Source organism: Falco punctatus (assembly GCF_963210335.1).
Source record: "Falco punctatus genome assembly, chromosome: 3".
Taxonomy (NCBI): Eukaryota; Metazoa; Chordata; class Aves; order Falconiformes; family Falconidae; genus Falco; species Falco punctatus.
Genome location: NC_137582.1, coordinates 24,427,320 through 24,499,408, shown reverse-complemented (window position 1 = coordinate 24,499,408; position 72,089 = coordinate 24,427,320).

Sequence of the window (72,089 nt, the reverse complement as noted above, 5' to 3'; positions counted from 1 at the left end):
GAAGCACATTGATAGAAATAATGTAAAATTAAGACTTAAGAAACAGTTTATAAAGTAAGAGGTGAGCAAGGAGCCATGAGATTGTAGTTTGCAATGAGGCTATATTCATTTGGTGGTTCCCTTCTGTGCATGACAGAAGGGAACAAGCCATCCATTGCTTGAAGATTTTTGGTGTCTTTTTTTGTTTTCTTTTATTTTTAGGAACTACTAACAATGTTTATATTTTGGATTAAAATTCATCCAAATATTGAATTAGTGTCCACTTGCTTCAACTTCAGTCTGAAAGGAATTTGTGTAGAAGTTGCCCTTCACATCATAAAAAATACCTACTATTTTACAGCAATGAATATTTCAGAAAGTGTGAAACATTCCTTAATTTATTAAGCTGTATTTACTCTGATATATCTGCAGAAAATGTTGTCTTCTCCCAGTTGTATGTTAAGAAAGTTAGGTTCTTTTGTTACTCCAATATCTATCTGATCATCACACTAAATTATTTTATCTGTACTCTAAGTACTTTGAATTTTTCTTTCAAGTGCATTTGGATCTATACAGTCTCACTATTACCTTCTGCAAAGGCATTTAGACTCTGTTCTCCTAGGAATGATTTTTCCCACTAGAGCATTCTATGATAATCTTTGACATTTAAAGAGTTGCTTGTCTTGCGTGAATTGGCGTCAGTTAAGGAGTAAGCCAGCTTTTCTTCTCTTCATTGGTTCTCATATGCCTCATGCTTTCCCATTTCTGTTAGATCACTTCTTAAAATTTCTATGACTTTCATAAATAAATGGGTTATTAGAGAGCTTCCAACCTTTTGACATATATACAGGATATAAATTGCAGATACAGCTTCCATCTTCTTGATAATATTATACCATCCTCCACAAGAGTAAGGTATCAGCTAAAACCAAGTCTTTTCTCCATCAATATATGTATGTGAACAACTCCTACTCTTTCTATTAGTGGCTATGTTCTATTGATCTGCTTTATATTCTCAGTTAGACACGTTTCCAAGCCTCTGTTTATATTTGTGTCATTCTCTGAAACTTTTCTAGTTTGCCAACGTCCTTTTTGAAATATGAATGATGAGTCTAGACATCATGTCACTATCAGTGTTATTAATTATATCATATCTAAAAGGAAGACACCTGCTCCTGTCAGTTTTCCTTTTCTGATTCAAGGAACTAGATAACTAAATTTCATAACTAGAGAAGGTAAACAAGGAACTCCCTTTCAGTGTGTTAATTGCCATCATTCCCAAGTCCTATTCCATATGTGAACATTCACAGTGCAGTTTACAATACCTTTCAAATTTGGTGAAACAAAACTTTTGCTGTCTTAAAGTGCACATTAACATAAATTTATTTTAATGATCAGTTCAGAATAATTTCTCAACTGACTTACCGTTCATTAATCAAACTATCATGGCTTGTGATTTTCTGCAGCTTTTCATCAAAATTTCCTGTTATTTCCAAGTCATGATAAATATAACACTGGATCAAAGGGAGATTTCTCTACAATGTAAGGATTCTATCATTGCTTGTGTTTCTCTATCAGTTTTAATGATCTGGTGTAGTGCTCTTCTGTGATATTTTAAGATGGGGTAAATCAAGCAAAAAGGGCTGTACTCAGCATTTCATTCCTGATTAGGACATTTAGTATGTGTAATGTATGCACATAATAGCCACAATGATGACAAGCATACATCAAAGTTTCCTTAATATAAGAAATATGCTGATTGCTGGATAGTAGATGCAAAGTAGTTCAGAAAAATTAGAAGTACAGCAAAACCAGAATTAAATTTAATCTTGAAAAAAATAATCAACATACTGGAAAAAGGGAATATGGAAATATGTTTGAAAAATTAGATTGGACAAAGATACTGTTTTCCCTTCCTCCCTTTCAGTAATACTATATTGGGTTCATGCAGTAGGGCAAAAGGTCAGTAAAATCAGGAATATTAGAATATAAGCTAATGCAATGAATCTAAAGCAGGTTATTGGAGGGAGAGAGAGAAGGATAATAAAGCAATAATTTCTCTCTAGAACTCTTCCTATTATGAAACAGAATAGAATCATTTCTGAATTGGGATCTTGCAGAAATACTCATGTGAAGGGAGTTTCTGGAAGGCAACTGATTTATGAACTAAACAGATAAAAGAAAAATTATAAATAACAACGTATTTGTAACATACTAACATGAGCATAGTTAAAGGCAAAAATAAACAAGATGAGAGTGTTGTATAAAGTGAGTAGTTGAAGTTAGAGTGTACAAGGATCATCATGAAAAGTTTTCCTAAAAAGGCAATGCATCACTTGCTGACACATTTCTGTCATAATGAAAGAAAAAAAAAAACCTGAGGTAGGCACTCATACAAGGTATAATCCTTTTAGCATCAAAATATCACCTAGGACCCTGTTGATATGTGGCTTTTTACCTTTTTCGTTGATGAATGACTGATAAAAAGGAATTATTTTAACATTTAGCAAGTTAAAACATTTAATTGCAACATTTAATTCAACTCCAAATAATCTTTTTAGTTTCAAGGCATTTCAATGAAAGTAGACCTACACTTCTGTAGGAATTAAAAGCTTTACAAACTAGACTGTTGATCTTCCTCGTGTGCTTGTGATTATGCTGGTATTTTTGCACCTACTGAAATAAAAATCTAAATTATCTGAATGAATATAGAGAAAATGTAGGCTAAAAGAATTTAGATACACTTGCTGCAGAATAATCTTCTAGTTCAATAGACTAGGGATATCTCCTGAGAAACAGCAGAAAAAGCATTTGGAATAGGACATCCAAAGCAAAAATAACAGCATGAACCTTTTCAGCCACTAGATGGAAAAATCCTGGTTTTTTTCCTGTCAGGATCTCAGCTTGGACTGGGGTTGTCACTCAGGCAAGCAGGAGGCTATTGGTGCGTTTCTGGCTAACAACCACCAGAAGGGGTATTCACCAGCTTCAAGATTATGAGTTCTGATTTTCAGCATGCAGGTTGTCAAAATCTATTAATCACTTCTTGTCTGCATACACACTTTTCTTGGATATGTACTGATCATGCTAGTGATGTGTTGAGACAAGACCTGGACTTAGAGATCTAGTATACAACAGCCTGCACATTTACCTCAAAAGAGGACATGCCAGAATGCTAGTTTTTTTCAATTTTAAAAGCTGTGTTTCATTGGAACTTTATCTCCAAAATGGATTAATTTAGATGGAGAAAACTCAGAATGTCTGGTAAAGTAGAACAGAAGTCAGAGGTGTGCAGTCTTTCAGGGTGGATTCTTTCCTTGAGTTTACTTTCAAGCCAGCAACTCTCGGTGAGTTTCTGGGTTGCACCAAACATTATACAGTACCTAAAAAAAGATATCTTTTTTCCTTCTGTTCATTTTGTATCATGGCTGCCTGTCTTCTACCTGCTTTTGTCAGTCCTCTCAATCTCTGCTCTTGCAGTGCTCCTTTGAGCCTTATCTTCCCCCTCTCTGCTGCACCCCACCTACCTATTGCCCTTTTGAGTGTAATAGCACAACACACCACATCACATAACCTGACAATAAATAGAAGAAATAAGAGTCATGCATGATTATCACTCCCACAACTATTCTCACTATTGAGAAAGGTCCAGTTAGTTGTCCTACAAATAGCTGGAATTTGCTACTCATTGCTTTTATAATTAAATCCTAACTATTATAAATGTCAGTATACTTAATTTACCAGGACTATGTAATCAACCACACAGATTCCTTTCTCTCTTTTAAGGATTCTGACCAATATATCCATGCTGTGACAATTAATTAAATCCATTTGTTATGGAACAGCTTTCCTAAGCAAAAAAGCAGCAGTGTGACAGCACAATAAAGCTGTGAATAGCTTCACTCAGTGGTGTGTGCACATATTAGAAGAAATGAACAAAACCTCATGGAGTTGTCAAAGATCTTAGCAAAAGGAATTGGTTGACTGAGCTACTGGCTGGAAGGGATGAACCAAGTGAGGTGAGGATGGCTGAACCCACAAAGTACACACCAAGAGAACCCCTTGCTGTCTTGTGGGGAAGGGAAATATATATCAACCACCTATGAGGGTAAGTCACTGCTTAATAAAAATACAAGAAGCATCAGAAAATAACCTCTTCACCTCACAGCAAAAATAAGATTGTTTTCCTACTCATAGACAGACTGGTAGTACAAGGTAATTTGAGTTAAAAAGTAAACATAGCTGTACAACAATATCAAGTCAGTGGCTGCAGGAGGTTTAGAGAGAAAGTAAAATAATTATGTTAAAAATAATACCTCCTCTGATATGACTTTCTGCATGGCTTAAAATTCAAATACTTCTAATGTTATTCTTATTTATTCTCTTTTGTAAAAAATAATCCTTTTGGCAGTACTCAGCTGGCTTTCAAATGTAAATCAGACTTTATCAAGGTATTCCATGTCAAATATATTATTTCTCCTTTTAGAGGTCTGCTTATAACTCTGCTTCAGCAGCTTTTACCAGATTGTATAATTAACAACCTTTCCCTGCATTTCATTCCAATCTTCAGTACTATCAGTGCTTTAAGCAGTGGCAGCCCCTATTCACACATACCAATTAAAAAAAAAAAGACACCAAATCTCTTAACTATTTGTGGAATCAGTAGGCATCTTAAGACCACTTTCAGATTTATTTTCCTGCTCTAATGGAATTATAGACTAAAGTGAAAACAGACATTTTAGATTTAAATAGAGGCCTGGCTCTGAGGTATTTGGGTAAGAAATTTATAGTTTCTTTCATTTGGGTCATCTTGGGCTCATGCAGCTGGAATCAGTCTCCCTTATACAATTAACAGATTATTTCTGCTCTATTCAGGATTCCCCTGGACAGACCCAGCAGGATATATTAATATCAGAGAGGTCCTAGAACTACCTCTTCACCTTTCAATAAATTCAATTTATACCAAACCACACATTTAATTTTTAAAATCACATTCATCCTCAAAAAAAAAGTTTAACTTAGTAGGGTATACCTGTATAGAACTGTCGATTTTTCCTCCTATATATAGCTTCACAGTGTTGAACACTGAATAAAACTCCTGAGATTTCTTGGTAGATATTTCTTCTGGTTTCTTGGATACCCTGAATATATATATTGGAAATAATTATTTTACCTTAGAAAATAATTTTAGTAAGAGTTCACAGTTTTCTCATTCCCCCTTCTCATTATTAGTTATTGAACAGACACTATCTCCAAATCATGCATTTCTCTACAAATACAGTAACATGCCTATGGAGCTGTACAGATTATGAATTGATTTGACAGTATTGATAAGGAACTTAAAGTAAGGCTTTTCAAAAACAATTTAAATAGCAACATTTTATAATGTTACAGTTTCCCAAATTTTTTGAATTTAAGTTTGTGGAAACATTGTTGAGGACAGCATTGCAAATACAACTCTCATTAAAACTGATTACACAATACCTGGTTTATATATATGCATATAAACATAGAAACCTATACAACCACAATTTTATTCCCCCCCTGAGAGAAGTGGAACTTACAAATATTCTACTTTTAAATCTTGACTTTTTAGCAGACAAGATAACTGGCAGCTGCTGAGGATGCTGGACAAGTTAGCCAAAATACTCAGGGAATTTTCTTGCACCCTAACAGTCATTTATATAAAATAAGATTTTCTGTTTGTGTAAAACATTAACTTAAATAAATCAGTCTACTGTTACCTTTGGTGTTTCCTAAGGAGTAACTGGAACAGTACCCACTGTCTTGCGTATTGCTTTGCCATTTGCACCTCCTGTTGGAGATACAACACTCCCTGATAAAAAAAAGGTTTGAAGTGACTGCATTTTCTAGGGGGTTACCTGTCATTAGGTGGCAATATGGACTTCTAGGGATTAAGGAATTACTTCTTGACTTCAGTGAGATTTATCTAGGAGCGCAGTGCTATATCCAGTGTGTCACACTGTTGTAGGCTGCCTTGCCCCTTTTATTAACAGAGCTGTAGGTGTAATTTACAGGAGACAGAAAACTTGGATGGAACAAAGTCTTGTTTTTGCTGGGGAGAATGTGCCTCTCCAACTTTATGAGAGACAGGAACTTTGCATTGGAGCTTATACTGCATTCAATATTTGATGAATTGCAGTGGAATATTATCACCCCATTATTTCAGATACTTCTGAAGATGTAAGAATAATGCATTATGACTCAAATGTTTAGATTACTTTTCTCTTAGTATTTGACAGAAAATCATGGTAGATCATGTTGATTATCACACATCTGAGGTAAGACCACGACTGAAAATTATGGGGTTTGTTTTTTTGTAGCTACAGATAGTAGCCTGTATGCAGACTACACAATTACTTAAAACTTTCTTCTTTGCTCTAAAGGCATTGTTATTCCAAAGCTGTTACCTGGGGAAAAATAAACAACCTTCCCATTAAAATATGTGCTTCAGCAGACTGAATTTGCAATTTATCCATGGCCAATGTACATTTTGCTGAGCTAACTTCTACAAGGAAAATATTTGATGCTCAAATAGACTGTCACATGTTTCCATTGAAAGCATAACCCTAAAGTTCAAACAATTTGGAAAGGAACCTAAGCATTGTGTTCTAGCTGAAGCACAGAATGGTCGGAATACCTTGTTTTGTTCAAATGCATATATAAATATACTATCCCTTCTCTATATAGAAAGAGGTATTAACATGATTAAAATTCTGTCTCAGCTGAAATTAGTAAAATATAACCTATGGTGCCGTAACTCAGAGTCAGATTTCATATGCTTAATATGCAAAATAAGTAATTTCATGGAGTTATGAGTACACCAAACTTAAAGAAACAGATAAAGTGGTCTGTGAAAAAGAGATAAAATGTACTCAGAAAAAAATTCAGAAATCTACAAGGAATATTAAATACATATATAAGGACATGTAACCAGGGCAGTAGAGGAAAAGAAGAAGAGTATCTATCTAGAAGGGAGAAATGGGAACTGTGAGGAGAGTGGGAGAGAGACAGCCATTAGCAGTGGGGAATTACTTTCAAAGGGTATTAGATATTGTCACCTATTTTCCTCTGTGAACTAAAATAATAACACCTCAGTGAGTTTAGGGAGAAGAAATAGAAATCTTTATGTGTGCTACATAAACACCGTTTGAAATCTACTCTCTGAGATTATTGTTGCATGGGCAATTTCACACAGTTTTCAACCAAAAAAATAGTTTTTTGGTCCACAATGGCCCAGTGGCATACTGGGACTTAAGTTTAAGATTGTATATACATTTTTCCACATGATCACCTCCTTCTGTAAAGAATAGGTTCTTATTTTGCATACCTAGACCTCTGTTGGGTATGGTCAAAGGGTATGACAAAGCTATTTGAACCAAAAGAATCACTGCTGTCACACCACAGCCATCAAATGTAGGGGAAAAGTTGGAAGACAAAGACAGCTGTAAAAAGAAGTATTAACATCAACTAGAAGGTTGACCTTCTGCTGATTACAAAAAGGGTTTTTTTCTGCTTCTACCTTTTCAATTGGCTGCTTGAGCAAAAGAAGACATTAGGATTTTCTTCCACCAATTTTTTGTGTATCTTTATTTTACCACTGACAGAATATGGGGCTAGATGAGAAACATTGATTCTGTTGGAAAAATGGTTTAGGAATACTTTTGGAAACACAGAAAAACTTTTATAGTTCAAATAGCAAAGAACTATCAAAACTCTTAGTGCCAAAAACCTCAAAATAAGCTGCCTATATTGACCTTAAACTAAAATCAAAGCTGAAAGCTTTCTTAGCTTAGATACAGGTGATTTTTCTTTCTCCTAGGTTAAGCTATAAGAAATCGAGTATTTATTAACATACTGTGCAATTACAGATTAAGTTCTTCTACATCCTAACTGAATGGCCCAATTTGCTCTTTTTAGGCCAGTGGTGACAGATCTCTCACTCCCTGCTCCTTATGAGACATATCAATAGGTTTATTGCTTTAACTGTTACACAAATTCCTCTCCATCACATTTTTATCTTTGCCTTTTTGGCCATTTTCTTCTGTGGCTAGTTATGCTACTATTCTTTAATGAAGAAGCTCTAGGAAAACACTTTAGATGTCTGAGGGACAGTGTTTCCCATGCTACATCTAGCTGACAGTGACAGAAAAACCAGCTGGGGTGGGGAAGGGGGTAAGTTACTAAATGAGAACCTAGTAGAAGAACCGATTTCTAGGACAGAATAGAAGATTTCTAACAAAGGGAAATAAGACATGAGAACCAAATGAAGAGCTGGAGGCTTTGGGGAGGTTAGTAAGGGCAGCCTGAGTGCTATTCATCTCATAGCAGAGGCAACAGTTCCAACACAAAGAAAGGCTGTGCACAGTGTGTTCAATGCTCTTTAAACACTGCCAATAAAAAGCATAAAAAAACAACAACAAAAAAAGAACAGTACAAGACTGCTGCAGCACTATTAACACTAGCCAGCTGCAGCAAGGCTTTTTTACCATCACATACCACGTCAACTTCAATAAGTAGTTCCCATGCCTTGCCTCAACACAACCACCAACTCCCCACAAGGCTGTAAAAGTTCATCTACTGTCTGCACTGTTTTTTCATCTTGTTCAGGCCAGTCCACCCTGCTTCTTGCCTCTGCTGCATCCAGATTCTTCCTTCTCCAGGCTCCCCTTCCAACCAGGCACTCCTCATATAGACCCCCTTCTTCTCCCAGGGCCTCTCCTATATATAAGGCACACTCCCCCACTTCCTCCAGGTCTCTCTTCCTTTAGTGCTTCTCTTCCATACCCCTATTTAACTACTTAGTGGGAACCAGCCACAGCTGCAACTTATCCACATCAGCCAACCCACGCCCCTGAAGAAAGCCCACAGCTGTATATTATCAGTGTTAACCTGCTTTCATTCTTCTATAATTCCTCTGCACTTCCTCTATGCAAGGCCTTTCAGAGTCAATAGCTGTTCTTTGAATATAAATATATTAAAATAAACATATATGAAATAAAAGGGTATTTTAAAGAAAGATTTAAATGACAGGAAAATTAATAAAGACTGTTTTGTCTATGTACCAAGCAGTTTCTTTGTTCAGCCGGTGCTCAAAATGCTAAGTCCCTGTAGATATGTAAGACTTGAGTAACTGCTACATATGTGAACAATCTGTTACATTATCTGAATGCAAATGAACAAACAAAGAAAACCAAAACTTGTATACCAGATCTTAGAAATACATTGTGCAGAATGACTACATTAGCTAGGAAAAAACAAAATGAACAATGTGAAACTGGAAAACACTATAGGCAGGTTTCCCATAGGAAGCTAATATCTCTATTACATCTCAAATAGTGTGTAACAAGATCAGGGACAATCCATCTGAATTTTTTTTGTTAGAAAATACATGTTCACTGTTTTCAAAGACAATATCCTCAAGTGGAAAAGGAAATGGTCACAGGAAAATATGCTTTTAAAGTGAAAAGAGTTCTATGCAAATTATTAGAAAAGGGGCGTGAATCTTCATTCTGCATTTCCAAGAACAGTGAACTTCAAGAGCAGTCCTTCATACTGGTGATGTAAGTCAAAAGACTTATCTAGCTCTTTCTCTTGATTATTACTCAAATATTACCAATAATTTACACAGAAAGAAAAACAAATGCAAGATTTAAAAAAATCTGAGAAAACGTTTTCTGCTGTATCTTCATCTCATGTGCCTTTCTTCAGTCTGTTTACTAAGAAAATGGAAAGGCATAGATGTTTTATGTTTCTGTTTTTAACCCCTACCTCCCTTGTTGCCATCCATGAGGAATTACTGTAACTGTAGAAGCACATAGGATAGTTTTCCTTATTTTCATGAATCTTTATCAAAACCTGAGCCATGTCCAAATTTTTGTATTATTTTTTTGGTTGAGAAGCAAAAAAACTGGACCACTGCTTGGATTTCAAACATCAAGCTGAGTTCTTTCAGTTAAAAGGAATCTAGTTGTCAGGTTTCTAATTAAGCCACTATGCAAGGGCAAAGGGGAGGTCATACCCTCCCAAATTTCCTTCATTTCAGTGGTGCTAACATTTTACTGTACCTGTGTCTTAGCTGAAGATGTATTTTTTCTCCCAGCCTGAGGAAGCGAAGAATATATATAATAAAAATCTCAAATTTGAGAAATGTTGATACTCATATCTTTCATTCTCTTCTGCTTTGGTGTTTTAATCATATCTTGAACATTACTTCTCATCCTTTTCTCGGTTGAAATACTACAGATAAAACCATTCTATTTTTGAATGGTGTGACTGTACTGAGAGTATATATTAAATAGAAAAAAATCAATTTTTCCCCTTTCCTAATTAGAGGTGGGGAGAGCGGAACAAAACAGATGAGATTCAAGAGTACTACTATTGTCTCGCACTGTTCTGACACTTGGATATTTTAAGACAGATAAAAAGAACATAAAAAACATTTAGAAAGCTTATATAACCCCCCTGTACATAGCTACAGAATGATTATTTTTGTTTAAAGGCTAGAGCCTTTAAACATTACCTGTAAGAAGGCATTTGTAATGATCCATAATTCTCAATTATCCTATTTGAACCATTTACTAAAAAACCCCAACACAACAGGTATGTGTGTGTGTGTGTTGTATATCATAACAGCTCCAAAAAAGGAACATATTTCCATGGTGAAACCATGGCTTTAACAGTGATTTTGTACAACTGATTTTCTTAAGCAAAAAAGGATTAAAACCATTTTCCTATTTACAGCCTTGTCATTTAAAGACAAAATCTGTATTTTACAACCAATTTTCTCTACTTCTTTGAAGCCTTCACACATATATTGACTTCTCATACACACATTCCCCAACATTCTTCAGCAGTACACAGTGGAAGCTCCACAGCATTTACAGTATTTAGTATTTTTAATTTATTCTTCATTCTTCAGCAATTTATAGTGATCTTAAATGCAAAAGAAAAAGAAGGACCCATGGGACATGGTGCTGCAATTGCTCCTCTGCCTCTTCTGATGAGGTGAGGGGAAAGGTTCATGGTGTGGGGCTTCAGACGATGAGAAGCATCTGCTTCCCGCACCCCAGAGGGTACAGACGGTTGATAAGGCTGGGAGCAGCTCTGGACCTCAGCTGCTGAAAGCAGCAAGTCCATCCTCCAGAAGAGTCTTTGCCTTTCTACCAGTGTCTGAAATCCAGTAGTAAATTTGTGTCTGTTCAATGATGAATGGAGGTCAAAGTCTCTTTGTTTGAACAAGGTCTAGCCTAGCTTATAAATATAAAAAAATTATGTAAGTGGCAACTGTTCTGACATTCTAATGTTTACTTATTTCAATTACTCAAGAGAGGACTCCTTTCTCATTCTTTGAATCACTAATAATTTTTACAACTGACACAATGGGAACATGTTCTGATTCTATGTGAAGATGTAGGAGAGGTTTGTACCGCTACTCATTTGTTGAAGAACCTGCTAGCTATTTCTAGCCCAGTGCGTTTCCATCTCTTCAGAATTAAAATTCAAAATAATACAGTCCATCCTATCAAACGATCATTCCTGTCAAAAAATTTAAAACATATCTTTGAGACCAGGCAGGTGCAGAATGACAGTAGAGAAATAAATAATTTCATTTATGCTCAAAGAGTTCAAGTCAGCACTGAATAATGCAATACCTGAATATTTCGGCCTGTTTGATTACATGGAAAATATCTGTTCAGTATTTTTGAATTGCTTTAGTGATTCAGCTGGAGTCCAAAATTTGCCACTGGCCAATATCACACCTGCTGTATCTGCTGCCCAACTGCTTTCCAATGTACAGCAGTCAGTAAAACAAACAACCCAACTCATGCCATGTTCCTGGCAAGCATGTGAACGACCATATTTTGTTCTTTACATTTACATCCTCACATACCACCTGTGCAATGTGCAGAAAGAGTGAGATGGAGATGGGTAATCATATTTAAAGGGAACTTTACAGTTTGGTCTACTGTCAGAGTCTTGAAAATTGACATCTGCTGAATTCAGAAAGAAATTACAGTCTCATAGTGACAGGGATCTCTCCCCATCTTTGGAGGCAAGGGTGAACAGGCAGGCTGTGTCATCCTTTGTTTTAAAAAGAAGGCACTTAATGAAGGAAAGTGGGGATGAGTGGCAACCTTAAGGAAACTTAAAAATAGCAGAAAACAGTAGCTTATGGGAGAAGACTAAATAATGCTCTAGATTCAGGATGATGATTTAAAGAGCTGTAAAGTTACTATAAAGTAAGTCTCCACTGTCTGAAATTTGTGACCAGGAAAACAGGATTCTGAAAACATGTGGTCTGTCTGGTTTTGATTGTTTGTTGTTTTATGTTTTGTGTTTGGTTTGTTTGTTGGTTGTTTTGGGTTTTTGGAGGGGTTGTTTTTGTTTTGTTTTGTTTTGAATGAGAATAAACAATACCAAGAATTTTGCACTCAAAATTTTGGTAGTAAAAGCAAGTCCATGTTTTAGACACAGGCTCCAACAGAGAAACTCTGAGTTATGTATTGTCATTGAATGATAATGGGAGCAGGTTTGGAAGGGCACCAGAAATTTCATAGCCTCCCCCCGCAAAAAAAAAAAAAAAAAAAAAAAAAAAAAAACCCAAAAAAACACCAACCAAAACAAACAAACAACAACAAAAAAAAACCCAACAACACAAAATCTGATTACTTTACAGATGTTACTGGAACAAAGCCTATGACAACAGCTAGAATTTCTCTGGAAAGGACCAAAAGCTGCATATGATTAGTTGTATCTTTGCTGGATCAGCAGCTACAAAGTGTTCATTTTACAGAGATATTTTGTGAAACTCCTATTCTCTCATGGTAAAAGATGTCAAAGAAATTTAAAGGCTTACTTAAACAAAAGGTTTTTCCACAAAACAAGTAAGAGACAGGGGAAACTTTGCCTAATCTGCAGCCTTCCAACAGAGATGATCTGTACCAAAGATTAAAAGAACTTTAAAAGAACTTTAAAAGAATATAAGGTCACAGACCGCAATGGAACTGAGTAATCACAATGAAGAACAGGTTAGAAATTGGATTTTTAATAATTTATCAGAATTGTCCATCCATGACAATTCTATGAAATATTTTCTCCAAAAAGAGATTTTTTAACAAGACTTACACGGTCCTTGTGCATGCATTTATAAGCTTATTATTAGTCAGATGAACAGAACATAGCGAAGACATAGAAGAGAACTTGTCTTGTTTCTCCTGATCAAACTGATAGTGGACCTATAGAGGCAGATATTATTGGGTGTCCAAACCAGATTTTCCTTGAAAGATCTCCGTAAAAGATTTCACTCAGTAGAGGAGAGAGGAAACTAAAATGAGATTTATAGTAATTACCCTTCTGTGTCTGATTAAGAAGTGGTGAAATGCTGAGTAACACTGTAAATAAGTGGCACATTTATTGTGTGGGATGACCAAAATTGCCAATATTGTATAAATTATGGGAAACTGTTCTGGTAAATGCTGATCCTGCAGAAAAATTGACCCTATGCAAAACTGTCACCCATGCCAAAACTATTGTACAGGGATTGAAAACATCAGTTGGCAAAACTAAAAGGCCACTTGGCTAAGGTCACCATTGTGCAATATTATGCATTTATGTGGGATATGTTCCTTTTATATTTAAATATTTCCTAAAAACACACAAGTCACAACTAGTTATCTGGGGCTGCTACTTTCCAACATAGCCTAACACTGATAGTGTCTATACTTATGAAGTAATTTGTAAAAGATTTGATAGTTCCTAAAGCTACAGGTATCTAAGGCAAGGTTGGCAGCCTGGTCGCAGAACAGCTCAGTGCAGCCAGCCACCCTAACAGTACTGCCTGTTGTGCTTACTCTTTGCATACCAGCCTTGTGATTAGAGCACTTGTCTTGAAAATTGAAGACTTGAGTTCTAGGCACACCTTAGCATTAAGACATTTATGTACACATACCAGTAAACCCTGAATGAGTCTATAGGCCATTCTAAAAGACTATATCTAGACATATACAAAAGCAACAGTCATGAGATTTTAAATGAGCTGTGAAGGAGTATAACATGCAATTCTAAAATATGCTGAGGTTCTGTGAACAAAGCATTATATTTAGCATGCACTTTTGAGACATTCTGGGAAGGAAAGAAGATACTTGGGCAACCACTTTGGATAAATGACATCTTCAGAGGCATCTACTTTTTAATATGCAAAGTAAAGCAATTAATTTAGGAAGATAATTGTATTAGAAGTATTGGACTGCTCTTGTAATAATGTTACTTTTAAACCTTAGATGAAGTAATCTCTGTGTTGAATGGTTTAGAATATTCTAGTTTTAGAAACAAAAGCTCAGATTTTTATTATGCTGAAATCTTGTGATATATTCCCTTCCATACCAACCTCTACCTTAAGGGTGAGCTGTTTTGTTTTATTTTACTTCTACTGTACTGTTAGAAGATTTCTACTGGTAAACTGAAAGTTCAAACCTTTTCTTAATTTTTAGTTGTACTTTATTAGAGTGTAGTGTTTAACTGCATGGGCAGTCTCCAACATAAAAGGGATTCTGGGAAAACATAAAGAAGAAACTTTCAAGTCAGGACTGTAGAAGGAAGAAATTTAGAGCTATGACCAGGGAGGAAAAAAATAATCACTTGTTCCCAATATTCTTAGAATCTGCTTATATGACCTACCACATTTGTTTATTCTTAGAAAGAAACAGAACTGTGATACCAAATTTCCATTGTCAATTTCTTCTCCCAGATGTAACAACATCAGATAAATCATATGTATTCTAGTAATTCAGGCCAACATGACAACAACATGTTAACTATGGAATTATTTCTGGAGTTACATAAAAAGCACATTAATGATTTTGACTGATTTTCTAGCAGGTATTGAACAAAGAAAATATGGTTAAACTAACAGCATAAGAGAAACTATAAACACCTGAGGATAGCTAAGATTCTAGAGAAACTCATAAAGGTACAAAGTTTACAAACTGGCATATTAAACAGTCCCAAAGAATAAACAAAACTCCAGTAAAGTGGATAGAAGTCTGCACAAATATATGAGCCTATGAGAATTCTATATAGAGGTAACGTACCATATTAAAGCTACATGAGAGTTTATTAGGGCCATAATAAGGACCATTTTATCCTGTTACTTTAAAGACACTTTCATTTTGCTTTAAGTACACCACAGGACACCTAATTCAATATTTATTGTAAGTGTCACAAATAATTTATGAAACGACAGTTCCTAAGGATTTGTGTAATGTTTAGTGACAACTGTAGGTTGTAATCAAGGTCAGTTGTCTGCCTTTTTTGCTCTGTTTTGTCGTTCAGTATTTGGACATCCCTTTTCCCTTCAATGGCATTCAAATTAGCCTATAATTAGAAATGCTGTGATCACGCTATTCAGTTGGCTTTTATGGACAATATTAGGAAGGTTGAAGGAATTATGTAGCTTCTTGTAGCAACAAGTAAAAATGGCTTCTATATTTATGTAAAAATAAGAAATAACTGAAAATAATATACTTGTACTTAGATACTATGGAAAAGAAATCTGAGGTATAATCCTTCTCCAACTAATTTGGAACACAATTCAGCAACTCTAGTTGTCTGAAATCATTCAAACATGTCTATGCTAAGACTTAAAACAGTAGTTTTGTCACAATGTGCTATGTGTCCTTCAAAAAAAAAAAAAAAAAAAAAAAAAAAGGTGTATTCATAGCCCGTGCAAAAGTGTTAGAATTTGTCTACACTAACTGAGAAATTTTTTTTTATCTGTGCTAAGTATGCTTAAGCCTAATTAACTTGAAAAAATGAAATTAAGCCTTGATTGCTTCATTTCATTAATTTACTTAGCCATTTTCTCTACATCAAGAAGTTACACTGATTTCTGTGTCTGGTTTTTTGAGCACCTTAGGAACACTCTAACTTCTACTTCATTTATGTACATACTATTTCACACCACAGCTTCCCAAAAGTCATTGTTACCACAAGGGGCCCTCGTGGTCCAATAGTTCTTAAACTTATATGAAGTAACAAATCATCAACCTTCAAGATCTCTTGAACTCCTCTCATCAGATAGGTATCCTGGAAATATTATCCTCAGTAAACTTCTACAGAAATATTTCCTGAGGTTTTCTGACTCATCAGTGCTTTGCAGATGCTTTGGGATTAAAGACCTACACAAGCACAGTTTCAGGTACACCTTTGTTGGTACCAATGAGAAAAACAAGTTAGAGAAGGAGAATGAAAGAAAATCTTACATCTAGATCCTTTTCGAAGTTTTAAAGACCTAATGCTAGCAGATTTCATATTTAAGCAGAATATGATACAAATTTAAAATGTTACTTGAAAAGGCTAATATGAACTTATGAATAGTTATTTTAGCTGTTTTCCTAAAGAATTATCCAGATATGTATTTTTGTTTCTCATACTCTTTCATAAGGTTGTTGCCTAAATCCAATGTTTAAAGAAAAAACATGTTTTAGGGTCAAATATCAGTCCTGTGTGAGTATATGCTGTGCCTCGACAACCCAACATTTCACCCTCTTTCATTCTTCAGTAACAGGGGGTGTAAGTTGCAAAAATAATATTAGCTCATTTATTTCTTCTGAATGAACACAATAATGGTGACTGAATAAAAACTAAAAGTATGTATAAATGCAACATATCGTAACACACTTCTCATATCAGAAGCAAGAAAGTAGGCCAAACAGATATGTTTTAGTTCTGCTCCAAGCATAAGTTTTGACTTCTTTTCTGTTCTTGAGAAAAAGATGTTGGAGGAGGCGTACTAATTAGGATGTCACGTCCAAAGGTGGTACATATAAGAAGTCAATTGGTTCAGAAATCAGCCTCTTTAGTTTCTCTCTAGCTATTGTTTTTTCACAAAATCACAGAATGGTCAGAGTTGGAAGGGACCTCTGGAGATCATCTAGTTTAACTCTACTAAAACAGGTTCACCTTGAGCAGGTTGCACAGGATTGCCCTCAGGCAGGTTTTGAATGTCTCCAGAGAAGGAGACTCCACAGCCTCTCTGGGCACCCTGTCACCCTCCCAGTAAAGAAGTTCTTCCTCATACTCTCATGGAACTTCCCGTGTTGCAGTTTGTGCCCGTTGCCCCTTGTTCTGTCACTGGGCACCATTGAAAAGAGTCTGGCCCCATCCTCTGACACTCACCCTTAAAGAAATTTGTAGACATTGATGATATCTCCTCTCAGTCCCTTCTAAGTCTTCTCTCCCCCAGGCTAAGCAGGCCCAGCTCTTTCAGCCTTTCCTCATAAGTGAGATGCTCCAGTCCCCAAATCATCTTTGTAGCCCTCCCTGCTGGACCCTTCCCAGTAGTTCTCTGTCTCTCTTGAACTGGGAAGCCCAGAACTGGACACAGCACTCCAGGTGTGGCCTCACTAGGGCAGAACAGAGAGGAAGGATCACCTCCCTTGACCTGTTGGCCACACTCCTCCTAATGCACCCCAGGATCCCCTTGGCCTTCTTGGCCCCAAGGGCACTCTGCTGGCTCATGGGCAACCTGCTGTGCACCAGGACTCCCAGGTCCTTCTCCACAGAGCTGCCTTCCAGCAGAGCAGGCCCCAGCCTGTGCTGGTGTGTGGGTTTGTTCCTCCCCAGGTGCAGGACCCTGCACTTGCCTTTGCTGAACTTCATTAGGTTCCTCTCTGCCCAACCCTCCAGCCTGTCCAGGTCTTGCTGAATGGCAGCACAGCCTCTGGTGTGTCAGCCAGTCCTCCCAGTTTTGTATCTGTGGGAAAATTACTTTGGAGGGGAATTAGAGAAAAGTGGGACCTAATGGAAGTATAGTATTACAGAAAGATTTAGGGTAAAATGCAGTTATTGGTTTCAGAATGGTTGACATGCATGAAATCTACTTTACCATGGGTCCTTTAAGCAGCACATCCTGCCATCTCAGCACATGCTGATAGGAGTAATGGAGCATGTCATGGAATGGAGACACCGTGGCCAGGCTCTATTGTACTCCCTGCAGGACTGGGAACTTGATGGTACCACACAGCTGATGAGATGTCTGCTGATGAGCCAACAATTGTGGCAAAATTGCTTTCCACGGATGAAATGATCTCTTTGTAACACTAACACACAACCCAAAGTTACCTGCCTCCAAGGTACTACCACACCTCGCTGGGCACATGATACCAATCAGTAACAAAAAAATGTATGACTAGTGTCACTCAAGCTCCACCTAAATGTAAAGAAAATGAACTGGTCTTAGACTGAAATAAGTCCAAAAGGGGGTTACTTGTTTTCTATGTTCCTGAATTACCAAATTTTGATTTAGTGGTTAACTATATATCAAATATTTCTGTGCACAAATTTTAGGTGGAGCTGACCTACCCTCTAAAGTTGTTAAAATTGATGAACAAAAAAACCTTCTAATCAAGTTAGTCAACTTTAGGAGACAAGGAGCAGATGCAGAAAAAGCACCTTATTGAAATCATGCAGAAATAAGCCTCCAAATGAGAAACTTCTGGCCAAGCTGATAAGGTGAAATTAGGACAAAGGTAACTGTGGTGGTGGACGACTGTGACCTCCAACTCAAATAGCCTCCCAAAAGAGAGCAAAACTCCACTTGGAAAGCATGCGTAGTTAGTGAAAACTTCAGTAGTGCTACCTGAGGATTCAGAATTGAAGTCAATTCCATAATTATTCTCCTTATTCCCACCATACTACTTAGCACTGGTAACTCCTGGTGCAACCAGTTAACAATAATCTGACAGTGATGTGAGCTGGTCCTCAGTGTGCTAGGATCCCTCCAATGTCTGCTATACTTTCCACAGGAAATATAAGTGGTGATAAAGAAATGTTAAGTCTTAGAAGATTATAATTTGCCAGAGCATAGATTGTAATTTATATAACAAGGGGAAAAAATCTAAACAACACTTCTTTTCAAATAGTACAGGTCTGATTCAAGCATAAGGGCAAAGCCTTGACCATAATGAAAATATTACGCAACAGAAATGCAGGTGGTGTTGTTAGCTTCCTTCATGACAAAGAAAACTATTCCTCAGGTAATCCAGTCTCAGTGAGGCAGTTGCTCAGCTCTTCCACCCAACATCCCTTCTGCCAAACAACTGAACAAATAGCTTAACCATCCCAATCATGAACTTCTATTTTAAGCACAAATACCCAGCAGCAGCTGTCATGTGTTGGAATTTACCATGGGATTTCTATAGAAGGGATCTGTTAAAAGTATATTTGCAAAAGATTTTACATATGATAATGGTACAAATTCATACACCTAGCATTTGAGGTACAGGACATTGGCCCAGCCGCAAGATTTTTCAGCTATTGCCATTTTGCTCATTATATGAAACGTTCAATTCTTTTATCATTCCTGTTCTTTAAATGGTATCTTTACCATTTATAATGATAATACATCTTTGATTTCTATACAATATTTATTTATTTATTTATAGATGTATATTTACAGATTATGGTTTTTCTCTAGGATAATTATATTGTATTTTCCATATAACATTCACTCAATTTATTTTCTTAATGTTATCTGAGCCTTGAATTTTTACATTAATATTACTATACTTTTTCAAAGCATATTGTTTCACATAACATTTTCAAAGAATAAGGAAAAATCCAATACTACCTAACTTAAGAAAAGGAGTATAAGTTTCTTTATGTCACTTTGACAAATTAATAATTTTAGTGACTGACCCCACGCCCTGTATGATCTGCACTGCAGATTAGTATTCATTGTTACCACATGAACAGTTCTTTTTCCTGCATATAAGTTTCACATAAGATTTTACTAGACCGTATATCTTCATGGGTAAAACTTGACTCTTGATTTCAAAGGGGATAAGTAATTTTAGAAACAAGGACAAAATACAGAGCTTTGATTTTCTAGAAAATTGCTGTTATGTGATCCACTATGAAGAATTATTGACTTGCAGTCTTCATGTTTAAAAGCCTTTATATTCTTTTTTTTATATATTTGTATCAACACTGTATGTTGTCAAAAGCATCTCATTATTCAGGGTGACACAAAAAATGCTACATAGCAAGTATAACAATAATTTCTGCTTTTAAAATATTTTTTCATTGTCATTTTTTATATGTGAATATGTAACAATTATTTGCAAAAAGAGGACCAGTATAACAAAGTAAGAGACTGAGATTCAACCAAGAAGCTGAGTTATTCAAAGATAATATTCTCATCTACAATTCATTAATTGCTTTTTAACAGATTATGCCATTCCCCAATTTTTCCTAGTCAAACTTGCCTTAGAGCTTTTCTATGAACATGTTTGTTGTAATAATTACATGTCTGCAAACTCATTGCAGGAAAAACGTGTTCCGTTGCTTGCTGCCAAAACCTCCTATTCATGTAGTCAGTGGTTATCTAAGTCATATTATCTATTGGTTGACAGGATGACCTTACTTATATATAATTTCGCTACTAAAACATAATTTAATCAACTAACCTTGTTTAATGAAAAAAATAAAAGTACTATCAGCTTAAAACTCATTTTCTATGAACATAATTTAAAAAATTGGGTCTCATAAGTTACTGATGGAAAGAATAGCTGATGACATAAAAGGCCATGTAGTTTACTGAAATGTTTGTGATGAAGTTTTGACTCCTCAAATAATTTTAATTGAAAGGAAACTAAAAAAATCTAGAGAGACATTTAAAAAGAAAAAGTAAGGAAAGGCTGTTCTACACCCCAGTGAAAGCATTTAAATTCTGTGTTGAATCTGCTTGGTTATTCTGAAAGAGATTTTAATTTTTCAACAATTAGAAATTATTTCTGTTAGGGCTATACAATTCAGCAAAGTAACAAAACATTAAAAAGTTAGAACTAGTATCATGTGGGAACATATTTCTCATCCTATGATAACAGTCCTTTAACCAACCTTTATACTGAAAGCCCTCAAATCAGTATGTTTTTCCTCTTCTCACTTGCAAAATTCTCTGCCTTGTGCTTTCCTTCCTGTAAAAAGAAACCAGTGATAAATGTGCCCAGTAAATGGCACAGATGCAATTTCCTTCCACTGTTTTGTGAAACAAGAGTTACTGTTTCTCCTGTGGGGAACTAAGACACAGGGTTAATCTACCAGCTGTAGCACACTGGTTGGCACAATTTTGGAAGGGCTGGCCGATGCTGTGAAGTTCATCCTTTACCAACAGCTTTTTGCTCATCCAGTTGAGAAGCACACACCACCTCTCAGTCTTTGGGAAATCAGATGGTACCCGACATTTCAGGTGATAGCTTAAAGAAAATGGTTTTGGTGAATATGGTTTGTTAGCATTCTACAGAATGCAAGAGAGAAAGAAATAAAACAATTTAATGGTTTTAGTAGATCCTAACCGTATGCCTTTTTTTTCAGATGTGCTGGGAATTTTCCACTTTCCATAAATTCTCACAACATTAAAAGAAAGAAACTTGAAACTCCCCAGATCAACATCCTTCTTCATCCAGAGACAGTAGCTCCGGGATAAATTGCCCTTGATGGATTTTTCTTTCATGAATTTTTCTCATTGCTTTTAAAGTGTTGATAAACTTTGAAGATTCACAGACTTCTGTGGCATAATTCCCAGTACACAAAAAACCTATTTAATTTTACTTTATTTGAACTTGTCACCTTCTAATGTTATTTGATGGCTCACTAATTTTTTTGTGTCTCCATGTCACACAGTTTTATACATATCAGCAACACTTTTTCTCTCCTTATGTTACTTTGCAATACTGCTTAGGTGGTTCTGAGAATAATCTATATCTTTGATTACCCTGATTGTCCTATTTTTCTGATTTTATTATGTTATTTCTGATAAGGGGACCATATGAGTAGACAGTATACAAGGAGTGGATTCCTGTTAGTTTATATAATATTCTAGTGGCTTTCATGATTTTATTATCTAGAATTAAAACTGCTTGCAGAACGGGCTCCATATTTTCTGTAGGAATGCTTCTTGTATGGACAATAAACTATATAGAAACTGGAAAGATGCTTATAAAATAAAAATGAAAATTTGAGTGGAGCCTGCTTACACTAAAAACAAGAAAATAAGCAAATTAACATGATATACAAATGACAACAATCCTGAATGAGCAGAGAACAGGTGTTTGGTTTTTTTTAGATAGATTTCAGTGAACATGTAAAAAAATCACATATCAAGACAAATAAATACAGCTGACCTTTTAAAACACAGGGTTAGACTAATGTGACACGGTGCTTTATTTAGTGGCAAATAAATGGGTACAACAGCTACTTACAGATAAAAAGACTAAAATGTGAAATAAATATAACTTAGCTTTGTAGAAAGAGAAATTTTAGGTTAATATCTTGTTTGACAAATTATAACCTCTGCTGCACTGTTGCTTTATTGCTTCACTGTTCATCCACTTTAAATTACTGTATGACCCTCTGTGGTATCTATAGGGGGAGCCAAGTGCAAGGCATGTCACAACGTGCCTTGACTGGCTCTTACATCTAGCACCCACAGTATCCCAGACTGTGTTTGTTATCCATCCATTTCACCAATAAAGCAACCAAGGAGATAAATTCTGCATACTGAAGTACTCCCTCCATATAGGGCTCAGGCTGACACTTCCCAGCTTCTTCTCTTAAAATATCTTTCCTTCTCCTCCTTTCAGACTCCAAATTCTAAATACAGTTTGGTGAGGTTCTTTTGTTTGTTTGTTGGAGTTTTTTTCTCTAAGCCACATCTGGAAAAAATAGAGAAACTTGTTCCTCCTCTCTTCATGTGACAGACTCTTAGCTATGTCTGCTTCTTATGACATCCAGCGTCAGGAGAGTAGTAATCCCAGGAAGAAGTGGAGTTTAGCACAAAATAGATCGTTAAGCAAGAAATAGAAGCAGCATCAATAAACCTATCTCTGACAGATTAATTCATAAAGTGGTTTTTTTTTTTTTATGGGAAAATGTGGCCTAATTTTTTAGAATAAAAAGAGGAAATTAATATTGGAGAGCATTTACATTGGGAGTTATAGGATAAAATAAAGTCTTGTATGGAGAAAAGCAGCAGAAAACCTATAGGGATGTTCCTCTGGACAAATTCATTAGCCAGAGAAAATAATTCAGATTCAGTGTGCAATTAATTTTCTGCTTCTCTCCTCTGTGGTATGATCCCAGAACTCAGAAAAACATGTAAAAACCAGGGACCATGCAGGGCTTTGTACAAGTGAGATATAGATCAATGCATCTTTAGTTTAGAAAATTAGAGCTATTTCTTGTTTATCTGTTACTAAATCTAAGGCCATGTCTGTGCAGCAGTTGACCTTGGTGTAAACTTCTAGGCTATGTAAGGCTTTAATTCTGTCAGTACAAAGTAAAGTGAAGTTTGGGAACTCAGTTTGAACAGGGAAAAATATGTTATGTTCCTTGCCATTCATGCCTGTGTTTTTCCAAACTTCCATCAGGGATGATAATTTGTGTTGTTTGATGCATTTTTATTCCTGTTCATGATAACACTAATTGTGAATCTCCTTGCCAATTAAAAAGATCATAATAGACTGTCATGGAAACTTTAGTAAGAATAACCAGCTACTACTGCAGTTAATATCAGCAGCATTTTCCTATCACATATCCTTCCTCATGGTGAACCAAAAGCTGTAAAATAAATGCCAGGAGAATCAACATCAAGAGCGATTTAACAAGTTCAGAGAGAAAAAAGCATCAGTGTGTTGTTAATGTATAGAACATAGTACTGAAATGGTGTGAAAGGCAAACCAAAACACAAGAGATTATTTGTAAACTTGGACCACTTTTTATAGAGAAATAGAGTAACTGAAGCTTTTCAGGTGTTTGAATAATACGTTAACCTAAGTTCACAGTTCGGAGAGAAATGAGAGGGCTGGTAGGCTTTGGTAGCTTTTCATGCTTGTTTTTTTGTTTTTTCCTCTATATTTTAGTGCTCTGTACTAGAGACAGAACACATTTCACTCACTTTCTGGTAACTTGTCTGCCCTGAAATAGTAATTTCAAGAAGACTATCACCTTCCAGGAAAGTTTTTAATAAACCCATGGCACATGTGTATTCTCTGTCTAAATGCCATTGACATGGATACTAGTGTGATATTGAAAAACAGTTTTATAATTCCTGCCTTCACTGCATGGGTGCAAGGTACTGCTCTGTATGCCCCTGTGTGTGATATAACATCTTTGGTCCAGTTCTGGCACGAGCTGAAACAAAACAAAACAAAACAAAATCTTCACCTGAGAGAGGATATTTTCCCCTTTTCATAAAGCTCCACAGATCTCTCAGTTCACCTGAGAACTGCCATTACAAAGACAGCCTTCCATCACAAGTTCAGATTTATAATCCTGCTCCAATGTCTACAGATGTAGAAATGCTTGGCCTTTTTTTTTTTTTTTTTTTTTTTTCATTTGAAAATCATACCCTTTCCCTGAAATACAAATGCTGTTGTTCAAAAAAGTCTCTTCCAGTGTTTTCTTGCAAGTAGCAGTGATATTTCCCACTTGACTTACCCCATCTCTTACACCAGGAATTTAGGAAAGTTATTACATTTTCCTGGACTCACACTCAAAAGGAAAATGAAATACATCTTGGGGACACCTAAAACATAACTGTTCACTGAACACCAGTATCTTTAACACATGCTACTCTTTCCAGAAACAGAGGTTTAGGTTACAAAATGGTATGTAATCCATTGCCCCTCCTCAACTCTATAGAGAAAATAAGAGATCATCATCAAAGAATGCAGGTCAGTAACGGAAAAAAATGCTCTGTTCCAGCCACTGACCTACAGCCCCTCTAAAAAACATGCAAACAAACTGTAAAAAAAAAAAAAAGAAAGAATAAAAATCCAACAAGGCTGAAGCAAGACAGTCTGACTTTGTATTTTAGCTACCAAAGCTAGGGCTTGGAAATAATTTGGTATTTTTTGGCCTTGACCTGTATAAATACTGGACTCAAGAAGTGCTTCAAATAACAGCCTGACAACATCAGATGATACAAACTAAGGATCAGACATTAGTTAGGCGGGGTTTTTTTGTCTTTAAAGTTGTACATCCAGACGTAACAGTTCTGCTCAGGAGGTGACTGAGGTTGCACAGACACCCAAGACCTCTTGGAACAGCTGTTACAACAAGGGAAAAGATTCTGAACTCTCCAGCCCTGATTAGTTTACAAGGTTAAAGAAGGATCATGTGAAGCAGTAGGGAGTATGAGAGAGGAACAGAGGACTGGGCGAGGTCAAAGAAGCTGTCAGATCTTTGCCCTCACTGTTGGAAACTTTTTCAGCTGCTAGGAGCAAGGAAAATAACTAATCAGCTGTCTACTCCCTTCACAAGTCCCAGAGCAGCCTGTAGTGCTGCCATCTGTGCAAAAAAGATGATGGCTTAAGCACCTGCTCATTAACCATCAAAAAGGTGTGAAGTAGAAATGGCTGAAAGTCTTCCACTGAAGCACCTTTCTGTTAAAAGCTCCTGATCTGACAGTATTCTGTGTTTCAGAGGAACATGTATATTTGACAAAAAAAAATGACATACGTTAAGAGGAATGTGCCATTAGTGCTGATCCCTGTTTTCCTGCCTTGAGCTTTGAGCAGTACTGGGAGGCAAGTGTTCAACAGCTCTCTAATTGCACTGTTCTGTGTGATGAGCGACTCCCAGTGAATTAGGTTGAATTGTCAATGCAATTAGTCATACATAAGTCACAAAAGCACTTTTCATAAGATCTCAGTCTTATCCCAAGTCCCTGACACACAGCAGATACTGCTATTAACAAGAAAAACATAGTAAACATGGTCTAAGCAAACAGTACATGTAGAATTGATCACCCAGGTCAAAATAAGCAAAATTACAGGAGGAAAAGTAGAAATAACATTGTTAAATAGGAAATCACTATTAAAAAACATAGAATAAAATAAATTAAAAAAAAATGACATCTGCAAACTAATTTAAATGTACTTGCCCTTCAAGAGAATGGGAGATTAGAATGTCTAGAGACATCTTACGGAGGGTGTTGTGGCGCTCCATTTAATTTCTTGCTTTTTGATGTCAGCAGGTGTGGAGAAAGGTCACTGAAGCCCACTGTAATTTTTTTTTTTAACTGAACTGGTTGTGTCTAAGATTTCAGATAGCTAGAGGATGTACTAAACTAGATTTTATAGTCACCATAAGAACCTACAAGTCAACCCATACCTCCACTTGGCAATATTCTTGGCATTGGCAGCTTTTAACTCTGTATGGGAAGTGCAGGGATTTTGAGTGGGCACTGTCCAAAAGTATAGCCAGCTGTAGTTGGCCAGTAGATATTGAAGCTGCAGTGAAACCTAAGGACCGGAGAGTCTAATGTTGGAATCTGAAAGTGGGGAAACAGGTGTTTGGATAGAGCAGCTCTGTATGTATGCAGGTCATCCCTATCTCATTACAGACCTATTGATAAGCATACAACAAGCCACTGAGGTGCTTTCTGATTGTACAGGCCGTTAGGAATATTTACAAAGCAAAAAAATTTCTGTGATCTCAGGGTTGACTAGACTTCTCAAGTGGTGTAGGACTACAAGACGATGAGAAGTAGCAGAGTAAATTCTTGAACCTAAAGACTAAACTTTGCATTTCCATATAAAATATGACAGTAGTCAATGAGGTCTGTTGACTACTGTGCCAGTGGTTAATGAGAGCTGATTGTAGCCCATCAGTCCAGGAATATAGGTAGGCATTTTAAAGGGCATATTCATACATTAAGTCTGAAAAGGAGAAGAAAACAACAACAAAAATATATATACTTGGTGTTTGGAAATGGAGTAATATATTCAGGAGTAAAACCGAGTTTACTGACAGTTGGTGCTCTACAAAGGCTCATAAATCATATTAGGACAAAGAAAAAGTCATAATGTCCAAATCATATACCAATATGGTAACATAAGCTCTTATACAAGAAAGTAAACAAAATTGAATTTGGAGGACCCATCAGTTCACTTGAGAGTCAGGATAAAATAGTTAAATCAAGAACTCATTCAGACAAATTACACATATATTTGTAGAAACATGCCAGTCCTCGATCTGCCATCCTTTGGAATAAAGCATCACACATGAAGAAATTAGTTTGGCATTTTTCCATCTCCAGAGAGAAATTTCATAAGAACAGTGTTACCAATTTCTTGTTAAAACTTGAACATTATCAACTCAATACACACAACAGGCAGTAAGAGGATGTAGCATAAACTGTAACCCGCAGTCTGGTAGAACCTTAGCATTGCATATGGTTATATACACTGCCAGAGTTAGTACTGAGCAAAAATCAAATGTTGACCTTGATACCTGTTCCCATCCAAATAAAGGAGTGTGGTGCTAGACTGCATGTCTAGCAGATGTCATTTTCAAAGACCAAACTCACTGAATATACATGAGAGACAACAATTACTACCCAGTTCTTGTCATTAGTACAATTAAGAAGTGGTAAGCAGATGAGCAGTGGAGTCTGCAGTAAGCAGAGAAGCAGGGGACTGAACTAGTACAGTGATCATCAAGCTTCCAACTCTACACAGACAGCTGGTTAGACCGTACCTAGAACCATTTCAGGGAAGTTTTAAGGCAAAGCTCCACACAAGAATGACAATATGCTGAATGCATATGTAGTCTTCAGTGATAAATTCAGAGTTTTACCCAGATATAAGAGAAAGGATTCGCCTAAAGTGAATTTGTCCTCTTTGTGGATTAACAGAGACAGAAATGAAATTTGTATTTCTCTGATTCACAAAGAGTTTAGTAGATTAGGAGAGCAGCAATTCATTGCTACGTTATTCTAGATAAGAAAGAAAAATATTGAGAAGCCAGACTGGATGAGAAGCCATTTGAACATTAATTTTCAAGACACTGTAAGGCAAATTAAAAGTGTAATAATCTGTCTTCATTTTTGCATAAGGTCAGAAAGGAAAGAATTACAGCACAGCTGTGGAATCTGTGGAATTCAATGCATACTATAACATTTGAAGACCTGAAAGAACCACATCAGTTCAGAAAGAATATGATCAGTCACTAAAGAAAGTAATGACATTACTGAAACAGAAAATATCAAAATTAGGCCGGATACAATCTGATTTATGATGAAAGAAAAATATCTAGGAGATACACTGATTTCATGGATTCAAGCCACATGATAGAAAAGTCTCTGTTACCAATGTAACCTCTACAGAACAAGAAGCATTACAGAACGTTCAGGGTAAGATTAAATTCTGTGCACAGCATGTGTTTTTGAAATATTTTTGACTGATGCATTGAGACAACTGCTACATAAGAACATTACTTGGCAATGTTCATGATGTGAAGCTGAAGCATTACTCTGTAAAGCATCAGTGCTTAGACTTTGGCAGCAACATGCCAGTCACCATTCGAGTATATGCATCCAGAGATTTTAGAGCTTGACGATAAAACAGGAGTAATCTCATATGTAAGACAATTTCTGGCTGAATTATCCCTAGATTGAGAACGATTTACTAAGTTTTCTGTCACAAAACTTGTGCAAACGAAGAAGACTAGTACAGTCACATCAAAACCTATGCAAAGCAATACCATCTAAGAAATCTCATGTGAGCTGCATCATATTTTGATTTAGTTTAAAAAATCTTTGTAAATGTATTTTTTCTCCAATACCAAAATGTGTTTTTTAGATGCTACATAGAAATGCAGTGAAACATATCTGAAAACCAGGGAATGAAATTTTACCTCTAAGGTGGTCTGACTCTGCATCCAATATAATTTTATGAAACATTGAAAGAGAGATAATATAATTTCAACTTCACATAAAGCTTTTTATGAGGATTGCCTTTGCAGAACATGATGGGCCACATAACATAGTGGACTACGGAAGATGCTATGGTATTCTGATAGTATAGAAAGTTTGTAGATGGTAAATGACAGGAAAATTATTCTGAGACTATAGAAAAGAAGCAGCACCAATATCAAATCCAAGTGTTTGCTTGCCTCATAGTGAGGGCATTCAGAAAGCAATAACCTGAGTGGTATGCAAAGTAGCAACCAGGTCTGAGACTACAAAGATCAAACAACCAAAAAGAAGCGCAATGTTATTGCAAGACTGATGAAGTGTAAGAAAGCTGGCAGCATTTTGACAAACACTTCTTGTAGTTATTTTTTCCAATACTTGTTGCATCTACAAGGCAAGTCAGCATAATTGGCCATTTATGAATTAAAGGCTGCTTTTGCAAGGTTGTGTCTTTAAATGATCATGAATTAGACATAAAAGAATGCTCTGGTCCCATCAAATCTGCCAGTTGGAACCACAAGAAATGGTGGTAATGTTGCTACTCTCCTTTGTTAGGAGATTTATGGTCTGTTGCTGTGTCACTTTACATCAAAGTATGGCCAGTGTTCAAATGATTGGAAAATTTTTATCCATAATATGAAATAGTTTTTAATGGGCAAATCAGCCCTTTTTTTGGATCTGTGTATTTTCTGTTCAGATCGTTTAGAAGAACTATATCCTTTTAATCTAGCCCATAGAAAATATAACTTTGCACTTAGTTGGCAAAGACCCGCAGAAACAAAGGCAAGAGAGACCTACTAAGATAAAAACAAATACAAAAGCCAGAGTGACTAGGATATCTATAACAGCTATAGAAAAGAAATAGGGACAGAAAGAAACTGACTAAAGACAATTTTTCCCAATTTAGTGATGCATGAGATTGTCATGTGAATCTTGTTATGCTCCCGTATCCTGTATTAAAACAAAACAAAAGCATACACCTGAAGAACTGATATGAGAATTAAATTCCCAAATAGTGCAAAAATAGAAATTACCGGAACTATTTAGAGATGAAATTATACACTGGTTTATTTCATCATTGTCTCCATATGATAAAAAACTCAAACAGGAAAAAGCTCTGTTTCATAGAAAAAAATCATACTGAAACTTTTTTTCAATTTGCGATCTCAAGGGAATGAATGATACAGCATAGATATAACTGGATCAGGATCTAGTTGTTCATGTCAATTAAAAGCATTTATGGAGTAGCTCAGCCTACTGAATAGTTTACTTGGTGTATCTAATGATGAAATAGTTTTCACCGACAAACTCCTTTTCTCCCAGATTTTGATGCCTATCTGCCCACAGTTTATGCAGTTCAGTTCACCCTAGATCTCCCTTCAGAAACAGTACAATTAATGATGAAACCTGTTTTAATTAGACTAACAAGAACTTTTTGTCTCCATATATATAAAATTTTCCCTTTTGCATATACAGTTTTTGAATGCAACAGATTGAAAAATGGAAATAACTTTTTTGCAGATTTTTTGCTTAACATACAGAAAGGAAAGTAAATCTACTTTACAAAAGTTTACTTTTGTAAAAAGGAAGCCTCATTCCTGTTCGAAAATTATCTCTGTTATTTGTTCACTGGCTGTCAGAATGCTCTCTGAACTCGAATCATAGTCATAGAATAATTTAGGTTGGAAGGGACCTCTCAAAATCGTCTATTCCAATCTTATGCTCAGAGTGGTTTCAGTTGCACCAGGGAGCTCAGGTTCTGGTTCACCCTAGGCTTAAAGCTCTAGCAATGCACATTCTGCCTCTTCTCATCCCTCTCCATACACACAGTAATTATTTTTTAGTCAATTCATCTCCCTGAACTGGATAACTGCACATTCACATGTGTGCTAGTACAAATTGGATATGGGCAAGTGAAATTGTATAAACCAAGATTCATATTGGTTTAAACTTCCATGAAACCTTACCCTAAATGCTCAATACTGCAAACAGAATAAGCACTGTACTATCAGTGTTGCCAAATTCCTTTTTATTGTTTGGTATAACAACTTAGTTCATTAGCTTAATCTACATTGAGTACTTTCACCTGCATTTGAGCTGTACCAGCTGGTACAAACGTATCTGTTTAATATTTCTGTCAGCCCATCTTGCTCTGGAATTAATATTACACCTAAGAATATGACCTATGACATGGACAATTCTAATCCAAAATATTCCTTTTTACATGGTCATTCAGGCGTACAGATATCTCAACTCTAATTCATTTATTTTAAACTTAAAATATTCTTAGGTACCTGAAATTGTGTTTTAGCACAACATAAGAAAAAACCCAGCTTTGAACAGTCCAGTAGTTACTTAACACTTCAGCTTCACTGGGATTCATAATTCCTCCTTGTGGAGCTTAAGCTGATAGGCATCTCAGAGCACACTTTAATTCAAAGTTCAATTTCTCACAACATGCAGTGTCATGCATCTTTTGCAATGTGACATTAACTTGAACTTTATATTATTCTTATGTATGTGTAATAGAACTATCCTGACTAGCTTGCTTGCTTTCTTCCTTCAGGAGCTTGCACTTCATCTACTAATCACCCTCGTTTCAAAATTCCTAATGCTGACTGTACATTTATCTTTCTTACATTTTAGCAGTTTTCTCAGAAGCCTGACCTAACATTGCACAGCTTGGCCATATCAGAGCTAGGCCTTGAATCTTCACAGCACAGGGTAATAAAACTTTCAAGAGTTGCAGGGCACCCTACAGCTGGGGTTGCAAGAAGAAGGGTGCAAAGTGTTAAATAAAAGATCAAGTCACCTAAGACCATCAAGGTGAAGCTACTCAAGGATCAGCACATCATTTTCATACTACTGTTGCAAGACTCCATGAGTATCACAGTCACCTGGTGGAATTTTTATCCCTTTTCTTGAAGTGAAAGGATTCCAAAAATATCTCCAAAAAGCAATGTTTCACTTTAAACTGGAAAAAATATTTAAATGGAGAAAAGAATCTGGAAGCAGAACTAGAGAACAGTTCTACTTTCTGCATCTCTACATGTTCAGCCCTTCCCTCTGGTAAAAAATAACCAGAATAACTCCCCGCCCCCCCCCCCCCCCCCCCCCCCCCCAATTCTCTACAATCCCTTCCAGAGTCCTGAAAAAGCTTTCCCCCCTCCTTTCTGTGTCTAAGACTTTACCATGAACTATTTCTTAGTCTTCGTAGATGCTGTAGACAGCAAACCTCCTCCACTGAGCATTCTCAGCTACTGCAAAAACATTCTTTCATAAGCCTGCCTCAACCTTTTTTAACAGGCTACCCAGTATTTATCCAGAAACGAGAACAAAATCCATAGTTCTGTTATCTATCATGCTGTATTTCAAAGGAAAGAAATTAGGTTTTCTCAGGTGCTTAGAAAAAAGAAACAGTTGTAAAAGCTTACTTTCAAGAGTTTGACTGTGGGTAGAAGTAGAGTATTTAGTCTTGAAAAGCTCTTTTCACCTCAAAAACCAGTCATTATCCTCGGTGTCTTTTATCAACTGCCTTTAACCATCTTGCTGTCTTGTAGATCTTACTGCAAGGTGTTACTTTTCCCCTGCACTGCAGAGGGGTTTTGGCGCATAAAATTGTCTTCCAAACTGCATTATGGCTAAGCTGGTGCTGTGACTAACTCTTACAATGCTCAGTCTACTCCCAACCCCAGATATAAAACCTGCCTGCACTAACATTTCTTTCAGCTGCAAGAACTACTGATAAAGGTGTTCTTGGGATCACTTCTATTTAGAGAGTTAAAATTACCTATATATTCCTCTCACTGTGAAATACAGAATTACTCCTCCAAGGCTCGAATTCTAGTCTCAGATTAACTGTATATATTTCCAACATAATATCTCAATAATTTTGGGTTTCACAATGGATAGGTAAATCTCTGCTTTTCTACTTTTATATTTCAGTTTTATGCAGTTTTATCAGCACATATAACATTAAAAATGTATATTCTTGCTTGTTTTGTTGGTCTTCACACTGTCTTCCCCTCCCTCTTTCCTTCTCTTTTATTTTCTTAAATAAAAATATTTCTACGGTAATCTTTGATAACTCAGCCAGATTTTAGAAAAACAGCTTTTACTTGTACTTATCCCTGTTTAACAACTTCTTTGTTTTAGAATCATTTTTAGGCATTTTTTATTTTACAGAAGCAACAATTCTCTTGTGGCACAGGATGACAAACCAAGTAAATATAGAGTTTCTGCGTGTGCTCATACTTTTTAGGAAGTTGTGTCTGACTTTAAGAAGTCATATTTAAAGGATTTTTGCTTGCCTGCTTTTTATTATCTCCTTAATATTAATGACATAAGTTTAAAAGTAACTGTGTGTTAACCCCAAAGACTTCTGGATTAGATGTCAAGGGAAAGTACAGTCAATACGAAGGAGTCAGGCTGCGATACAGAAATCTTGGTTAACCTTGCAAATTGGGAAAAGCAAAGTTAACCTCTTTAATGACAAGCTTTCAGCTGATGAGCTAAAGACAGCTCGTTATAACCTGGGTGCATTACTTACCATAGGATACCTATGAGCCCCTCCAGTGTGTGACTGCAGTCAGGGAAAGGTAAATGAGATTTAAGATTTTAACGCATGAGGCATTTCCAGGAGAGATGAGAATGTTATTGCACAAGACTGAATTGAAACCTTCTTGGGATATTGCACAGATAAAATCTACTGGCAGATATAGGGAAGGACAGCTAAAATGAAAATAAAAATGTAGAACTTCTTCTATTGAAAAAAACAAACAAACAAACAAAATACCTTGGCTTGCTTAGGTAGAAGAAAGAGGAGAGGGAATATCAGTACTGTTTGTTTAGACACTGAAACATCAGACAAGAGGAGACCTATTAAAGCTAAAGGATAAAGCTGTCAAAAGAAGAAAAAGTATTATGTGAGCATGAATAATTTTAGGTTGCTAATTAGTAATTTCTAACCATCAGAACAGTCAAGTATTGGAACAACTTTGTATTCAGAGGAGTGAAGGACAAAAATCCCACCACGTTCTAAGGTGAAAATTAAGAAAAGTACTAAAAGGCTTATAATAGTATGTCTGCCTTCAGTAATAGGGAGCTCAAGTCACTGACCTAGCAGCCTTCTAGCCTTGAGTTTCCAAGTACAAACATATTTTTTTCATTTTAAAGTTAATATAAAAGAAAATGCATTTTAGTCCAGGTCCTATAAATCAGATTTTAATATTTGGCTATTTTATAACTACATACATTTCCTTTAGAAGAGTTGTTACTCTATAAGATAGACTTTTGCAGCAGCTAGTGATAATATTAACTTCCCATGATTGATATGCTGAAAGTGACCACATAGTACATACCGGTTGGAGCCATTTTCATCTAATTATCACTATGACATTTTTCAGAATAACACTACTTGACATTTACAGCGAAATGTGCTATTATTTCCTTATTTTCATTCTCTTTATAGACATTTTAGTCTGCCATCACAGTAAAACACACATTGTATATGAACTTTCACTTCTACAGTAATTGCCTTTAAATTTGATAACTTTTGCAGTAATCTTTGCTATTAGGAAGGACAGAATTTTTATTAAATGTAGCCCTCTGTCAAGTACTGTTTCAGTTTCTCAGTATGTGCACAAAAATTTTGTTTATGTATGTGAGTTATTACTACTGCACTGAAGATGCCATACTAAAAGGATAATATAAGAGGAGCCGTTTTGGAATTCTGCTGAGTGCTACAAGTAGAAAAAAAATGGAACTTTTTTAAAATTTTAAAAGATGTATGACCTCAAAGTTAATCGGTCTTTCTAAAATGTACATAATTTCAACTGATCTTCCTCACTTTTAAGGACCAAAAATAGACATTCTCTCTGCATTTAGTAGTCTGAGGGACTGCAGAATTATGACTAGTGCTTTATGGGGTTCTGTTGATATTGTTGTTATTGTTATTTACTTGGTAAACAGCTTCATTTTGCACTTTAGGAAAGACTAAATGTTTCTAAATTTACAAGTCAGCCACAAATTTCACTTCTTTTAGCAATCAATTCTATATAATTTGAAAGCATAAATTCCTCTACATATTTTTTGTGTGAAATCTGATAGACTTCCTAACCTTTTAAAATAAGAACTTAAGATACAGCTTAGTATGTACATTACTGTTCTAGTTTTATTGTAAAATTTGTCCAAGTTATATATTTACTTATACTAATCTGTTTTTCTTGAAGAGAAATCCAGCACTGACTTATACATGGGTTGCAAGGAAGGCGATTAGTGTGTAGTTATTGTCATTACATGGACAAAGCTCTTGTTTATCTTGTTTCATACCCAGGGCCCCAGTATGAGGTTGGATGCAGTACCTGTCAGAGGGGCAAAAACTGGCCCCAAGTTTTCCAGCATAAGGATAATATATTACAGGCTGTTTCTTGCTGCTGCTTCTTTCCTTTGGGATGCTGTGAGATATTTTCAGTCATCATCAATCACTGGAAATTGCTGTCTTTTTTTGGATGTGTGATTAAGAGGCACAAGCAATGTTGTATAAATAGAGCAGACTATGCAAAACCTAGTACAATGAATTTTGAGCCAAAGTATCTGCTAGCACAACTCTGCCAGTTACAGCCTCAACAAAAACTTTCTCCTTTTTTCACAAAAAAATAATTGCACAACTTTGGAAGTCCCAGAAGCCCCTGGATCTTTCCATATTTCCAGAGAATGTAATTGTCATTTATGCTCTGTAAATCATAAATGTACACCTAAACAATATCTTCTACGAAAGTTTGTTTGGTCATTAAATAAAAGCTTTACTTAGGCCCCGTTATTTTATTGAAAAAAAAAGTCATGTTCTTCTCTTAAATTGTTTCATAGTCCAGCCTTTTGATCAATTGTATAGTCATTCTAACTGGCAAGTTTTTAACTATGGTTTAGGAAAATTCGGATGGAAATCATATAGCTAAGCCCTTCAACACTCACGATGTTATATTTTTATTACTAACCATGTCATATAACCAATACTTTAAGTATACTTAAAGTATATTTGTAATTGATCTTTTAATACTAAATTAGTCTTATTACAAGTGAAAGATAAGATGTTAAGCCAGATAATCCACAGTACATCAAACAAGAGCTTGAGCAAAAAATATTCTTCAGGCATTCTGACACATTAGTTTACTGGGTGTTGAAAGGAATGAACCTTTGATATTAAAACAAATCACCATTTCAACAGATATTTTTGGAAGGATTTTTTTTTGTTGTTTGTTTGCTTTTTTCTGGAGCAATCATTAATAGTTTCTTTCCATTTATTAATTTAAAAGTTAGGAAAGAAAATCACCTCTGTGAAACTCTACTGCTTTAGATGATGCTTTTACTTCATTAATTAGAAATTCCAATGTGCAAGCTAATACTCTCCTAATTTTATTCTTCCCTAGATAATTAGTTGAGCTCCACTGAAATATAAAAACATGACATTTCTGGTTATATCTCACTTTGTTGTCAAGCCTTGCTTCTTTCTTGTCTTACTGCCATATCACAGCCATTTTCCAGCTCTTCTCTGTTCACTTTTTACCCTTAGCTTGCCAGCTTCTCTTTGTAATTAAGGCCATCCTACTTCAGTATTTAAATTTCACTGATCAGTACTAACCCCTCTCTTCCTTTTTCTACTGCAGTTCAGCTTCTGCCAAGCTCTCACTGCATTATTTTTTTTTTTCATTTTACATCGCACTCCCTTTTGTATCTATAACAGAGGCTTTCTCCCGAGCTGTCCAAATAACAGTTCTTTGTCCCTTAAAAAATCAGTAGTGTCTATTTCTAGCTCTTCAAAATGCTTCTGTTTTCTATCCAAATAAATATTAAGTCCTGAAAATTTCAACTTTGACTACATGGTGGGGAAAAGCATGGTTAGTTATGTAAGTAGGGATTGTTAGGAATTGCCAAATCTGGTAATCCATCAGAGGTGAGGCTGCTGAAGCTCTGTGTCTCCATGTCCAGCGGGTAGGGAGGATGAGCATGTGTTCCAAGTAGACACACAGGCGCACACACAATGCACGTATACACATGCACACAGGTGGCCATACGAAGCAACACAGACAAAATACAGCAAAAATGGCTTGATCCTGTTCTATCTGGCTGATCAAGATAAAAATCAATAACAGGGGAAAAAAAAGTATAAATAATATGGTTTCCTTCAGTAGCTGGCCTTAGACTTTTGCCCAGCGTCTGGCCCCTGGATCTGCCAGGTCTCCCCAGTTGTCTCATGCACAGACATACAAGTGGGTCTTTCCAGTAGCTGGTGTAGATCTATGGACCCACCAAGATCTGACTATCAGATTCATGGCTTCTCTGGTAATCTGTTTGCACTGTGATCCCTCCAGAAGCCAACTCTCACATCCTCTGGTCTCTGCAGAGACTTATGGCCTCTGTGATACCTGGCTCTCAAACTTCTTATTCCAGTCTCTGTCTAGTCTGGCCTGCCACTCACTAGTGAAGTACCTTCACGTGCACACACACACTATGCACACACTCTAGTCTCTCCAGTTGCTGCACCATGAACACACAGGCTCTGACCCATGGTCTGACTCCAGTGGCTGCACTCGAACCCCTAACATATACATGTGGAGAATAGAGAGCCCTCAGCCTGTTAGAAATAGTTTAATAAGAAGGTGAGACAGATTGTAGCATGGCCATATAAGCCTGCTGACCTGTTTCTGTGCAACCGGCCCTTTTTATCCTCCTTTCCCTCCATTTTACCATGCTTGTTTCTCCTTAAAGGACCTTAACCCTTCCCTTTCTCCACATTTGGTTTCTCCTTTAAGCATCCCATAACAAGTGTCGCATAATCCCAGAATGCTCTTCTCAGCATCTGTAAGAGACTGCACTGGTGCCACCCACCATCACCACAGCAGATGTATTGTCTCAGCATTGCTATGGCAGGAAACTCATGCCATCACCACAGTGAATGATCTATACATTGTTAAGGCAGGAAGATAATATCACTGCCACTGCAGAGATTTAAGGAGGAAACTGACTGACACCATGGAGCAACGGGGGAGGCTGATCTTGCAAAACTTAATCAAACCCCTGTGTATGCGCCCAGACTTGGGATCAGGGGTGTCAAGGTGCCTGGAGACCCCTGAGGAATGTTGGGCACATACACCACTGTTGGGTGGAAGGTGTGGTTAAACAGAACAGCTTGTAACAACTCTATAAAAAACGGAACCAACTAACATCGGATGGAACATTCCCCCACCCGACTTGGAAATGAATCGGACTTTTGGGATACCGCAGCTCCGGGGTGGTAGCTACTGCTCTGAACTCTTTCCTTTTTTTCCCCTTCTTTCTTTCCTTCCTTTCTCTCTCTTTACCTCTCACTCTCATTCCCTTTTCATTCATGGATTTATCGTTGGGCAAATAAAGTTCCGTGGCTCTTGACTCCATTTTGAGTCTTAATTCTGTTCCCGAGAATACAAACAGAACCACACTCTGGTCTCAGGTCGGCATACGACAGCATCCCATGATGAGCCCCATACCCCAGGTGTCTTTCCACTTTCGTTATGTAAAACCAAATTTTTACTAGGTACTTCTCAATAATCCATATAACAGATTTAAACCCAGTGAAGGAAGACTGACAGCTACCAGTATGGCTTTCTGGGCAAGGCAAGTGCTGAATTCAAGCCTGTTCTGAGATCCTGGGCTGTGTTGTTGTATTTCATTTCATTGGTTACACGGAACATCACATATACTACAGAAATAAATTTCACATGTTGACACCAGATTTTAGGTATTAATTTCTGGAAAGAGTTTACTTTTTATTGTACATACACTACATACTGTGCTTATTATACGGTTAAAAGACGTAACACATACCACAACCAGATGCACAATCAGGATCTGTTCTTAACTAGCTCCTGTTTCGAAACAATAGATGAATAGATACATGTGATCCTTTTCATGTTATATATATGTATTTTTAATCCTTCATGAATGTGAGAGAAGATTCAAGGAAAATGTATATGTGCTTGCAAATACCTCTTTCAAGACTTTACACATTTTGTGCTTTTTCATTATGCCAGCAGCAGCATTGGTATTTTACAAATGTATATATTTTTATACATGCAATTAAGTGTTTCTCTGCAATAGAATATTCTATTAAAATTTTTGAAACTTTACATTGTTGAATTACAACTGCTGGCTTCTGTTTTTCTACTTCATACCATATTTAGCAAGGAAAATGCAATATCCAATGTAAGCTCATAACAAAAAATACATATTTTATAATCCTCTGAGGAAAGACACCCTATGTAGTACAAAATATTGAGGCAGTTAAATCTGCTTAAATTATGTTTAAATTCCTTCAACCAAGCAGACTTTCTGCAAATACTATAGCAAAGACCTTAATTTACTCTCTCTACATTCTCTAATGGGTAATAAAATTAATGTGACGATACACATGAAAACCAAATTTGGGCTAAGACATTGAAATAGAAAACTGGTATGTGTTATCAGTGTTCATAAAATCTGGTCAGAATAACTTTGGTTCTGAAAGTTTACTAGCAAAAACCATCTACATAATGTGAGTGGAGTCCAGCCCTCTCTGTGGGGTTTGGATCTCTGATTTCACTAGCTTCAACATAAGGTTTACCTATTGAGCTGACAGACTCCAGTATATAAATTCCAAAAAGTATTTAAACATATGAATAGAATTGAAAATGAAATCTAATTCATGAAAAGGTGCTAAACACCATTGCTAAAACAGTTATACAGTATGGTAATCCTCTTAATATTTAACCATTAAGAAAACTTTTCAGAAGGGAAATAGCAATTGAGATTTCTAAAATTAAAGCAAAGAAACAAAAAAAGAACCTGAAAAATGCAGCTTTTATGATGAAGACATTGTAAGATTATAGTCCCAGAAAATTGTTTCAGGGTGTCCGTGTGCATTGAGGTTTTGTTTTGCTTATTTTCCCCAGTGTGAAGCTGCACTTGTGGGACCATCCATGATCACACCATCTAATGGGTTTACAGTTAAGTTTTAGTAAGTGTTTTCTGATATCAATGGATTATAAAGTTTTCTGCAATTATAGACCTAAAGCTTCTGTTGGACAAAGAGTGTAAATCTTGTAAGGTACCTTTCCACAGTAGGGTAAAGAGCAATTTGAACATGTATGGTAGCTGTGGAAATTGACGTTTTCATTTGTTATCTTTGAAAGATGTTCAAATTACAGTAGACAATTCAATGACTGTTAGATTTCTATTTGATCATAATATTTACAGTGTTTGGCTTCACTTCTATCTGAAATACTTTACCTTTTATTTTACAAAAGTTTGGATATTGTTCCAGTGGTGTTTATGAAATTTATATTAGTCATAGTTGTGAAAGACTAAGTCAACAACTCCCTAGCTTCTCATGATGGTTAAATTAAATCCTAACACAGATTTAATTCATGCCTTTTTGCTTGCATGCCTGCACAAGATTAATTCAATTGACACTGATCAATCTAGCTGCAGAATGCTGCTCTTAGGCTGATAGTGTATGAGCTGGAAGGGTTTGAGTATCCTCCTGGTGATAGGACCAGGATGCAGCTTGCCAGCTGCTTTTGTGCAATTTCTAAACATATGTTTGGAAGGGGTCAGGAAGAGGACGTTATTAGGCCTGGGGCAACTGCAGTCATGATGATACCTGCATATTTGGTCCATCACCTTTTTACTTGTCTTGGGCATCTCCCCAGCCACACCCTTGAATGAAGGATGGTCTTGACTTGTGTGGTGTGACCAGGACAACTGGTTTTATTTCTTGCCCTGCTTGGGCTGCAGTGATCAAGTGCATCAGTTATCCCCAACAGACAGCAAATGACTACATCATTTGCCTGCCTCATTATCCCCTTTCTGCTTCCTTAACTTTTTTTGCGACACTTTTCTGTCTCATGAGCAAGCACCCTGCTCCCATTTGCTCTTTTCCCTTTGATTCTAGCTTTGCTACATCCGTACCCAAATTTCATTTTTCTAACAGTGCTACCTGGGTGACCTTGGCGGTGCATGGCATTACTGGCAGTTACCCTGCTGCTGCTGGTCTTGGGCGTTTACACTCCCTGAGGGACCCCGGTGCTTCCTCAGGGGTCTGTGGGTCTCAGCCCTTTCCCACATAACTCCCCTGCATATCTGTAAGATCCAGACGTCCCTCGCAGCACTGTCCTCTACTGTTACCTGTCATATCCAACTGCTTTCTGCATCTTGTTGGGTGAGTGTCACCTCAGCCAGCACATGGTCAGTGGTCTGAATCACGTGCCTGCAGCCTCACAGTGCACTCTTGTGATCTTCTACACTAAGTACATTAAAGATTACTATACCATTACTTTATATGTAAATATAATGATCCCTGATGCAGTTTAAGTGCCAGAAGTAAAAACCTGTCATGGTTTCCTTTCCTTTAGTAAATTCCTTTTCTGTTAATTGCAAACTACTGTTTGCTTTTTTTCAGTAACACATTTTGGGGGTGAGAGTACATTACTTTTCTGCTGTGTTCTAAACACCCCGCAAGCAACAATTGCTGTCTGCCATACTATGTTGAAACGACACCTCTCTCTCGAGAGCATGATCATGTGCTGGAGGGCTCTATATCCTTGACATTGAGACCCCAGAAGCTTCTGAGACGTGTATTTCAAAGCAGGAATATTTTCTTTTAAAAGAGACGGTAAAGGTGTTACTTTTTATATCATAGCCTACTGGTATGAATCCTCTGAAAGGAGAAGAGCTTCATTTGGCATAAGAGTTAAAATCCACATACATTGCCAACAAGATGCAAGCCCCAATCTCGAATGCTTTAGGTGATGCTGGGGTTGCAGTCTGCTTTTGTGTCTGAGTTTTGTAGAAAAGAAGTGAGACTTTACAGGGCAAGTGTAGGTTGGTAGAACTGATAGACTTTTTATTTAGTGTTTCAGACACTCATTGTTCACAGTTCGTAGGTTTAATTCTCTAGTTATGTTGAAAAGTATATGGATGACATACAGAAATATAGTGCAGGGGAAGGGGGTTGTCTTTCTCATCTCTCTCTCCATGTCACTGAGGCTTCATGAGGTCATTATCCTTGTAGAGTGATTTCCTCTTAATCTGTTTCCTCATTTCCAGTTGTGTGGAAAATATCTCTGTGTTTCAGAAATATAGGTGTACGAGGGTTTGGAAATCACTCTGGTATTTAATAGGAAAGTCTTATAATCACTAGGTTACCACTTCAGAAAGATGAATGGCAGCTGCTCTCCCTCCAGGCATTTCAGAATAGACACCAATCATAACTATATTTTATGAGAGACTTACTTTTCTACATTTGTGTGTGAGTGTATATGTGTTTTCAGCATGTTCTCAGAAATGTCTGTGTTTCTCTGGATCCAGTGAAGTTTAGAAAGGAGATAATCACCAGGCTGCTTAGGCTGGAGTACTTCTGAGTCAGTACATAGTTAAAACTCCAGGGAGCAATAACTTCAAGGAGGAAGGCATCCATCTACTTAGATACATCCTGTATTATACAGAGCAGCTAAAGAGGAGCTTTTGATATTGAAGTAATTAATTTAAGGACTTCAATTCTAGCTAATCCCTGCTTGGAAACTGAATTCATTTATTTAAGTTTTCCCAGCATTTGTATTAAAATGTCTGATTTGCTATCAACATTTCTGAAATTTTGTCAGGACTGCTCTAGCACTGAACAAAATTAAAGATTATGACACAAGATATGAAAATATATAAATGCTTCTGTTAATGACTGAGAAATAATACCTGAGACACTGGAAAGGAAAAATAACTTGCAATTAGAACAGTTAAAATGTTTTATCTGATATTTAATGAATGATTGTCCAAAAAACATAAAGCCAGCTGCCTTTGTATATTGTAGCTGGAAGAGTATATTGTGCAAGAGCAAAGTTTTGCTTTGCCCACAAATTAATTATGTAAAAAAAAAAAAAAAAGAGGGGAACAACCTGTAAGAGTCGGTCTAAAGAGAACAATATTGTCTCAACATTGCCAACAGAGACCTTGAGATAGAATGTGGTCCTCATGGACACCAAGACACAAAGACCCTGGGAAAGAGAACTGCACGGTATGAGGAGTACTGTGCCGCTCCCTGCAACCTGGGACTGAAATGAACAACTACAATAAGGCTGCATAACAGCTGTCCAGAAGATGGATCACAAACCAAATCCATAAAACCAGAAAACATAAACTTCAGGTGAACTTTCTTCATTATAATATCATTATAATACAAAAACACACTTCCTGGTCTGAAGCTACCCGTCTCTGAGGCAAACCACGCCTCGGGCACCCATCTTTGGACATGCATGATAACCTGGCTCGAGAAGGTGGAGACTGGCAACAATCCATGGACCAGAGGAGGAGCAAGGAGCGTTGCTTGGCATAAAAAGATGCCTTCTTGGCAACTGAACTTTGGAGATCTTCCCCACCAAGGATCACGACAATTGGAAGGACTGGTGGGACGCTGCCTCGACTTGGGAACACAGAGATGCCTTGAACCCGTGGTGGTAGCTATAATCCTCTTTCCTTTTCTTTTTTACTTTACCTTTTATTCACTTTCTGTCTTTCTACCTATCGCACACAGCTTTACGGGCAAACAATAAATTTGTGCTGTTTAATTGAAGCATAACCCCTTGGCATGGTTGCCTTGATTTTTGCGCTTCGAGATCCTAGTTAACGAACCATCACAAGTCCACTGAGTGGACTGTGACAGCAACCTCAGACTGAATTAATCAGGAACATGTGGAACTGTGTGCCAAGAACCAGTATTAACCAACAAAATGTTTTGGAACAGTGCTAGGCATTAGAAGATGTTGTGTCATGCCATGCCTGCCAGGAGCCGGCAGCTCACGCATGGCTTGGCCATTATCGGGGGGGCTGAGGTGGCCCCTGGGAGTGCTGGGCCCAGGAGCGTGGCAGGGTGTGTCACACAGGGCATGGCAGCTGGCAGTGGTGTAGTGTTTTGTGCAGGGGCACCCACGGGGAGGGCCCTGGGCTCTGCTTGTGGGCCCGTGGCCCAGGGAAGTGCTCCAGGTCTCTGCTAGGATGGTAGGTGCTCGCCTTAGAGTAAAAGCCAGTGTGTCCAAGAGGGACACATTCCTCTGTGATGTCTGCTGCTTCCACCCAGATGGAACCGGTAAGGAAGGAGATATTTTTTTCCCCTAGATTATTTTTCTTTCTTTCTTTCTTTCTTTTTTTCCATATTGCTTTTTTTCCTCATTTATTATTTCAATTTCCAAATTTACATTTTCTAATTCTAATCTTGTCTAAGAAAAAATTTCAGAACTGCAGAACAAATCACATTTTTTTGGTGCAGTTATTAAAGAAGCGAATGTGTTAAATAGGAAAACAATCAAACTCCAAACTTTCTATCCATAAATTATCATTAATTTAGCAATTAAGGATAAGAGTTATGGCTGAAGTGCTTCATTTTATCACTTTTGTCTGAAGGATGGTTTATGGACAGACTATACCCCAATGAATCCATGACTCCAGTGCTTTAAGGGGGATCAACAGCAGCAAGGGGGGGCGGTTCCTGGCTTAGGAAGAGCCTAAAATTATAGATATCCTGTATACTGACCTGTTGAGGTACTGGCTCAGGGTGACAGTTTCCTGACAGTTTTTCATGTTATGTCAAATCCGAGTACCTCGCTTCCACTGCATAAAATGAAATGTTTCAATTCAGGGATATCGAAATATTTTCATTGCAAATGCTGTAAATTGTGTTTAACATCTGACCAAAAAATTGTTACAGGCTCATTTGTCACTAGAATAGCTTGTAGTTGCACAGTAATAGAAAACAAATCCTTAAGATACTGCATTATAAGCAGAGATTAATAAAGGCAAAATATTATATGTAAATAACAGCAATTATAATTGTATTTTATTACTCATAAAAGATCAGGGAAGCTCAAACAGTTTAATTACTTCGAGTTATTTTGTTATTTTTCATAGTAAATTCTTCAATTTTTATTGAAATACCTCTTAAAAAAAAAAATAAGGTCTAGGAGAGAACCTCTGAATTTGCAAAAGAGGTGGGATGGAAACTCATTAATTCAATAGCTGTGAGTTTGGGTCACTATTGCCAGATGAGTGCAACCTTTTTTGCGACTTCTTGTTTGCTGGAAGGGCGAGAATGTGGAGTACCTGTTCTTTGAGGGAACCCTTGCACCAAGTGGTTATGAGAAATGTCAGAAACTATCCCCCAATGTTTTACATTGACTGTGCTTTGCATTGCACAGGTTTAGATAAGTAATCATACCTCCAGAAAGAGATATTTCTATTTAGGGCAAAAAACAAAGTAATCTTTTTTTTTTCCTATTTCTTTCTAGATTCTGTAAATCTAACTCTTCATTATCAGCAATAGCAAAGAGTTCTGAACATGTCAGAAAAAATTGCTTGGCTATTTTTTGAAATTTTACCATTTTCATTTCAGTAAAAATTAGTTATCAATTAAAATCATATTTGGTTTATCCAAAATTGCTTTTTCTTGATGAATAATGATTCACTGAAAAAAGTTCATTTTTTCTTTAAAGTCAAGTACTAGTTCTAAAATATGTTTTTAAATATATATATTATCACATGTCTACACAGGTGTGTGGACAGTCAATAACACTGTGAAATCAGTTGTGCATTAAGAACTTGCACTGGAGGAACACAGTTACACCATCTGTGAGGTTGTTTTACTTCAGGTTGTGTATATGAAGATGTTGAGCTAAACCTAAAATTGAGAAGCTTTAAAAGTCACCAACTTTTTTCTCCTTTGTCTTTTCATCTGTTCATAAGTCCTTTAAGATATAGATGAAAGAGTTTGGGTCTATTCATGCTAGTGCATTCTTCTGTGATGTTAACATTATAATTTAAGATTTTGAAGGTAAGAGAAAAATGTTTGCTTCTCTGGTGTATTGTAGTTAGATTGTTGTATTGCAGAAATAAAGCAATTAATGAGATTGTCAAAATATCAGTTAGCCTTGTATTAACTTAATATCAGACCAATAGGAAACCTTTCTTTTGATTAAAATTTATGAAAAAATTTCAATATGAAAATAGAGTTGTAATTCTGCTGTGAGTGTCAGAAGGACTTTACTAGAAATTTCAGAAGATTTACCACTCTCTTTAGTGGAATCTTTCTTAATGATACGTGCTTCTTATGGCCTTGCTTTCATTGTGATGTGAAGGCCATACAGTCTGGAACTCTGAAAGACCTTTGATATGAGCTCTCTATTAGCATAAAAGATGTATGAGCAATATCACAAAAGTCATGCTGTTAAGACATCTGTTGTTAAATTACATTTATTTTAGGGACATTTAACTGCTCTCCTGAACCAGAGATAAGAAACTGTCAGAGTTTCTGCTAAACATTTTTCAATAGGTTTCAAAAGATTGTAAACCATTTGGCATCCCTGAAACTCCCAGGACTGAAATTAATTAAAGAAATTTTCTGGTGAAGTTTGCTTGGGGAAAACAAAATGAAATTGTGTGTTTATTCAGATAGTTTTAGAAGAACAAAGGACACAATTTATTCCAGTCTTTGATGCTGAATAGGATTTTTTTGATAGATGAAAGGTATTTTCACTTTATTGTATAGCAGTAAAGAAGCAGTGGAGCTACTGTACACTTACTGTGCAACAGAATGTTTCTGACTCTGTGTTGTGGAAAAGATGTACAAGCATCTAAAGTTTGTTTTGATTAGCTGAAGACAACTATTATGGAAACATATATTTCCTCCTTCTATGATTCATTTAAAGGAACCAAATTCTTTCATCCATTTGAAGAATAATTTTCTTTTTCTTAATAATCCTAAACTCGCAGTTTTCATGGGATACTAAAAAAGAAACAAGAACAAAAAATATCCTACAAAATAAAACAGGTGTTTTACGCTTCTTTGAAGAACTATAGTAGGAAAGTAAATCAGAGATTTTATGAATCATCATGAACAATCAACATAACAGTCAATTAAAACTAAAAGAACAATGAGATAACTTTTTTTTTCTGTCCTGTCATAGCATGCCACATCTTATACTATGTGCTGAATGGGTCATGCGCACGTGTGTGGAAATATAAAAATGCCTGGCTGTGTCTTATTTCTCTTACATGACACTGTCTTTTTTTATAGGCCTTTTATGGGAAATCAGAACTCTGGGAATATTTTTAAGCCCTTATGTTGCCTGTTGAGTCTAAAAAAATAGTCGCAGTCTCTTGTATCAAGGGAAATTTGTTAGTAAAGGGTAGAACATTTCAACCTCAATATTCAAAGATATTTTTTTTTTTTGGTGAAGCACCAGTAGAAAATGATATTTCAAAGAATTATATTACATACCAAATGCAAAACTTAAATGCACTTGCATTTCTGATCCTTGAAATACCTTTCCTGTGAACTGTCTTACTTGTGCTATGCTTTCAATGCCTAGGCTTTACAGTTTTTCCTTTCTTTTTTCTCTTGCATTGATTTATTTATGTGTTCAAAAAAATTGCGTATCTTTTCTATTCAGCCTAAAGCATCGGTTTTATTTTACAACTAGATTTTGTAGAAATGATTCATAGCATTTATGTTTTCAAAATGTATAGCTTAAACCTAAAAAGAACCTATGATACATCCACTATGTGGATGTACCAACTATGTTCTAATTGGAATCAGTGGAATTATAGTAATTTTCCTATGTTGCATAGGTATAATTGAGCCAAATTTCTAGAAAACAAGATTTATACAGGGGATCAAGTGAAATTCCTTTGAGAATTAAGGGTTTATAAAATAACACAATTTGTATTGAGTTGAACTGAAATTTGAAACTTGTATTTTTGGCTAAGAAAAGACAAAATATTGCTAAAAAGTAATTGTGGGAGGAAGAGACATATATTGACATTAGCAGTCCTGTATTGAAATCCTACACGTTTCACGGCTTATGTGTTGAAATTGCATTAATGTCATGAAAAACGTGCAGTATTGTGTGCATGTTAAAACAGTTTTGTGGTAGCAGAAGTGTTTTTTTTCTAATAGTGTGGAGTTACTGGCAAGATTAATGATAAAAAATAGTACCATAGTGTTGATGTAATAGTTAAAATCAAATCAAAGAACTCCCACTTCCTGAAGTCTCTCCCACTTCCTATGAATTACTTTCCCTAGGACAAACATCCCACACTGATAATATTGCTTTCATTAATATTTCTGGCTCAGGTAACACTAAATCTACTCCTGGATTATAGCCATTCCTATTTTTAAACTCTGCATTTATCAACTAAAGCAGTTATACCTAGGTTAGAGAAAGCTTACTGAGATATAATTTAATTGAAAAAAAAACCCCACCCCACAGAATACAGTAGAAAATAGTTACTTTTCAGTATCTGGAAGTTAAAAATAACCATAGAAAGAAAAACACAGCCAAACTCTTTCATGGATTCTTAGATTTCTTAAAAACACTTGGTTAAGTTAGAGAAGGTGAGTCAGAGAGGGTCCTTTTCTTTCCAACTGAGGTAGTCATACAATGTTTGGGGTTTTTTCCCTTTTCCTCTTCTTGCTTAATTTTTTCCTTCACCATTTGTCAAGTGCAGAATGTCAGCTGGAAATCTGCAGTGTTTGTTTGAGATTAGTCTGGGCTAAGCAAAGTGAATACTGAATTATCTTCTGAGTATGCTGGAATTTGAAGTTTAGGGAAAGCAATATAATGCTCAGTTGAACATGTACTGTTCATTATGCTAAGTAAACTTAACATATAATCTTCTTCATCAAACACTCCTTTTTATAAAGAAGCATGTGTGTTGACTGCTGGACATTCATGTGTATTTTAACAATGTGGTTTTAATTTTCTTTCCAAAGGGGAATAATATTTTCTTGCAGATTTTAAACTTATTTTCATAAATATGAAGCAAAGTAATTAATCTTCTACCATACTTCACAAGATACACTGTGACTTTAGGAATAGTGATTAAAAATACTGTCTCCTTTTGTTCTTCTCTGATTGTATTTGCTTAGAATGCTAAAGTTTTACAAGGCTTACATAGAAATGTGCTACAAAAATATTCTCTGCCTGCTTTTCTACTGTTTCTGGATACTTCATGACAGTTTAGAATCACAGGATCATAGGATAGTTCAGGCTGGAAGGGACCCCAGGAGGTTTTGTGCCCAGCCCTCTAGTCAAGGCAGGTCAGCTGTAAGATCAGATCTGATTGCTCAGGGCTTTATCCAGCATCTTGAAAAACTGCACAACTTCTCTGGGTAACCTGTTCCAATGCTTAACTGTCCCTTATACTGAAAAAAGTTTTCCTTAAACTTAGCCTAAACCTTTCTTGTTTCAAGTTTTACCTATTGTCTTTCTTCCCCCACCAGGCGCCACTGTGAAGAACCTAGGCACCTTCTCAGTAACCCCCTCATAGATACTGGAAAGTCATATTAGGTGGCTCAAGTTGCTCTGCTCCAAGCTAAACAAACCTTCTTTCTTCTGCTTCTGTTCACAGGGTAAGTGCTTCAGTCCCCAGCAGTATTGGTGGCTATCTGCTGAACTTGCTTCAGCTGAGCAATGTTTTCCGGGCTTTGTGGGGCCCAAAACTGGATAAAGTATTCTAGATGAGGTCTAACAAGTGCTTAGTAGACACAGCATAATTCATCTGTCAGTCTGCTGTCTGTGTCCTGTTAATATAGCCTAGGATGTTGTTGGCCCTGTTTGCTGCCAGGGCACACTGCTGGCTTATGTTCATCTTGCTGTCTGCTAGGGACCCCAAGATCTTTTGTGCAGAGCTGTTCCTCATCCAGTCAGTCCCCAGCCTGTACGGCTGTCAGGAGCTCTTCCTTCCCAGATGCAGGATTTTTATTTGCTCTTGTTAAGTTTCAGAAGGTTCCTGTTGGCCCATTCCTTCAGCCTTTCAAGGTCCCTCTGAAAGGCAGGGCTGCCTTCAAGCACATGGACTGGTCCTCCTAGGTTCATGGAATCTGAAAACTTGAGAACATTCATTGGCAAAGTTGAATGGGACATGTCCCAGGATAGACCCCTGCACTCTTTTACTTGTTACCAGCCTCCATGTAGAGGCTGACCTGATCAGATTTTTACCCATCTGATAGCCCACAGATCCAAACTATAATGTCCCAGATTGAGTACACGAATACTGCAGGAGACATTGTCCAAAGCCTTGATAAAGATAAGGAAAATTATGTCTACTGCTGCCCTATTTTACATAAATCCAGATATTTTGTCATATAAACCAGCCAGGTTGGCCAGACCTGATTTATGCATGGTAAGTCCCCACTCGCTGTTCCAAATCTCATTCTTATTCATGCATGCAGAAATGGCTGCCCTGAGAACTTGCTCAATAACTTTCCCAGGGACTGAAGTGGGGCTGGCCAGTCTGTAGCTTCTTGGAATATCCTTTTGTCCTATTCTGAAGATGGGTACAATATCTACTTTTTTTTTTCTAATCATTAGGAATTTACCTTGATCTCCATAACTTTCCAAAAATGACAGAATGGTCTTGAAAGCACATCAGCCTGCTCTCTGATCATCCTTGGAAGCAGTCAATCTGGATGTGTGCTCAAAAGTAATTGTAGAACTCAACCACACTCAGGTAATGCAGTGGTAGAAGGTTTCACTGTTGCCTTGATGTCCTTTGGAAGTCTTAACTCTACCTGAGTTTTGGCTTTCCTGACACCATCTTTATATGTTTGGACAAAGCTTCTAAATTACTGTTACTACTTTCAGGCCCTCTATACCACCAGGACTTCCCTTCCTAGCCAAGCCAGTCTCCTGATACATCAGTTGGTTGTCTTGAGTACCAGAATGAACTGTTTATGTGCATGGACTTTAGGTTTATTTTCTTCCCATCACAGGACAATTAATTTGGCCAAAGATTTGCTTCTATTTTCTAGGTTTTCTTATGATTGCAAATTTCAGGATTGGCTATGGAGTGTACCTTAGGACACCTTTAAGATTGTTTAAATTTTTTACTATTTCTGAAGCAAATTTTCTAAGCCTTTCTGAATTTAACATATTCTTGTAATTTTTGAAGAAGCATTTCAGTAATATTTCAATGAACAGAAGGGATTAAGAGTATGTTGTCTTTTTGAAGGGGAATACTTCGTAACCTCTGAACAGTTCACCAAATCCAAACTTTGCAAAATTGCTATTTGACTTTGCAATTGATTTTATACTAAACAATTTTGTAAACAAATAATTTATTTACTTGGCAAACTGTGAAGAGAACTTCAGAATTCACTCACAGTTTTAAACATTTAACTTTGGTACCTAAGTTACAATCTAAGCAACTCATAAGTTTAGTGGAAAAAGAGAACTTCTATCCAGAAAATCATGCTCTAGAAGGCTTCTACTCTGGCTCATTCTTTGGAGTAGCCTGTCTATTCATTGACTACATAAGAACATTAAAATGGCTGCTTTCCCAAGTTAGTTACCTATTATAACCTAATGTGAATCTCTCTCAATCACGTTCATAGTTGAAGACTTGGTAAAACAGATACAGCTTCTTTCTAATCAGGAAGAATTACAGTTTAGTCCTGAAAATTCTGGCCTAAATTTACTAAGAAGTAAAATCCAAGATATAAGAATATTCACATATATTTTACATCAATATATAATATAGAAAGAGCTATATTTGTGAGCTTTAGTTCATAGAAGATGAAGCCCAAACAAAAAGAGTTTCACAGTGGGGCAGAAACAGGCCAGGACATCTGGTTTTATGATGTGCATTTCCTATTTTTGAGTGTTTTATTTGGTGAATCAAGAACTGAAGTGTTCCCTCTCTGCTTTTACTAATACTTTGTACACTGTGTCCCACAAACTTTGTCATGTCCTATAAGCTTTCAACTTTATTATAAGAAATGGAATGGAAAAATGAAGATTTTGCTTGCCACTTCCTATCACAAGAGATCCTCTAATGTCATCATTGACCTCAGCTAATTACCTGACCTTTCAAAAATATTTCTGAAAGGCATACAATGAAGGGGATCCTTTACAATTCTTGAAGAGGTAGAAATTTGGTACGAGTTCATTATTTCATGGTAGTATAGTGTTGTGTACTCAAAGTGTGTGATTTTTATCAGTCCTTGTTGCAAAAACATTCTAGGACTGCATATCACAGTGTTTGATTTATTTTATTTTATTTTTAACAAAGAAAAAAGACATTGATTACCGAGAATTTCAGTAATTTAGGCAGTAGAATTCTGGTAATGTGTTCAGACATACCTAGTTTACCAATGACACTTCTTGTCTCAAGTGTGGGTATACATATACTTAGACAGATAGTCCATTTGCCATTTCACCGCTCTTTCTGTTGTAAATATATGTGTCTGCCCTTCATTTCCCATCACCCCTCTTAAAACAGTTTGGATTAATTATCAGCAACTTCTGTTGAAGAGGTGCAAAAACACGCATGAAGTTGTTAATGTCTGTGAATGGTATGATGTACGAAGAAGATAAATGAAAAGCTAGCAGACAAATACAACCTAATCCTTTGGCTTGATTCTTTTCTCAATAAGTGGCTGGTTTTTGTTATTTAATTTTTTAGTAAGTTCAGAATCACTACTAAATAAGACAGTTACATTGGGTTTATTTTTGAATAGCTTCACTTACTTCAACAGAATAATGACCTCTTATTTACCATGTTAGGATAAGAAGGTATCTGCTTTTACACTTTTCATGAGTTTCTAGAAATGTGTAAAAGATGTAGTAATCATTGACTCCTGACCCTATTCTGCATTATAGTATACACTTTATATTCAGAGAAAGGTTTGTTTATTGCAGAAAACATTAATAGAAAAATAATTTTCCATTTTTTTACCTTCAGATACTTAGTTACATTTCATTATCTTAAAAAGCTATGCTTTCTAGCATGCTCACTCTCACATTCTCTTTCCAATAAACATAATGGAATTCTGATGTATTTGAGCAGAATAAGAGTCAGGACAATATAAAGACTCTGAAAATAACTCTGCTTGATTGAAACTTACTCTTTTTATCTCCTTTGGTCAGACATACAATGCAAAGCATGATTGTTAAGTTACTAAGGATTTTCAAACTTGTGTTCAGATACCCATTTTCCAATTTTGGAAAAGAAAATATAAAAATTAGCCACATATTTTTAATTTTCAAATTTGGAAAATTAGTCTCTTTAATATTTTTAATTGAAGTCTTTCTGTGAGACCTTTCTGTTGAAACTAGGTAAGGTATTCTCTCCTATTTATTTATTTAGTAGGAAGCTTTCAGTAGAAATGGATAGGACAGAGTTCAAATTTTTCTTATTAAAACTGAAATCTATAGTGAAACAGGATAATTGCTCTTGAATCCGAAACTCCTCTCTGGATGAGAAGAGAGGACCTTTGCTTACCTCCTTCAGAACTCCCCAAGTTTCCAATGTTTCTTTAACAATCTTAGACAAGTAAAAGGAATGACATGGGTTGAAGTATGTCAGAACACTGATAACTTGTGAGCCACATCTTTAATTGGCCTCATCTGCTCTACTTATTGTTTAGAATAGACACAGGTGACAGAAATGGGCTATATGTTGAAGCATTACTTGTAACTATAAAGAAGGAATATATTTCAGGAATGTTCATTAGTGGAAATGCAGATGGTTTTCTTTGTGTGGATGCCGCTGGTACAAGAGGAGGTCTATATAACTATAAACAGCTCATCCTGTCTGGCCATCTGTGTCATTCCTACAACCACTGCACTATCATTATAAAATGTGTTGCAGCCTTCAGCTGTCACTGTTCTGGAAACACCTGATGGAAGTGTTTGGAACTCGTGCTTCAAGCTGTGGTATGCATAAATGTGTCTGGTAGTGCCCTTTCTCTCGGCTTCTGGGATATTTCTTACACTTGAGCTGTCTATTATGACTTCATGACTACAAGGCCTTGCTATACTTCCTCGTCAGATAAGCAATTTCAGTAGACATCTCCTAATAAATTTCCTACAGTCTTGAAAGTACTCTGGGGTATAATTCACCTTCAGAAGTTTCTCTTTTTGATTCTTATGAGTTCTCCAGTCCTTGGGAGTTTAGCTAGATGTGGATGCATCATTTCCTTAGTTCGTAAGACATACAACATTTGATTCAGGAACAAAAGTAGTCTCTGTCTGTTGACCCTTGATACTCTATTGCATTGCTCTACAAGAATGTTGCAGCTCAGCACGTATGGGAAACTTGCTAACCTCATACTGTAGTGCTTTTTTTTGCATCAAATTTCAGCTGAGTACTTCAGTGTTGCCATCTAAGCAGCAATATTAATCATTACCTACACTTCTTCACAGTAATCTTTAATAAATCTTGTTAATAATTAATGTCATTCTTTTGATAACTCCTAGATAAGCTTGGAAAGATTTAATAACTTTTCCCCAAATGACCTACCGAGGTCTCAAAATCTATTATAATAATTAATGCTTAGCTGTGAAGTTGAACATATCTCACATAGGTTTTTAATGTGTGCTTCTGATAAATATTGTTTACAATACCGGGTGATTAATCAGTGTTATAACTACACGTCCATATCCATAAAGGAGAAACTCCTCAAGTGAATTTAAATTTTGCTATTATTTGAACTAGACAGGAGAAACCATGAGCTGTATATGAGATAAAGGACAAGAACACTTGGTAGAATTGCCTCTGAAGCAAAACTAATACCATCACAGTGATGTATTTGTACCTCTAGGGCTGCACTCTCACCATTATGATGATATAGCATGCACTCCAGGGCACTTTTCATAGAAATGCATGGATGTGATACAGTTTTCCAAACAGAGCTACTTTCAGTGATGCTGCTTATCATACTGCTAATATAATTGTCTGTTGAATAGGGTTCCTAACCTAACATTAAACAGTTGTACCATACCAAAACAGGTACTTCCTTAATCTAATTCTCATTGTAGATATGAAAATCTCCACAATACTTACCCTTCAGATCTAGGGTAAAAGTAATTTTATCACTATCACTTAGAGAGATGTGTTTGTGTGTGTGTGTGTATATCTATCTACACACACACACATATATATATATAAATAAAAAAAAATTATATCACTTTCTTCATGTAATACCACTTTGGAAAATAACTAATATACTACAAATATCATTTATATTATATTATATTATATCACATCATATTATATTATATCATATCGTATCATATTATATCATATCGTATCATATTATATCATATCATATCATATCATATTATATCATATAATATTATATTATATCATATCATATCATATCATATCATATTATATTATAAAAATCTCCATTTATTTCAGTATGAAAATTAAGGATGTGCCCAACTTCAAAATAACTACGTATAGTTATTTTCTTGCTAAAAAGCTGTGCTTGTCTTATAGCTATTGTGCATTAAGGACTTTCAGATACTGAGGTTAGAACTGCATTCGTGATAGAAGATTCCTCATAATTTTCTTGTGATTTAGCTTCCAGAATTAAGTTCTAGCCTTTGTTCTTTGTTTAAAAAATAAAAAGAAATATTACCTGTAGAAAGATTTCTTATAAACATGTCTTTTCCTCTGAGGAAAGTGAATGCTTTCAGGACTATCACTTCAGAACATACATCCTGCTGCAAGGTAGAGTATGACTTAGAAAAAAAATCTTAGTGTCATCATATAGTAATTTTTCTTTAGCACAATGCTAAGGCAGCTTTCAATCTGCAAGACAAAACTTGTTTAAAACATGCTTTTCCTGGAAATTCTTAACCTCAGAAAAAGAAATGGTCACTTGCAAAACATACACTGTGCATTAAAATGGTTTAAATCTAATGCCTCTGTGGTGTTATCCTAAGACACTAAAATTTGAAAAACATGAAAGATTATTAAGACTTTATTTTGAAACTTGTTATTACAAGGGATCAGGGACACACACACAATGCCACATAACGCATCAATAAACCTCCAGCACAGCTGAATAATAATGTCTTTAAGATCCACACTATTCACATTAACCATAGGTGAAGCAGCAGAGAAGAAGAAACTGACATGTTCCCTCACCCCCTTTTTTTTTTTACTTTCTAAAAGAAAACATGTCAGAAAGTACTATAATAATTTTAATGCTTTCTTTCCTATTATTTGTTTTCCTGAATTTCCTTACGTGTAATTCTGCTCTTCTCCATTTGTTGTATGTGATGTTACTGAGATGCTATCCAACTATAACAGTGCCTTGAAAGTCTTGAATGTCACTGTTTATTTTTCAGTCTGAAATGCTGTACGCATTTAAATTAGGATATTTTTTCTTGTATTACTTATTGTCTGAAAAGAAGATATTAACTCACCCTAGAGACTTTGCATAGCATACACTTTACAGTAATAAATGTTGCTCCTGAGGCTTTTCTTGGCTAATCAAACCAGAAAATTATCTGCACTATGATGTTATATGTTATCAACTATAGATCTCACAGAGGTTCCCAGTCATGTAACTATGATATGTAACATGAGCACAATTAAAATGTCATTTGTTTCTTTCCCCAAAATAAGTTAAAATGTATAGAAGCTCTTGATTTTCATTATGAGGAAAGTGATGTCAGTTGGATAGCATAGTAGTGCTTTTTCTATTAGAAAAATAATATTCCAGTTCCAGAACTTCCTTTATAGTACTTGTAGCTTGTAGTTACAAAACCTGTAATTCTGGGTGGGATGAGGGCTTTGTATTCAACTATAATTTTATTCAATAATGCCCATATTTTAATGCTCTCTAGAGTTTTATATATAGACAGTGATTCAGTATAATCCCAGATGTTTCAGTAATTATTTAGGAAGAATCTCAGCCAGTCTGCCATGCTTAGTGTCTCAAGGCATGTGTGTCCTCGGTAGATCGTACCAGAAAGTGGGAGCTGGGGTGTCTGTAAAGCTCTGCAAGTCCTAAGCAATCATATTTAGTATTCTTTAACTTGCTGTTTAAATTCTAGATAAAAAAAAATATATTAAAAGTGATTAGGTAGAGTATGTGCTAAGGATACATTTCTGTTGATGTTCTGATCAGTTGGTATTATCCCTCCTTTTCAAAAAATAAAACAAATAATTTGTGCTTAAATTACAACTTAAAGTGATATAAGACCTAATAAAGACTTCTTTTCCCTTTTTCATCCTGAAGTGGTAAGGTAGTTGGAGAGAGCATTTTATCTACTACTTGTTTATTTTGGACAGAAGCTATATTTCTTGATCAAGAGTGAGGTAAGATTATACATTAAATTTCTTTTTACCAGAAAAACAATGTTCTTAGCAAGAACATTCTATTTTTTTAATGTCATATGTTCCTTTGCTTAAGAGTATAACTGGTGTTTTGTTTGTTTTTGCTTAACATCCCAGAACTCCCAGGCAAATTTGATAAGATATGAAACCAAAGAAGATTACCAGTCTTTTGGGGACTATAAATTTTCCCTTACCACAGTGATTCTGTGATGTTTTTTTAGAAGCATCTTATTTGGAAGTTATTTGCTGGGGATATTTGGAACTATACTGTACTGAATTGAAAAGATTTCATGACAAAGATATCAGTGGCCAGTGCCCTTTTTGGGTAGAGTTTAGCACCTTGTCTAGTCTTCTGAGATGTCTATCTGCAAGCATTTAAATATGTTATCAAGCTCAAAATACAACAGTATGCTTGCAACTTTGAATTGTGTGCAGAGTATGGTGTAAGCCAGCAGCATCACATATGACCATGTGCAATAGAAGGACATATTAAAAAAAGCAGATTTGTCATCTTCTTATCTAAGGGAAACTAAAATGCCTTGTATTTGGGGCCAAATACAGATCGCTGTGCATCTGAGTCACACTTACTGTTAACTCATTTTTCATCCCTCCTACCCATACCTCTTTACCTCCTGAAATACCCACTTATTTCACAGTGTTAAGGTTTTTTATGTGAAATTCTTTGTCTTTTCTTCCACTCTACTGATGTGTCATGATTTTATGAAAACAAAGAGCACTGCCTCCTCAAAGATCACTTGCATTAAATTCAGGCTGTTTCAGCAAACTTCTGATCAAAGCTTCTGGGTAAAGAAAGCATGGGAGTATTTTATAACACCAAATAATTTCATAGACTGATGAAGGATGCTTATCAGTTGTTGGAGTGCACCTTCTGAACTATCCTAAACTCAGAAAATGTGTTGCCTCCTATCAGCGGAAGGGAAAGGACAAGGCACAGTACTTGTGAGAGTGTATCTTAAGTTTAGCAGAAAGAGCTCCACAGTCAGTGAGAAGCCACTAGTTTAGTTGCTGAGGGGTATATCCAACATTTTTACACATTGCATTCTCTGAGGGTTTATCCCTTTATGTTCTGGATTAGCTCCACTGAATTAGTTGGGCTGATCTGGCACAAGAAAAGGGATGGACACAGAGGGCTATGCAGTTTCTGCATGGCAAGGCAGTGTATCTCTGAGCCAATAAAGTGGGTGTTGGGGCATGATTTTTTCCAGGTTACTTAATTATATTCTGATTTTTACTTTCAGCTAAATTAAATATTTAAATATGTCTTCATAATTATGTTTCCTGCCCTACCGGAGTGGAAAGTGCATTGTGTATATAAAATATTAAATCTTTCCTCTTCATTTGTGGGTAGCAAGTCACAAGAAAAAAAAAAAAAAAAAAGACAAAGAATATTATCTTTAGTGTTTATGCAACCTTTCTGTTTTGAAAAAAAAACATTTACCAATAAAATGGGCTGGGAACGTTAGAGTTACATTTCTTTACAAAAATAGGTATTGGATAATAATCATAAAATATTACCAATTCTTATTGCAAATTAGTGTCAAAATGGATTGGGTTTACATTGATTTCAGTTAAATTATTCTTCATTAAAAGTCCTGTAACTAGGAATAGAGATAATCCAGTTTATGCATGGTATTACCATGCCACGTGTTATTATTTAGTCATATTGCTCATCTTTATCTGTGGTATATAGGAATTGGTAATCTCCATAGCTTTCCAAGATTCACATATCCATCAAATTAAGCTAATTTTAAGGTTTTTAATTAAATTTAATTAAAAGCTAATTTTAAGCACATTTGATTTGAAGAGGGTTTTGGATTTTTTTTGTTCTGTGTTTTTTTACATTTTTTTTGGTTGTTTTGGGTGTTTTTTTTAAGACTAGTAACAGATCCACAAAGTATTTTAGGTCTTTTTTTTGTATTTTACAGGGGTGTCCAGCAGCAGGGGTGTGCTCCCAAATTAACTATATTAATTCTGGTGGTTGGAGCAGGAATATAAATTCTAGATTAAGGCTTAAGGTGCAAGGGAATTGATCACTAAACAATGTTGAGGCAGAACAGATCCTTGGAGAAGAAGCAGTTATGGCAGGAGAAGAGTTTGTTAGATGTAGTTTTTAATATCTGGTTGTACTGCATTCAGTCACTTTCAGGACAGCATCAACTAGGAAACTTAGTCCCTGATCTGCCTAGTACTGTAAGACATGAGCCAGTCATTACAGTGATCTTTTGTTCTTGCACTGAAGCTATAAAGGCTGAGATGAGTTTTCTGAATGTATTTAGCTACTTTTGGTCATATTGGAATTCCTATAATGCCCTCTTTCTTTACTTTGTTTCTTTTTATTTTTCTTCCCCCCCCCCCCCCCCTTTTTTTTTTAACTATGTGATTTCCTGCTGTATTTCGTTTACATACAGAACATTTGAAATTTGAAATGCAGCTTTGAATCTGTACCAACCCATCTAAAGTCCATCCTCTCAAAAATTCATGTTTGACTTAAGCTGAATGTATATGGTCCAGTGTAAATATGTTTTTTTTTCTATATAATAGAGCAGCTCAACAGTATCTGTTCTCCACAACTACAGAACCCCAGGTCAGGATTATGATTGCCTGTGTTCAGCTGCATAGTGCTCTGGAGTAGCACCTGATTTGTCTTAGTAACTCATCAAAGACACTTAAAGAAGTAACAACAGACTTTAAGGTTTGTGTTTTCTCTCCTACTCTAAGTATCATTTGGTGACTTGTGCTGAACTGTTCAAGAGGTGTATTTACATTTCTGCACTATGGCTGGAGGTGAAGAAAGTGTGTTACAGGGAAAATGAACTTAAATATCTTATCTATGGATTTGAGTGGCAAAGAAGTGTAGTAGTAAATACACATGCTATGATTATTACTATATATTAATTTACATATAACATCAGGTTTCTGTGTTTCCTCTCACCAAATAGGAGACTGAAGACTGGGAGCTAAGTCTTTCATTTTCATAGAAATGAGCTTAAAAGCTATAAGAACATCTACTGCATTCAGCTCCGGAGCCCCCAGTATCAGAGGGACATGGACCTGTTGGAGCGAGTCCATAGAAGGACCATGAAGATGATCAGGGGGCTGGAGCACCTCTCCTATGAAGACAGGCTGAGAGAATTGGGGTGTTCAGCCTGAAGAAGGCTCTGGGAAGACCTTATAGCAGCTTTCCAGTACCTAAAGGTGTCCTACAAGAAAGATGCAGAGGGACTTTTTACAAGGGCATGTAGTGATAGGACAAGGGGGAGTGTCTTTAAATTGAAACGGGATAGGTTTAGATTAGATAGGATTAGATTAGATTAGATAAAGACAAAAATCTTTACTATGACGGTGGTGAGACACTGGAAGAAGTTTCCCAGAGAAGTTGTGGATTCGCCATCCCTGGAAGTGTTGAAGGCCAGGTTGGATGGGGCTTTGAGCAACCTGGTCTAGTGGACCATGACAGGGTGTTTGGAACTATATGATCTTCATGGTGCCTTCCAACCCAAACCATTCTATGATTATGTGATGATTCTACTTATGTAACTATTTATATTTATTAATAAACCCCTTTTATTATGATTTGGAATTTCCTTTGAAAATACTTGTTTCATGGTTCTTTTTTAATAGTAATAGAAACAAGAACTTCAGAGAAAAATGAACAGGTAACAGTGGTAAAGACTAAAGGGAAAAAATAGTGCTAGTATATATAACATTTCTAAAGATGCAGTGAAAAATCAAACAGAATGTTAAGATGCTGCAATTCTTCATTGCTATACATAAGGAAATGATATTTATTGAATGTAGAAAGCATACTGCTATCTTCCTAAATTAACGTCATCCAGTAATCTCTATAAAATCTAAACCCAATCAAATAAATTGTACAGTCTCCCATGTTTCTTTCTATTACTATTATTAAAAAAATAAAAATAAAAATAGATTTTCTATTTTTCTTTTTTTCCCTCAAGGATTGTTGAAGGGCTTAATCATACAGTTGTTACTTGTTATTGGAAAAACGGTGAAATGTAATTATAATAATATGGATTTAAAAAAAAAATCTGTTTCAACTTGTAGAAAATCCTTGGATTACTTTGGAAATACTGGTCTAAACAAGTATGATGACAATTTCTGAAAGAGAACTGAAAATTACAGAGGAGGACTATAGAATCATAGACTCATAGAACCATAGAATCACAGAATGATTTGGGTTGGAAGGGACCTTTAAAGATTATCTAGTCCAACACCCCTGCTGTGGTGGCCACAGGCATCTTTCAAAAGATCAGGTTGCTTTAAGACCCACCCAAACTGACCTTGAACACTTCTAGGGCTGGGGGATGCACAGCTTCTGTGGGAAACCTATTCCAGTGTCTCATCACCTGCATGGTTAAAAATGGCTTCTTTTTTTCCAATGTAAATCTACCCTTTTTCATTGTAAAACAGTTGTCCCTTATTCTGTCACTACAGGCCCTTGCAAAAAGTCTGTCTCCATATTTCTTATAATCCTCTTTTATATGTATATATATATATATATATATATATATATACACACACCCCCCACAAGAAGTGGTAGAAGAACCAGTAATGGTATATTTATTATTTAAGTTAGCTTGCAAGCAGTGTTTTTTCTAAGTGTCTGAATAAGTACTGATCAAATATCTTTTGGGGGTATTAGTGCCTTCCTTAGTCACTTTATTTCTTAGTCTTCCCTCTGCTTTTACAGAGTACAGGCTAAGCAGTTTCATATAAGATTAAGAGCAATTTTCAGCTCGCTGTTTTTTTTTTCAACTTTTGAAAAAGATTAAAATGATATGCTTAATGTAGGAACAGTAATCATTTTCATATGTCAGGTATATAACAATATTTTTTTCATTATTATGAGGTCATTAAATAAATTTTCAAATGACATATGCTTATATGTCTTCTACTATACTTTGAATGTAATCATATTTGATTTCAAAAATATCTTAATATGGTCTTATAATGCACTAGATGCAAAGATTATGCCCTCAGAAATGGTGTCTAAAAGCTGTCCTGCTTTTTCCTTATGGTTTTCAAATGTTGTGAATATTTCAAAAGATAGTCCAAAATTGAGTAGCAATACCTAAGGAAAAATACAGAAGAATCCAGATTCTTTAAAGTTTTATCGTGATTTTAATAAGGTAGAATACTTAAGAAACCAGATAGGTGAATGCTTTCATTGGGGTTTCATACCAGGTGAAACAGCACTTTAATATTCTCTATTTTCTGTGCATTTTATGTGTTGTAATAACAGCTATTTGAATTCCTTCCTTCCAAGTACTGTTAATGTTCACTGTGGCAGACCAAGTGTATATTAAATGGTGTCACATAAAAAGGAATGTGCTCAATTTGGAAAATACTGTGGATGTTTTGCCTTTCTCTGTAATCAAGATAAAAACAGGTTTACTTTTTAAGCCACCTGAGCATTTTGTGCTGCAGAAATGTTGTTCCATCTTACATCTGAGTAAGGAAGAAAATATTAATTATTTAGTTTTATCATCAGATTACACACTTATAGCTTAGCAAAGTTACTGAGTGCTAAATCATCACTAAAATAAACATAAGTTTTCAAAGTAATGTTGGACCATTGTTAAAAGACACTAACTTTAAAGTTATGTTATTACCTTCTGTAGGAACTGATATTTCCTTTAATTTCTTGTCTGAATTTACTACTACGCTCATTTTTTTTTGGTAATTAAATTCAGAAGACTGCCCTTGCAGTTTAGGAAATACCTAATTTTCCTAGAGAAGAGGACAATATAAAGGAAATATTATCAAAGAAATAAAGTATTCATTCTGAAAATTAGTTATATGCTAATGTTATTTTAATACTTTAAAAAGGAAAGACAGTGATATTAATATTTAAAACTGGTTTTACTTCTGCTTTTATATCAGGGTGATTAGTGATAGTAATTTAATTGTAAAACTTTAATAGAAATGTTTCATTATGGCAATAGAAACTTAGTTTTAGGAAGGAAGCAGTACAGGAATATAATGTGGAACGATTATATGTGCTGTGATAAATTTCCTAAGCTTCATCACTCCTAGCATGTTACAGTCACCTAGGTAATGTGCATTTGCAGAATCACTGTAAAAACCCACCCACTTTAGAAGTACCCTTACCTGTGTTGGGAGTCCCATCTGTTGGTCTGATACATTGATTTTGAAATTAAATGAGGAAACATTTGTAATATTTAATTTAAAATAACATATTTTGTTCCTGTGGTGGTGTACTATTCATGAGCTGCAATTAGTTCTGTCATTAATCAAATTTGAACCAAATTTGAAAGAAATAAATAAAAAGATTGTCCTAATATTTTATAGAGGAGAAAGGAGAGGTGATGTTCTTAAATTTGTTGGGTCTCATGGCATCGACTAAGAAAATGCAGACTCAGGTTCAGACTGCTGTTATGTAGGATACTTCTCTAAAGGGCTACCAAAGTCGACTACTAAATAAAGTTTCTCCATTCCTTCTCTCTCTTTTCTTTCATCCAAAACTGCTGAATTTGAAAAATCTTTCACATAAATGTTGTAACTGGAAATTATAAGTGGAACAGCCATAACTGTAAAAATTCCTAGTGTTCAAAAAGAGGTCAGCTTAGCTTTGATTCTTCAATGGCACTTTGGCACAGGTCAGTGCCTGTTCTGCAACGTTGTTCAACTGTGTATGGTAAAGGTTTAACAAAGCTAAGCAGTCACTGTGTAAATAACACATGGGTCTATATGAAAGAGTGGCTGAATAGGCTTTGTAAAACTGTAAGAAAACAATTCCAAGTAGGCCCAAGACTGATGAAGGAAGAAGCTTCCCCATCTCTTTGATATCATACTCATTCCAGCAAAGAACTCTGAATGTTAGTAATTCATTGCAGCCCTTTCTTCAGCAATGCCAACTTCAGCCTTGGGCCCAGAGGGGCACTGGAAAAGTCACTATAATAAAAGGGGTGGATAGGAGTAGGTTTATGATTAATAATTTAACTACTATTTTTAGTAACTGTTAATTTATGTTTAAAAAAAATAATTAGCTAATTGATGCGTCATCATCACTGGACAAATAATAACTGTTCTTTGCATTTTGTTTAGCCTGTGAAGAACTTAATCAGTCAAATGTTAAACTCTTGACTCAATATATTAAGGTGTGTTCTCTTTTTGGTCATAATGAGCTTTTGGGTGTAACAATGCCCAAATGTTACAATGTGAAACCAGGTTGACTAAGGAGGGTGTGCGTCTGTCTGTCTGTGTGTTTGTGTGTCTGTGTGTGATGAACCACCACAGTAGGTTAGTTCAAAGTTGAAACCTTTAATAATTTTATCTTTTTATTACTGGGATTTTTTTTTTAAAGAGAGTTAACACCAAAGCTTTTAAATTTCTTCAAGTCACTATTTATTTGAAATAAAATGAATACTCATAACATTATCATGAGAAACACAGAAATAAATCAACACACATGCACTTTTTATTCTTTTAATATCTATCAATTAATACCGAAGCCACAACATTCATTAAATCAGTAAGAATGCATTGCTAGAGACTAAGAGGCCTAAGTGCTTCTGGTGGGAGAAGTTCATGCTGATGTATCTGACAAATTGTCAGTGTGGAGAAAACGCCTACAACTGTATCAAAGTCAGGAATATTTGCTATTTTAATTCAGACACAGGGTTAAAAAGCAGTAGCAACTACTAAATTAAAGGGGGCTGGTTTTGCAAGTTTTGTGGGGTTTTGGTTTTGATTTTGATTTTTTAAGAATAATGTGTATTATCAAGAAGTACACAGATTTTAACTTCAAAATTGTGACTTTGTATGCAAGAATAGCTGTGACTGGGGACTTCTACAATTTTTATTAAATATAAACCAAATTCCATACCATTTTTTATATAATACATTTGAATAATAGTCTTAGAGTCAAAACATCCTGAAGTTAAACTTCCATGCTTGTATACTTGTCATGTTCCACTGAAACTTACAGTTCTCTGAAAAATTGCTATATACAATGTGTTCATGACATTTTTATAATCTCAGCTGTTTGGACTACGTAAAAAAAAAAAAAAAAAAATCAATTAAAGCAGTAATAGACATCTTCCTAACTCAGAATTAATATAATTAGTGATGTCTTGTATTGCCATGTGCTGAATTCAGATTTAAAACAAAGAAAAAGGAAAAAAAAAGACATATATGATGTAGTGGGTTTTTATGAGACGGTGTTCTTTGAAAAATAAAATAAAATGTCAAGAATCACTGCTGAGAGCGGTGAAAACTTTCTTGATGTTTCACTTGACTCTGAAGTTTACCAGCTGAATGAAAACAGAGAATACTTTAAAGTCAGGACAAAATGAGGTACTGATAAGAAGTTTATGGTTGTTTTTATCTTTATAGTTAGTTTAGGAGCTTGGAATTTTGGAATGCATTGAAAACACATCTTCTTGTAGACAAAAGTATGCAGATACTGTCAGAGACTGAAAGTCCTCTGAGAGAGTATTTGCTGCTGCACAACTATTGAAGGTCGTTTCTTACACATAGAGCTACTGTGAGAAGACTGAGTGTACACATGGGCTAGATGTCTAAGCTTTTACTGTAGTCACTGGAAAGTTAAAATAGAGCCTAGAGTTACTGTTGAAGGATGGTGGACTCTGGAGCTGGGTTCACCTGAAAACAGGACCCTGCTGGTTGATCAACTGAATAGTGTTGAGTGTATTGACCTAGAGGTTCCAGAAACATAGTCTCCCTAAGTTATAGGAAACACCTTGGATTATCTGTGACATTTTCAAAGGACTGAATAAAATGACACACAACTTAAGACACCAGCAACCCTATGGAGAGAAAGTTGGAGACAGGCAAGATATCCCAGCTAACTCAAATGGCACTAGATGCTACATGTGGGCAATTGAAATGAGCCCTATATCCCAGACCCTATAACAGGCCAGGTATTTTAAAAAATGTTGGATCTACAGTGTAGGCTTACAGTGCCTGTTAGGCTGCTGCACTAAATCAAAGTTTTGTTGATTCTTTTTGGTATGTGACTGGCACTTCATACTCTAGATTTAAATTCTTCCTTTAACAACATCTCAAGCAGTGGTTTCCCAAAAGTAGTAGCAGCCAACATAGCCAACGATAGCTTCCAAAAGCAAAGTTACTGATTATTATTTGGTGGGCAATATAAATTGCAGATTTTAGATAAGAAGACAAAAGACTTGAAATGCTGAGTTTTTCTGTTCTTTATAGAGTTTTATCTTTCTACAAAGTGTAATTGTGGCTAAACCTAAATTTGGATAACACAGTAACCAGTTTCCCCTGCACTCAGTAGGTTTCAAAGCAATCCAAATATGTACATGCATTTTAGAAAAGCAGAAATTTTTAAAAGCAAGTGTTTCTCAAGGTGTCAGTACTATGTGCTGCTCTCAGGCAACTGTCTGCTGTCAGCAGTTTATGGACATTTACCCTGCCAAAAAGCTACTTTAAAAGCAGGTTGAGTACATCACACAGCAGAAATACAGTGTGGTATAGAAAAACATTTAGATCTAAAAGTATAAAAAGCTTTTAGAAAGTTGTTGAAAAGGAGTTGCAGGGCTTGACCATTTCCCACACAATTCCCACAGATTATGCACACTTCAAGACAACAACCTCAAGAGATACATTTCTTGTTGGAATAGATTGATTGTGTTTTTCTTGCTGTTAAACAAGCCAGTATGAGTTCAATGGGCCCCTCTGCTTTCTTCTTTTGAAGGAGCCTGCAGGCAGGAAAGGGATAAGAGGGATGAAGTAAGCCTGCCCAAGAGGGTCTACGTAGCTGTCAGATATGGACAACTTGGCGTAGATGAGACATTCTTTAAAAATATCCTTTCTGAGTATAAAATCTTGCAGAAACTTTTCTTGGAATACTGCTTACCTTTTTAAAAGATGATCATTTCAGTGATGCTGATAGTTCAATTACAAATGGTTGAGTACTTTTGGCATTTAGCTGGCAAGCGACAATGAGACTTATTTTAGTGTTTTGGAAGATTTGGAATGTATTAACCTTTTTTCTGAGGCTTCTCTGGTATTAATTTTATCCCTGCTTACTTTCCTATAGTTTTGAGTACCTTGTGTTAATGCAGAAGCGTGGTAAATTCATTATTAGGTCTTTGAAGTGAACTCCCTTGGATTCATGGAAACCAAGCACAGGGTTTTCCTATGAAAATGTGAGAATGTTATTACTTTGACATTTTTTCTCTCTTTCCTTACAGTACGGAGAGACCTGGTGGAGGAGCTCGCCAAGCTGCTCTCCATCATTCATCAACAGTCCTGGCAAACTGGATAGGTCGCAGTTGACTGGAGGTTAGCCAATGTGACAACCATCTACAGGAAGGGCAGGAAGGAGAGTCTGGGGAACTACAGGCCTGTCAGCCTGACCTCAGGTCTGGGGAAGGTGAAGGAGCAGATCATTCTGAACGCCACATGATAACTATCCCAGATAACAAGCAACAGGACAAGATGAAATGGTCTCAAGTTATGTCAGGGTATGTTTAGATTGGGTATTAGGAAAGAAAGTATTTGCTGAAAGGGTGTTGAAGTATTGGAACAGGCTGCCCAGGGAGGTGGTGGAATCACTATCCCTGGAGGTGTTTAGGGACATGGTTTAATGATGGACTTGGCAGTCCTGAGTTAATGATCTTAAAGGTCTTTTCCAACCTGACTGATTCTATGATTCTGTGAAAATAACAACTTCGTTCGTTTATGAGGGTCAGTTAATGAAAAAGTAATAAAATAAGATATTTCTTTAAGGAAGTTGCACACAGCTGCGTATCAGGATCTGACTTTTTCAGCCTTTCTACTAGTTCTAGCCAGCTTAATTCCTCTTTTTGATGAAATGCCTACATTCTATCTTTTCTCATTCGGAGCTTTTTTGGTTGTTGTTGTTGCTTTTTTTTTTTCCTATTTAAATGAGCTCTGTATAGCTTATGCATATAATTATTTATTTCTTCCCTCCTATCCTCTTTTTCTTTACTGAAATGAGTAGTGCAGATGAAAAATTAACCTTGAGAAAAGCAATGACAGAAGTGGTACATAGGCAGGTCACAAGCTATCTGTGTTCAGATTGTCCAGGAATAAGTTTATAAAATAAAAAGGGGGAGAAAGAGAATGACTCTGGATAACATTAAAACCAATTTGATTAATTATTCACAGAAATGCATATATTATTTTTTTAATTTTATTTTTGGAGGGTAAGGAAATGTAGTTAAGATTACTCTATCTCACTTGGGGAAATTTTGTATTTAAAATAATCCTAGTATAGAACTTAGTCTTAGGAATACCATAGATTCTCAGGGACAATAGTCTGCTACTCATTTTCAATCAAGTTAGTATAGCAGGCATACAATATTAGGATATATGTCAACCCTGAGTTTGCCCTTTTTGAGCAGTTGATGGGGAGAACAGCAGAAGACCTCATGAAGTTGCTTCCAACCTGCTATTTTTTAAATGAACTTAATGTGTCCTAAATCCACTAAGTTCTTAATGTTGAGTATTCTTAACAGAATATATGAAGCTACAATATCACCTCCAGAGGAGCAAAGCAGACTTCATAAAATGTTGGTACTGTTTAAGCAGAATTGTAGCACTGTTTTTGGTGAGGCTGTATCAGACCTGTCTGAGGCTCATACCAAGTCTTCAAATGAGGTCTAAGTTTTTAAACCCCTATGATCATCAAAGGTAGCATGCTGATTTTTTATTAGACTAACTTTATTGGTGACTGCTAAATTCTCAGTTAGGACCTGTTTTCAACCTGAATCTTTGAATTTATAGTCAGTAGCAGTATATTTAGATGTATTTGATATACTGATAATCTTTAGAAGATGAAATTAATAGTGTGTGATTCCTCCTTCAGTCCCATGGAAATTGCTGCGTATATTGCTTTGCTCCAGTCGAGACACATGAGTTAATAAAGAGAGAGTAATACTCAGATAGCAAAACACTTTGTGATTATTTCTGATGTATCGGGGAGGTGCTACTATGGTGCAGTCTCCTCTATTTCTGGAACTCCTGAAGAGGAGTTTCTTGTTTGAAATAGATGGTTGCAGTGAAGACCACACCTAATTCTGAAAAATAAAATGTTTCTGCTTCTATTAAATTCAGTTAGTAATACTAATGTCAATGTGGTTTTTATAGAAAAATTGCAATAATATGACTAATTTTTTGCAATATCCAGCATTTCTAAATTATTAAACCTTGATACGGCTAAGATATTTATGATACTCAACTCTGTTGCTCTCGCTTTTCTAACCTGCATAGACATATCTGATCCTTGGCAGCACTTTTTGCACCTAGTATGCTTCTGTTTATAACCAACCACCTCTTCTTCCTTCTCCATCTTTGCCATCACTGCCTGCCAGATGAATATGTTTTTCTTTTCTACCCCAGAGTTACTCCTTCTTCTCTTTATATTTTTGTATTATTATTAGCATATTACCACAGCAGAGCTGCCAGCAGAACACTGTCATTTTGATCTGAAATAATTTTGCACCTGCTGCACACTCAAGCAATACTTTGTCTGGAAAGGATGTCTGTCTGGCACCTTGTTCTAGGCCACTACACCTGAGTCGCAGTCTTTCCTTTTCAAGTGGTCAGCCCATGTCTCTACTGTTGCTGTGGGTATGGTACCATGATTTAATCCAACTTCGTCCAGGCTCATGCACTGCAGTTCTTGCTTCCTGAATGCTAACCAAAAAACAGAATTGACAAGTACAGAGTTTTGCTTTTGGAGCTTGTAGGCAGTAAGAACGTGCAATGACAGAGGAATGTTTTATGAATTGTTTGTTTTCAGGAGAATAACATTCGGTATGTTTATGACACACTGTATTAACTGTATCTGGCATTTTGGTGTAGCCTGTAGGTAGGTATAATGTAGCCTTGCTACATCTTGTAATTTGCACTGTCCTTTGGGAGCAAAGTGTGCCCTAATTCAAATTTCCCTCACTCTTTCAATATGTCACATGTCTCTGAGGCAGATTACTCAGATGATTAGTATGTATTCTCTTTTTTAAATCTTCTTCTCAGCTATGGGTCTATAAAAGTATATCTTCACAGCTCCAGAAGGAAAGGATACGTTGAACAGAGTTCTGTAAGGGTCTGTCTTGGATCTAGTCCTGTCCAATATTTGATTTATAGCACAGGACACAGCATAAGCATGCCAATTAAAATTTACTGGTATTTACTGCCAATTAAAAAACACTTGGAAGGCCTACAGATACAGAAAAAAGAAAAAATAAAAAGACAGAAAAAAAAAAAAAGACAAGATTTTAAATAATCCTGAATAAATGCTCCAGAGATGTGAAAGATGCTAGTCAATAAAGATAATTGCAGGGTAGCATATTTAGAATGATTAGTTACACCAATACAGGGAGATAATATACCACATGTATAGGTCTGCAGAAAAGTGTTGAAATGTAGCACAAAATGAAACAGGGTCAATCTTGTGTCGCCATTGCCACACACATTGTATAAGCAGAAGTAATGCCAAAAAATCCCGTGAATAATGTTTCAGTGATGCTTGGGAGCTGTGAGATTCCAGCAAGAGAAGTCTGCAAATTCTGGGCACACCAGCTCAAGAAAGACATGAACCAGTTAGGAAAAGTGTAACGGACATTAACAAGAAAGTTCAAACGTAGCGAAAATGAGGCCTATGAGGAAAAATAGAATGAATTGTGCATGTGTATATATATGTAGACATATGAAAGAGAGGAGATAATATGGTCGTCAAGTACGTACAAAGTTTCTGCAAACAGGGAATAATCTGCATATTCTTGGTGACTACAATAGGGTGAAATGGACAAACATTGTAGGGATGGGAGAAATATTTCTGATGGTGAGGACAGTGAAGCAGTAGAATGAATGCAGAGAGAGGTTGTGGAGCCCCCAGCTGTGGTGTTCTTTGAAAGCAAATTGCTAAACGACTTTCAGGAGTGGTACAAGTACAACTCTGTCCTAAAGGCAGGACATTATCTTTTTATTAGGTTTTCTGAAATTCTAATACTTCTGTACCTCTCACATATATGAGTAGCTCAAGTATTTTGCAGTTCTTGAAAACAACCCCTTTTCAGACTTAAGTCAAATCTAATTAATGTTGCATCATACAAGAGTAGCATTTGTAAGTGTGACAGAATGGTTTCTGCTGGCACATAAATAACTGTGGATTGAAAAAGAGGTGAACAATTGGACATAGGTACAGAACAGCTATCCGTATGTGTATTCTACCCATTAACTGCAAGAGGAGTTGTAGTATATCTGTTTTTATCACAGTAAAGGTATAACTCTTCCCCAAACACTTACAATTTTCTCATGAAAACTTCTTCTTTCAGGCCAAAGGAATTTTTCCTAAAGATTTATTTCATGTCACATAAGGATAAAAGATCCCCACTGAAGATTTTGGAAGACACATGAACCCTTTAAAGGCTAGCACCAGGCAACTGCTGGTCTGAAGGTAAGTGTGATTGTGCTGTTTCTGCCATCATTATCATCACTGAATTATTGTTCCCCAAAAGTCAGTGCTTTAGCTTGCACAGTCCATAGTTTAATAATGGCTTGAGACTGAAATGGCACTGGAAGTAACATTAAAACTGCATGTTTTAGCAATGTGTCAAATAGCTCTTGTCAAAGAGGTTATTTTCTCCAACCTGCAAATATCATGACATTTTTCTTGAGTTAAAGGGCAGATTTTCTGTGCATTTTCTTGCAGAATTATGACACTTTTTGTATTTACAGATAGCGCCATTTCAGTTTGGCATTTTTCCTTTTGTTTTAAGTTCCAAGAATAACACTGAGATAATGTTATTTTAGCTTTTATTCTTCTGTCTGCAGAAATATCTGCGGCTTTAAATCATGACAAAAGAACCTATGTAGTTTATTTCTTATTACAGATGTCAGTTCTTTGTAGAAAATAACTTATCTTTGAAAAAGCCCAGATTCATAAAATTTAAGTCTCTGTATAGATCTTCTGGTGTTCAGCTTTTACGATGAGGCTGGAAACTTTCATTAGCTCTCTCACAGTTTTTTTTTTTGTTTGTTTGTCTGTTTTTTATATAAAAGGTGACCACTTCCTGGCAATGGTCATTGATTTATCAATATGATTCACTTAAGCAAAGAC